The sequence below is a fragment of the Oryctolagus cuniculus genome, chromosome 18 (assembly GCF_964237555.1).
Source record: "Oryctolagus cuniculus chromosome 18, mOryCun1.1, whole genome shotgun sequence".
Classification (NCBI taxonomy): domain Eukaryota; kingdom Metazoa; phylum Chordata; class Mammalia; order Lagomorpha; family Leporidae; genus Oryctolagus; species Oryctolagus cuniculus.
Window position 1 is genome coordinate 32,239,836 of NC_091449.1, and position 71,260 is coordinate 32,311,095.

General features: G+C 48.7%; 1 protein-coding gene across 2 annotated transcripts; it reads right to left on the reverse strand.

The window, feature by feature from the left end:
* Positions 1 to 422: 422 nt before the first annotated feature.
* Positions 423 to 47,409, reverse strand: N4BP1 (NEDD4 binding protein 1). Of its 2 annotated transcripts, none has more exons than XM_008275060.4 (7): positions 46,936 to 47,409; positions 18,590 to 20,265; positions 11,062 to 11,192; positions 9,603 to 9,699; positions 7,346 to 7,453; positions 5,953 to 6,060; positions 423 to 4,152 (listed from the first exon to the last, which is right to left on the reverse strand). In XM_008275060.4, exons 1-7 carry the CDS (start codon positions 47,131 to 47,133, stop codon positions 3,795 to 3,797), a joined length of 2,676 nt encoding a protein of 891 aa, XP_008273282.3. In that variant the 5' UTR covers positions 47,134 to 47,409; the 3' UTR covers positions 423 to 3,794. The 2 variants fall into 2 exon arrangements, 1 of the variants encoding a protein (XP_008273282.3); XR_011384217.1 differs by having other exon boundaries at positions 3,412 to 4,152; positions 7,181 to 7,453; positions 46,936 to 47,270.
* Positions 47,410 to 71,260: the final 23,851 nt, after the last annotated feature.

A 71,260-nucleotide genomic window follows, 5' to 3' on the forward strand; every position in this document is an offset into this window, starting at 1 on the left:
TCAAGGGACAAAAATCCAACTCAAACTAGCTTAAGCAGACTAGGGCACAGTGACACCCGAGGAAGGGCTTTGCTGACCACTGGAACGGGGCACTCATTTCGTCAGGGAACTCTGCTTCCTCCTCCTGCAGGCCGGCTTCCCTCGCAGCAGACACGGCCTCACGCAGACCTGGGCGCGCCCCCCCCAGCTTCCACCATGGGAGTTCAAGGTCTTAGGGTACGATTCCCGCAATGGAGCTTCCTGATCAGGAAGTCAGACGACCTGACAGCCTGTGTCAGGTGGGCATCCCCAGATCCGTCTGCCCAAGATGGTGTGGCCTGGATGGAGCCAGGCAGACAGCCCACAGCACCCCACGGCCTCCCGCAGCTGGCCTCGGCAGGCCCCACTGCCCGTGTCGCGGTCAAGAAGGCGCCGTCCTCCAGTTCATTTGAGCACACATTTATTGGGCACCTACCGAGTGCAAGGCGCTGTGCTGGGCGCCGTGGCAGCTACAGAGTGAACACAGACGGTCCCTGCCCACGAGGAGCTCACAGTCTAGGATAAGACACAGTACACGAGCAGCTGCAGCCACACCGCCAGGCTGGCAAGTGCCAAAAGCAACACACAAAGTGCTGTGGGGCCACAGAACACCACGGGGCTGCTTCTGGTCAGAGCGCTGGGTGAGGGCATGGAGGGGACCTGGGGCTGGCCCCTGAAGGGGGAACTATCTGCAAGGGACGCCCACGCAAGCGGGTAATGGGACAAGGTGTGGCTGTGGTGTGGGAGCACTTACGCAGGCAGGCAGGTGTGCTGGGAAGTGGACCTTCCTGCACACTAAAACTTGGGCACCTGGATTTGATGCTCCAGTCAAGGCCACTGAAGGTCACAGAGTGCGTGTGTCTGGAAGGGAGAGCGGGGAGCAGAGAGGTGGCCTGGCTGGTCAGGCCCACTGCCCCTGGCAAAGCCAGGAGACTAGGGGACAAGGCAGATGCAGGGGCCATGGGGAGGGCAGGTGGGGCAGGAGGGAGGGGCGACAGAGGGGGAAGAGTGGGGACCCCTAAAGGTAAGCACAGACTTTCTCAAAATGTGGACTCTGGGGTCGCTGGAGCCAGGCAGACAGTGGACTGATGCTGCAGAGCCCCAGGCCTCAACCACAGCTATGAACCCGCGTCTCCCGGGCCATTTTCACCAGGAGCTGCCCTCTCTACCAGCAGATCTACAGGTGGCCCCCGGCCTGAAAACCTCCTGTTAAGAACAAGAAGGTTGTTAAGGGCTTGGGCTTGTGGGGACTCTAAGGCATCAGGCGCCAGGCTTGCTGGGTGTGCACGCCAAAGGCCTCTGGAGTCCCTGGCGACGCTTCTGAGACCACTGCCCCGTGGCAGGGCGGGAGGATCCCACGGGAAGTGAAGGGCGGGAAGTTGGGGTAAGTATGTCCAATGAACAAACGCAATTCTCAGAGGAAATCAGGTGACTTTATTGTAATGTGAGCTCCGTGGGGAGACATGTGGAGGGAGGACTTGAGGACAGGTGGGGACAGGAAGTGTTGGTGAGACAGCAGTGGGAAGCACACTGCTCCTGATGCGCCAGGGCCGGGCAGGGGAGGGGAGGCAGCTGGAGCCGAGGTACAGAGCCTGGGCTTCGGTGAGGCCATGGGACCTCCTCTGCACTCGGCAGGTGCGGCCCATGGGAGCCTGCTCTTACGAGGCCTGCGTCCTGGCGCCACGGCTGCCCCGCGAGATGGCTGAGATGCCCTAACTGTCCTCACGGGCAGCCCACAGGAGCTCAGATGCAGGCCACTGGATGGCAGCACCAGGCGGGTCTCTTCCCACCCAGGGCCCCTTCAGCTCCACCAGGACCTTCCAACTGCCAGATGTGTCTGCCTGTGCTAGCGTGGGGAAAGTGGGAATGGCTGCCAGACGGGGAGGTTCCGGCCAACACGCCCAGGCGGCAGCAGGGCCACTACGGCAGAGGCAGACCACCTAGGAACACCTGGCTAGCAGCACAGAGCTGAGTGTCAGGAGGACGCTGAGAACAAGCCATTTGCTTTCCTTAATGGTCTCAGAAGTGGGATTTTAAATACTAAATTCAAATGCCCCAGATTTCAGGACCGTCCATTACCTTTCATGTAAGGGTAAGTGATCTTCTTGCCTTGCCATAGCTGAGAAAGGCTAAGTGGGCAGCTAGGTCTCTCAGAGGATCTTGAAAACATTCAAAGGTCAAAGGTCAAGTGACTTCCAGAGCCTAGGAAACGTCCACCCCTCAGCCTGGCTGCTGGGGTCAGGCTCCCAGCTGTCTCCTCTCAGGAGGCAAACAGTGCATGGCCGAACGCTGAGCCACGAGGTCAAGGTCACTCACGAACCTGCTCCTCGCCTCTGCTGTGCTTCTGAAAGCTGAGCGACGGGGGCAGGGGCTGCAATCCCCATTCCTGGCTGCCTCAGTCTTCCACTCCACGTGCACCGCCACTGACTGGGCAACGGGCCCCAAAGCCACCGCTGACAACCTAATCAAGGCACCCGACAACAGGCGACCGGAGTCCAAGGCTGCCCAAGCTGGATGGCTCTGGAACCACCTCCTGAGGGGTGCTGGGACCAAACGAAAGCCAGGGGAAACTGCTGGTGAGAGCCTCGTTATGCCACCAGGCCCCTCAACGTGAAGAGCAGACCAGCAGGCGGCCTCGGCCGCCACCAATGCGGCCAGGACAACGACACGTACCACAGCACAGACATGACACTGACCGTGAGCAGCGCTAGGCGCACGGGTATAAGGTACTAAGCCCTTTAAGTCCGGAGAAGGGTGAAAATGCTGAGTCACCCAGGAAAAGAACTTCACTGACACAGAGATTAGAAACACTGAGGAAGGAGAATTCCAAGGATGCCAATTCTGAGACTCACAGGAAGAGCTGTCCAGGAAACACTGAAGAGACAGACACAGGAAAAACAAACAGAGGGGCTCCGGGACCCCCAGAAGCTACTAATGCTATGTACTGGCTTGGGTCACTTCAAGAGTGGGAAAGTGGTTTTTGGCAAAGCTGTACAAACCACACATGGAGGCGCAGCCCAGGGCTGTGGACATGAGATGTCCCTGAGCCTCCTCACGCCCGCTGCGGCCTCCAGAGGCAGAGATGTGATCCGGGCCGGAGTCTGGTCCCTGCGCAGCCACTCACGGCACTCTGGACCACACTTCCCTCTTCTGTGGGGCAGCAGGAGCCCTAAGACTTCTCCCAGCCCCATATTCTCTGAGTCTAACTTGGCCCTGGGCGTGAACAAGGCTAGGCACAAAGTGCCATCTAGTGGCACCACCTGTCCACTCCCATGAGCGACTGTGACCCAGGACCCCACAGGAGCAACCAAGTGTAACTCCGGGGGAAGGGCAGAGGCGGGGAGGGACAGCACACTTCCCGGTGCTGGACGGGACAGAGTCATCTCAAGAAAATAGACTTTAAGAGTCCTGCTTTCCTGAGGAAAGCAGCTCTTTTTTTTTTTTTTATTAGAAAGACTAACCATATCCATTTATCAATATTTTCAGCTTTAAGGAAAATAGTTTAAAAAACATAAAAATGTAAATACACTCCAGAGTAACTGCTATTAAACAGTTCTGAACAGGCAGAAAATGTAGACTTTCCTTTTACAGAAAAGGTTAAATCTGTAATAGCAGCATAATTTATATATAGAAAAAAGCTGGTTTTGAAAACCCAGATTTTTTACACACACAACCTCTTCCATGCCCTGTACAGCACAGGTGCGTGTGCACGGGGACACCGGGTCCTTCACATTACGGTACTTGCCGCCAGGCCAGGCTCCGTGCTGCCGCCACCTTCAGTCCAACACCATGGCAGACAGGGCGTTGAGGTCTTTCATGTATGGATGCGCCACCAGGATCTGGTCGATTTTCAGTCTTTGCTCGGAGTCGGGGAAGATCTTGAGGAGGGCTTCCCTCAGCTCGCTGGTCTCTGCAGAAGACCTCTGTGCTGGCATGGACAGGTTCTGCGGGATGCTGGGGAGGGGCGCCAGGAGCGGGAAGCGGGGCTGCGGAGGAAGCCAGTGGCTGGGAGGGGCTCCCTGAATCCGGGCCGCAGGCTGGTGGCTGGTGCTGGCCGCCTGGGTGCCAGGGACTCTGAAGCTGGGGTCAAACATGCCCACGGTCGGCAGGGCATTGAGGAGGGGCTGCATGTCTCTGGGAATGGAAGAGAGCCTGGTGAGCTGGGTTAGAAGAGGAACAGCAGACCCTTCTAGAACTCTGCTGCTGACCTGGAGGCTCAACACGCCGTTTCCTGGCTTCCAAAAGACAGATGCGAGATTGTCACGGAGGCGGTGCTGGAGGGGCCCGCAGGGACTCTGCCGACACCACCTCCAGACGGCTCAGAACACAGATGCGCTCTCCCTGCGACTGAGCCCTCCCAGCCACGGGGCTCTCACCCAGGGCACGCCTGGGAGCTTGAAGATAGCCGCAGCCCAGGGTCCTGGCTGACAGGCAGCACCAGAAAGGAGCCCCTCCGGGCCCAGAGGCAGTGTCCACCGGGCGGAGACTCCCCTCCCGAAGTCCGGGGGAGGAGCCTCCCACCTGACCTGGCTTCCAGCTGAGAAATTGGTGGGCTACACGATTTTCCCAACTTCAAAAGGTGGTCCCTCTGTGAGATGTGATGACTAACAACTTTGCTGTTGTTGTTAAGATTTATTTGAAAGTCAAGAGTTAACAGAGAGGTGAGACAGAGAGGGAGAGAGATAGAGAAAATCTTCTACCCACTGGTTCACTCCCCAAATAGCCATGATGGTCAGGGCTGGGCCAGGCCGAAACCAGGTGCAAGGAGCTTCTTCCAGGTCTCCCACATGGAGAGGCCCAAGCACTTGGCTTACCCTCCACTGCTTTCTCAGGTGCATCAGCAGAGAGCTGGATTGAAGCTGAGCAGCCAGGACACACAGGGAATGGCAGCACCGCAGACAATGGCTTAACCCGCTGTCTTAACTAATTAGTTAACATCCTTGTCAACAGCCAGCAGGCAACAGGAAAAGAAGCAGCAGCCCAGTCCTCACTGCGAGGTGGCTCAGGGAGTGGGAAACCGACGACTCTCTCCCGCTCAACTTGACCATGGGTCTCGGGCCCTAACGCTTGGGAGAGGCTCTCCCAGTGAAGACATATGGAAGAAAAGGATGCAGACCCACACAAATCCTGCGCTGGGAACGGCTGCCACCGTGCTGGTGTGAGAAGCCTGAGGCTGCGGACTCAAAGGCTCCAAAGAGGAATAATTCACAAACCCAGGAGCTGAACTGAGATAACTTCTGCAGAAGGTGCCTCTGTGAGTATGTTGGGGGAAACCCACCAGAAACCTGAATCCAGACCTAGAGCCCTGGGAGGTTCCTGTTACAGTGTACCCTAAGTGACACCCGCCAGTAACTGACCACCAGCTTGGGAAATCTGCTTTGTCTCTTTAAATGCAGCTCTGCATCCTTTTCCAGAATTAAAACCCAAAAAACTCAGGTACTGTGGTGCTGCCTGGGAGGCCCACATCCCACGTGGGAGCGCTGGCTGGAGTCCTGCCTACTCTGCTTTTGATCCAACTTCCTGCTAACATGACCGGGGAGGCAGCAGATGGCGGCTCAAGTGCTGTGGGCTCCTGCTACTCATGTGGGAGACCTGGACAGAGTTCCAGGTTCTGGCTCTGGCCTGGTCCAGTCCTGGTTGCTGCAGTCATCTGGGAGAAATGAACCACAGGATGGAAGCTAGCTCTATCTATCTGTTACTCTCTGACGCTCGCCTTTCAAGTAGATGAAAAGAAATAGAAAAACCAAAGAACCACAATTGACAATTTGGTCTTTGGGGGGGTACTTTCTTGATTTGCTCCCACATACATGATACTAGCACTACATCGAAAGTTTTAAAAAAACTAAAATGTCATTTTTACACACTTGTACTAAAGCACAAAGCACTCAGTTGAAATAAACCTTTAACTAGAAGACAACCTGAAAGAGGAAATACCTATGACAGACTTCCTTCCGAAGAAACTCTTCTAGGCGAGGTCCGCTTCTTCCCAGAGGATCATCAGGAACCATAAATATGTCCCCCACGAAAGTGTACTGCAGCAATCTGCAATACACAGAACGATTACAGCACTGCAGGGCTGCGAGGCCTCAAACTGCAGGCAGCCTACGCATTCTGACTGCTTAATTGCCTAAAAGGGGGAGAAAAGAACCACACCCAAGTTAAACCATTTTAATTTCTGTTTTGGACACAAACACGGTATCAGCTGACCCTCGGATTTTTCTTTAAGACTTCTAGATTTTTCTCTGGGTAACAGAACTTTCAACATAACCTTGGGAAGCAAGGTGAGAAGACTTTCTGCCTAGGACACAACAGGCATTCCACAAAAATGTTACTTTTCAATGAAATGGGTAGTGAATGTGTCCATGGGTGAACCAACCGAAAATAAGCTTTTAAAAAAAGGAAAACAATATGATGTATGAAGAAAGAAAATTCAAGGTCAGTAGAGAACTATTATCAAGCTGGAAGAAACAAGGAAGCAAAATTAAAACAGCTCAAGGGCCTATGTTTGCTGTTTAGATCTTGGTTTCTGCCACGCTTTTGTGAATTCTGAATGCAATGGGTCAGCTTGAGTTGAGTGCATTTACAGCCTCCCAACACAGAGTGAAATGTGTACTAAGTAGTGATAGTGAGCCCGGGGGAAGATCAGCAGTGACAGGTCCTAAAACATCAATGGCTCATCATCGTGCTCAGGAGATCACAGGCCAACTCTCTGTTCAGTTACCAACAGCAGCTTTTTAACAGCACTAGGGTCAAAATGCATAGGGTGATGAACTCTCACCTGGGCATTTACAGAAAAGAATCTGTTATTAAAAGCCTCTGATCATTCAGTGAAAATTTCAGACAAGAGGCAACTGTGAAAAGTCACAGGATCATTGCAAATGAACTTACAGCCGTGAATGCTCCACTAGTAACTGTCATTTCAGATGACATCTAGTATAGTTTCAATATGGAGGATTAAAAAGCTTAAGGAAAGCATCAGATGCTGATGAGCAGAAGCACTCTCCCCGAGCTCTGGTGTGGCACTCAGCCTCTCGCTGAAGCGGCCAGCGCGGGGATCCCGCCCGTGTTCCTCCACAGCTACCTGTGTCACCGTCTCACACACAGAAGGCTCAGAAACGTCACCCACAGGCTCTGCCGCCTTGGGCTGGGTCCTCCTCCTCACCTGGCAGGACCAGCCACCCTGAGGACTGGATTTCAGCTTTAGTCTTACGATACTCTGGTCTCCTGTGTTGCTTCTGCATCCAAGGTGCACAGCAAACAAGAAAAATGCAAACAAAAACAAACAATAACAAACTTTTCCAACCTAAGACAAAGAAGAAAATGTTACCTTTTCGTAATAATTTCTCGCCAAGAGACTGACTCAGTCACAAATTCTCTGAAGTTATCATTTGTTACAATTATGCCACCAGTTTTGTCCGCTAAGTGTAGTAGAAACCTATGATAATATAAGAGTTTAAAATGAGCAAACAGGCATCCCTGGGATAGAGAAGCCATGTCGAAAGCAAACAACAGGATTTCTTCACAGGACAATCATCGACTGCAGAGAAGTGAAGCCCATTACTTGAAGATCAATGGAAAATGGTGAGTACCTCCGAAATTATTGTGATCATAAAGAAGCAACTATGAGTGTATAATCAAATCTGTTTTTTAAAAAGGTGTCAACTATAGTTTATACATTTTCCTAGAAAAGCTGTATTAAATAGTGGTAATAAGAATTCATGATGGCCAGAGCAGAGACTAAATTAGAACAAAGCTGTGAAATCACCTGCTTTTTTGTTGCTAAGCTACTGTATTCTGGTTCTAAGATTAGCTGCTTGGTGTAGTCAGACTTGCAATTCTATTTTTTTAAATCATGGGTTCATATTTTCTGCTCTGATTTAAAAAGAAATGTCTAGAACTACTGTTCTGTTTAGCCTAAGTTATAAATTCACTCAAATGGAAGTTATTAAAGAATACACAGTGATGAAAAATGGTAAGACTGAAACAATAAACAAGAATTCTATTTCATTTTTGGGTCTTATTCCTGCTCAAATCCTCTTGATAGATTTATGTGGACAATATGAATTCTATTCCTGAGGTCAGAATGACCTCATTTGTCTTAGGTAACATAGACAAAGATGATGAGACAACAAATTAACAGACAGGGATCAAACCTTGTTAGTTTCAGCAATTTAGGAAACTTTGGAAAGAAACCACGATTGGGTTCTATATGGCATTAAAAAACAAGCACTTTACAAAAAAAAAAAATCACTTCTAGTCAGCATGGGTTGTAAATGCTGATGCATGCCCAGAGGTATTCTTGAAAAGGCTTTTGAGTTCAGGCACTATGAGCTAAGATGTACATTCTTGTCTTCTAAAGTCTCAAGAGCCACTTATGTCACATGGCAGCTTGGTCTACATACCTGTCCTTGGGCCTCGACTCGGCAGGGGTGTGGGCACCTGCAGGATTTCCCCAGGTCCAGAAGCCAGTCTGACCTTTGACCTGAGCACTCCAACGTCCCCTGCCCCATGCCCCCAAAGCTGAGCAAGAAGTGCCTTTCTACACATTAGCCTCCAGGACTTCACACCAAGTCCTCTTCCAGCTCTTCCCACAATGCTTCAGGTCACCTCCGATCTTCTCCCCACCCAGCCTGGTATCTCAGTTCAGCTGGGTGCAGGCAAGGCTGTCCAGGAGAACGCCGCTGGTGAATGAAGGGCCATTGTGGTTCCAAGGCCTCCTCCCCGGCAGGGCTCTCTTTTTAGCTCTCACTCATTCAAGCCCCCACTAGCTTGCTCACACGCTACACACCGTCTTTAATGGGGGAGTGATTTGGTGAACAACAAGCAAAACTCCCAGGGGGGCTGTGACAAAGACCAACAGGTTAAATGCAGGACAGGAACAAGCAGCCACCACTTGCGTGCCAGACTGGAGACTGGCTATTGCTAGTCCTACACGAGAGGGATATTGTGAGAAGTGGTACTACTGTCACTGGTTAAGTCTGGAACTCTCTTGGGTTCCAGCAAACTGCCCCCTACTACTTATTTGGGTGCCTTCTCCTCCAGACGCCAAGCTCCTGAAGGCAGGAGGTGCAGTTGATGCGTGAACCCAGGAAAGCAACTTCTGACAGACTTGGTAGGTACTCAGTAAAGTTTCTAGAAAGAATTCAAAAGGTGTCCCAGATGCACCCAACCTAAGGATGCACCTTACTCCTATCACACTGGGTCTATTATGGGGAAGAAAGTCCAAGATGCTGGCGGTCAAAAGCAGAACAGAAGCAGACAGATGATACTGGCAAACCACTCTCAAGGCTGCCACACTATGACGAGACAAACATTACTTCTTGCCTCCAGCAAGACTACTACTGAGTGCCTGCTTTTACTTAACTTCTCAGTCATGTTTTAAGAAACAAAACAAAAACTCTAACAGCTTCTTTTGTCATGTTCATAAACCCACACAGTAAAGACTGTTGATGACCATACACATAAAAGCTCTCAAAGCCCTCAGTCAGGTAAGGCCTTCAATAGCGTGCACCTGCCCAGTGGAGCAGGTGGCAGGCTGTGCACCACCCCACCCCACCTTGGAAAGGAAAAGTAGTCTTTCATACCTGTCATCATGAGAAGCAATTCTTTCTCCAAAGACCATCCGAGCAGGAGTTAAAGATAATATTCCAAGCTCCTGGAGCTGGGTTAAGAAGTGCTGTTCTGTTCATGGAATAAGTTGAATATACATTCAGAAAAAGGCTGTCTTCCCAGATGTATAACAATAAGTCAAAGAACACCCAGGTGTTTCTCTTGAAGAGTGGCAGAAAACCTTTTTTTCTAGTAACTAAATTTTACTAACTCATGGGGAAGAAAAAATAAAATCAAGCAAGACCCATTTTAAGGTAATTGCAAGGTAGGAACTGACTTTAGCTAGTTTTCTTAAATTGTAAAGAGTAACCCATAAACCTGTAAGTAACGAGCCCTTTAAGAAACTTTACAGAGGCCAAAGAGAGTGACGATTGCTCACCCTGTGGATGGGGCGGGAGCAGGGACGAGTGGGAGAACAGTGCTGCCCCAATCCCTGGTCAGAGCTGTCAAAATCTCCCTCTAGGGGCCTCCGAGCCAACTTGTTAGCTGTCTGTGCAAACATTTACGGGTTTTCACGGCAGTAGGTGGAGGCAGAGGGCAATGGAGGGGCAAAGCCACATTCTGGAAAATCAGTAGTGAGCCAAAGAGGCTGAAAGCCCAGGGCCTGAGACTCCCTAACTTGCATTCCTACAATGGCACTCTTCACTGACTTAAGCTGGCTTAAGTGTTTGACTGTCCTAGACCAGCACAGTATGTAAGCACTCTTAGACTCTTTCAGGAATCCAGAGGCAAAACTAACTACAAAATGAGTGAGATCTGCCCCACTTCTCATGTACCTTCAGTTAGTACAAGTATGCTCTTCAAAAATGAGGGAAGCTGGGAATGCTTGGGAAATGTGTGGTTTTACCATTTCCACCTCACTGGTGATTGCATTTCATTTCCTCTTTAGTGTGTTGGGCAAGCTCCTCTGCATACACCCTCTGTCCACCTTTTACTTCGAAGGACCTGGCCGAGCCATTCTGTCCTGTGTATTCTCATGACCGAGAGCACTTTGGGGCTCTCAGCAAGCACAGACCTTCCAGGCCGGACCACATGGTGAACAGATTGTCAGAAAGACACATTTGAAAATACCCAATGTATCAAGTGACTGTTTTTAAAACCACTATCTTAAATAGTCAGAAACAAACCCAGCCTAACAGAGGAGGTATTTTACTTCTTAGAAAGTCAGAGGAAAGTTTTTGTGGTGCATAATGAACTCTAACATAACTTTCTCTATAAACAACTAGGCTAACTTTCCATCCTTCCCCCAGGTATTTCCTGCACTTTAACACTCTTCATTTGGTGTTTTACCAGGTGCAGCAGATTTATAATTTTGTTTTTGAAGCTGCTACCCGTGGTATGTGGTTCTGTTCCAGGCAGCATGTGGTGCAACCACAGAACCGTAGCCAATTCATGAACCACCATCAGAAATCTGGAAAAATCAGTTCACCTCACCTGTGACATTAGGATCACGCCTTGTTCTCCACTGAGGGACAAACACAGTGATGTTTCTGTTGCCAAGCTTCCAAAAATATTCAACTGCAATTGCAATCCCACGACAAGAAAAGAACTTTTTCAAACCATGGCTGTAAGAAAATATGTAAGATTCATTTTAATTTAAAGCACACTCAGTTTCAGCATGAAAAGGTAAGATGTGCACAGAGAACAATCAGAGAATTCCCTTTAACACTCTTGCACAGTCTCTGCCTTCAGCTGCAGTTTCCTGCTTTTCAAAGCCAAGACAGAGCCCGCCAGAGCAGATGGAACTCAGTAGAGTATCAAGATTTTTCTCATATTTTCCTTAGGTGATTTAATTGTCTACTGAGTAGAGGGTAGTGAGCTTCATGAGACTACCTGTTTATTACATTTGGAAAAAATAGCCCATAATTCATGGGGGAAAATACTACTATTTAAAGTTCTTCCTGATCGCTGGTCTGTAAATCACAAGGCATTTGCTATTGAAGCAAAAACAGAATTGATGATACCAGGCCCTGTGCCTGACTGTGACGGGGGAAAGGGGGGGAAATACAGTACAGACATCACTGCAACACCATGGCTGCTGCCGGCTCCGGCTCCGGCTCCAGGAGGGCTCAGTGCGCAGCTTACAGGAACAAGCTAAGGCCAAGACACAGAAACAGCAACCTGGAGACTGTGGAAAGTGATTTTATTGCAGAAAACAGAAACAAGTACAGAACAGACATCAGCACACTTTTTCATGACAGAGATCATACCACTCAACTGCCACGGTGCTGGGGGCAGCCCGGACAACTGAGTGTGGCTGTGCCCCATTTGCACACAGACAAGGAACAACAGAAGAGTGGATGCCTAATGCTCCCTTGCCCTCTCAAACAGCCTGGTGACACATTTCAAAAGAAAAGGAAACACTTAAAATTCCATTTTCTGTTTTTTTTTTTTTTTGAGTATATTTTTAAAGTTTGAAATTAAACAGGTAGTAATCCATTTGTCCATCTGTAGGTACCAGGAAATAACAAAGCATAGAAACCTCAAACTGTGATGCTACAATTTATAAAGTCGGCACAATCTATTTTCACTGATCCAATGATCACCTACAATCCAGTGACAGTACATTCTGCATGCTCACTCCTGCGACTTCTCCATGACTACTCACCAAACCAGCTTCACAGTTACTTACATCATGTGAAAGTTCTGCTAGCTAAGACACAATGTTCCCAAGTCAAACTCAGGCTCTCTTAATTATCCAGCCCCAGGCCCCACCCACCTCCACCCCGCAACTCCAGTTAGACTGATCCAAGCAGTCACCAGGCCTCTGCTTCTGCTCAGCCTCTCACGGCACTATCCTACACGGGCCTCTGCCTGGCTCCAGGGCCCCTCCTCACCTAACCAATCAAAAGAGACCTGGCCAAAGAGAACCACTCTCCACCACAGGTCCACACACTTGGGCCATCATCTGCTGCCTCTCGAGCTGCATGCGCAGGGAGCTGGGTGGGAAGCACAGCAGCCAGGACTTGAACCCGGGCCTGGATACGAGAGGCTGGCACTCCAAGTGCCAGCCTGACCCTCTGCACAACGCTGTCTCCAAGAACAAAAGAGCTGTTTCTAGAAACCTCAATACCACACTAAACTCCAAAGTGGTGTTCTCAATGCTATCTACCACTTTTGATACTTTGCAAAATCTCCAGAGCTGAATAGCTCTGATTCAAAATTCTGGTAAATATATTTAGGGGCCGGTGCCGTGGCTCACTTGGTTAATCCTCCACCTGCGGTGCCAGCATCCCATATGGACGCTGGGTTCTAGCCCCGGTTGCTCCTCTTCCAGTCCAGCTCTCTGCTGTGGCCCGGAAGGGCAGTGGAGTATGGCCCAAGTGCTTGGGCCCTGCACCCACATGGGAGACCAGGAGGAAGCACCTGGCTCCTGGCTTCAGCACAGTGCTGGCCATGGTGGCCATTTCAGAGCTGACCCAATGGAAGGAAGACCTTTCTCTCTCTCTCTCACTGTCTAAAAAACTCTACCTGTCAAATAAAAAAAAAAACTACAGGAAAAAAAAAATCAAGTGGAATCAAAACTACTGTCCCCCAAAATAGTAACAGAGGGACAGAGGGACCCCTAAGGACTCTTTCTATTCATGTCCAATCATCTGACAAGCAGAAGGTGCTTCATCAACAGGGTCATCAGCCCAGAGCGGCAGTGGACAAAGACCAAAAGACCAAGTCTGTACACAAAGGTACACAGTACAGTTACACCTGGCTACTTTGGGAAAGGACAAACCTGGGGCAGGAAGGGGCTCTTGGTTCCAAATGCAGAATGAACAGCTATTTGGCCCAAGAAACCAGGTGTGTATAGGTTCTCAAGGGAAACTGGAACTGTTTCCTTAGAACTGGTAACAAGTTACGTCATCTGGTTTGTTTTCTATATCACAGGAAACAGTCAACCAAAACGACTGTCCAAAGCAGAGAAGAGCTAGGTGAGAGATTGCACACAGGTTTGTGGCATAGTGGGTTAGATCACCGTTTGGGACACCAGTATCCCATACTGGAGTGCCCAGGATAGAATCTCATCCTGGCTTCTAATACGACTTCCTGCTAATGTGCCTGAGAAGGCTGTAGATGATGGCTTAAGTACTTGGGCTCCTGCTACCCATGTGGGAGACCTAAAGGGAGTTCCTGGCTCCTGGCTCCTGGCTCTGGCCTGGCTCAACCCAGGCTGTTGGTGAGTATCTGGGGAGTGAACCAGCAGATGGACAATCTCTCTCTCTTTGCCTTTCAAATAAATTTAAAAAATAAAGCTTAAAAAAATGACAGTCACAATATCAGACAAGGCTGTGTTGGAAGACAGTAGAAAGCCTTTCTGAGTTGCCCAGAAAAATGATTCCCCTCTACAGCTTCCACTTAACGAAGAGAACCACTGAACCCTGATATAGAAAGACCAGCATGAAAAAGTACTTAAAATGTACAGTTCTAGCAAGCAAAGGGACAAATCTCATCTATATGGAAAATTATCAACCCAGATAAGTCAGGTGCTCTTGTGCCGAAATTTTAGGCTGACAGAGCCCAAATGCTACTGTGGTGTCTAGCCATTCACCGCAATTTCCACTTACTCATTACTTGACTCATTCATCGCGACAGGGGAAAAAACAGTGTAAAAATACACATAACCAGCAGCACGGAGCAGGGTATTTTGGCATTTCTCACGCGTGTGCAGAAGTTGCAGACATCACGCTGCATAGGCAAAACAGCGGCTCTGCAGGAACCCAGGAAAGGGTGGGCCTGGACTGCTTTGGGGTGGGGCTCACACCAACAGATCCTATTGCTTAAGAACTCCAATGTCCTTTCAGTTACTTCCCCAACTAGTGAGGTTTACTCCGCACTGATGGGCAACCAAAGTTGAAGTATGAAGTTCTCAACTTGTGTGGGGGCTGGATGGTGTTCTGGAGAGACAAAATGGGCCCAAATCTATTCTCTGTGTAACCTTGGACAAGCCTTTCAAGCCACCTCATGTTACGTAAATTACAGATATTTACTGCCTCACAAAATTGGTGCTTGCTTTTATTTTAAAAGATGAAGTGGAGGAGCAGTCATTTGCCACAGCATGCCTCCTGCATTGCTCAGAGCCCTGTTGTAGAGACTGGATTTGAGTCTCACCTCCACTTCCAATTGTAACTTCCTGCTAAGGTGCACCCTGGAAGGAGTGGTGATGACTCAGGGACTCAGGTCCCTGCCATCCACATGGGAGACCTACACTGAATTCCTGACTCTACCTCAGCCTGGCCCAGCCCCAGCCCCAGCTGTTGTGGGCACCTGTGGAGAGAAGAAGGCTATGTGAGATCTGTGCCTCTGGTTCTCTTTCCAATAAAAATAAACTAAAATTTTCTAAAAAATAAAAATATATAAAAGTAATAAACTACAATGCCTAACACATAAAACATGTTTCAGTCTTAAGATTCCAAATATTTGGTATTAAATAAATGGCATCCATTAACATCTAATCTAAGTTCACAATGGGTGGTGAAAAGTCACTGAAGCTTTCCTAATCTGTAACTCATTCATTCATCAACAAGTTTTTATTGAGTGCCCACTATGTTTCGGGACCATGGATGTTCCAGGTAGTTCTGTGAACAGAACAGATACAAACTGTCCTTCAGGCATTATAGCTAATGTAACACACACTTAACATTGAAGCAACGGATTTAGAGTAAGGGTTTATTTTTTTCAAACCTTTAAAAAAAGTTTATCAAAGTAGAATTCACATGATATAAAATAAATAATATATATCAAATATATAATTATTATATAAATTATATAATATATAATCTATATTAATGTATATAATAATATATAATAAAACTGTTTAAAGTAACCAATGGACTTGGTACACTCATGATGCTGTGTAACCACCACTTACACCTAGTTCCAAACATTCCCATCATTCTAAAATTATACTCCACAGCCATTAATCAGTTTTGCCCCTAGAAAAAGGGTTAATTTTAATTACTGACATTTTAGATCGATCTATGTCAGTTAAGGATGTCTGTCTTCTTACAGCATCACATCCTTTTTTAAAATTGAGACACCTGTGAATTCAAAGAAAACTCAAATCCTCCCCAAATAACCAGCTTTCAAAAAAAGGCTGTAGGTTGGGGCTGACATTATCGCAGTACATTAATCCTCCGCCTGCGGTGCCAGCATCCCATATGGGCGCCAGTACAAGTCCCGGCTACTCTACTTCTGATCCAGCTCTCTGCTAAGGCCTGGGAAAGCAGTAGAAGATGGGCCAAGTCCTTGGGCCCCTGCATTCATGTGGGAAGCCAGAAGAAGCTCCTGGCTTTGGATCAGCTCAGCTCCAATGGTTGCAGTCATTGGGGAGTGAACCAGTAGATGAAAGATATTTCTGTCTTTCCCTCTCACTGTCTGTAACTCTGTCAAAGAAATTAATAAAATCTTAAAAAAAAAGCACAAAAAACAGGGTTGTAGGCTTCCTGTAGGGCTACAGTCAATGGCATTAGGAAATGAGTGTCACAATGACCAGGGAGGGGCACTCCAGGCCAAGGAGGGACAAGATATGCAAAGCATCCTGTTATAAATAGATAACACCACTCCAAACACCACCTCTTCAAAAGACTTTTTACAACTATCATTATCACTGTTCATCCAATGTTAATTTGCATTTCTTATTCAACAACTGGGGAAACCTTACCACCCAGAGAAAAGTGAAAAATGATTCATAATTAAAATCGTGATCTAAATACCGTATCATCACATGTCACATGGCTCAAGAAATTGTTAACCATGAAGACCTGGAGCTGGGCCTGGACTATGGGAGACTGCAGTTGCATTTCTGATTTTCATTTCGATGATGCTATGCAGCTGGGGGTTTGCTGGGGCTCCCCCAGTAGAGTGGCCAAGCACCAAAATGAAATAACAGCACTATTTGGAAAAAAAGACAAGTGAGAGTCTATTACATATTTTGAAGTCCTGTCTTCAAACTTCAAACATCTGAAATGCTGGCTGGCAGAAAAACACAGCATCAATAATTCATTCAAAAAATAAAAAACAAGATAATTATTATATTTTTAAAAAATACATACTAACATGTTTGTGGATAAACTGGTCTAACCGAGATTTCCTTCAGAACACCAGGGGTGTAAGGCAGCAGGTGAAGGTGCAGAGGAAACAGCTAGGCAGCAGCTGTAACTGCTGAAGCTCAATGATGGGCTCATTGCCTTTCCTTGTATATTCACTTGAAAATCCTAACAAAACAAAGCTACAAATCTGTAACAAGCATGTGTTTCAATAAGAAGGTCTTATTGTTCAATCTCAGCAGGCATTCCTAAAAACCCAGCATACCAGTACCAGCTGATCTCCTGGAGCTCCCCAAACATGCCACACACCATCCAATCACTGACATAAGTATTTGAGATTTTTCAATTTTTTCCTCACTCCATGTCCAGATATTTAAAATCCTAGATGACCTTCAGATCTTCAAAATCGATAGTGTTATTAAATCGTATTAGGCTTAAAGCTACCTCTTAATCCTGTGTTCCTACAAAGTGAACTGCAACCTAACTTTACAATGTGTAAACAAACCTAACAAACAGTTGTCTCAGCCAACCAAGAGCTGCCAGGCAAATACCTCACTGGCCAGTCCAAAATAATGCAAATAGACCAGCTGTAACCAATCAGGGTGTTTCTGTGTGCCACTTCCCCTTCTTTTCTATCATTAACTACTGCCTGCCTGAGTCACTGGGTGGAGCTCCCTGAACCTCTCCTGGTTTGGTTCCAAGTGCTGCACGATTCATGAATCATTCCTTGCTCAAATAAACTCTGCTAAATTTGATTTGTCTGAAGTTTCTAACAATGGTGCTGACTGCTTTTGAGAACTGGTAGGCAACTTAACCCAGCACCTACTGAAAAAGCATCATAAACATCTCATTAAGGACAGGGCAAAAAGCAACAAACTGAGCAACTGAAACTCAGAAGGGCCCGGATCAAACAGCTGGTCAGGACCACAGGGAGACCCTCGCACTCTTCCTACAACTGCATTACCCTGCATCTTAGAGAAGAAACCCAACCCCCACACTACAGGCCTAAAATCAGAATCCTAACAGGGTTCCAAGACAGGCTGCAAAGAAATGGTCACTTTACTAAAACAAGTATTACTAAGTTTTGGTAAAAGAGTAAAGTGACCATTTCTTTGCAGCCTGTCTTGGAAGAGCACGCAAAACAATTGATTTTCTTAGAAAAGGAACTGCGGGGCCTGTGGCATAGTACATTACGCCTTTGCCTTTGAGGCTGCCATTCCATATGGAGGCTGGTTTGTGTCCCAGCTCCACCACTTTCAATCCAGCTCCCTGCTAATGACCAGGGAAAAGCAGTGGAAGATGGCCCAAAGTGCTTGGGCCCCTGCCACCCACGTGGGAGACCTGGATGAAGCTCCTGGCTCCAGCCTAGCTGTTGCAGCCACCTTGGAAGGGAGCCAGCCAAAGTAAGATCTCTTTCTCTCTGTAACACTTTCATACAAATAATTAAAAAAAACAAAACAAAACAAAACAAAAAACAACAACACGGAATTGCTAACATTCTAATCAGCAGAAGTACCTCACACCTTTTATTACTGTAATGTCTCTGCATGTAGATTCAGTGAATTCCAATACAAACACAGGAAAATCTCTTTTTTGCCTTAAGCTCCATCCTTGGTTAAGGACCTAATGAGCATTTCTAGCCTTGTATTCAGGCTCTAATGACTCAGAAGTCTCTATACTGCACATCACTGGGCAATGCACTGGAGAGGTACATTCTCTATTATCATTTCAATAGGACCAAGCACCACTCCCAACTCCAGAGATGGAATGATGACAAAACCTTTTCAACCAGCTGGCTCCCCTGCCCCCAGTTAAAGCTATAGATCAACTAGACAGATGCACAACGCAGTTCCCACACGCACATCATTCACAGCCACTACTAAGAGCCGTATGTAAAACTAAAAAAGTCTCCACAGTGGACTTACGTAATTGCAACATTGCTCCCGTCTATGACAATGTGCTTCAAGTCCGTTCTCCCAGGTTCATTTTTTAATTCCAGCTTGTACGGTACTTTCAGGGTATCTCGAAACCTCTGAACCCCAGTAACTGAGGAGTCAATGTGCTCAGAAGGCCCTGCCAACCTTGCATCAGGCGCTGAAGGTAACAGATGAGGTCGTGGCATTGGGGGAGAACGGGGTGGGCAGTTGGGCTTGGACTGAGGGGAATTAGAACATCCCAAACGCTTCTCACAGGTAGCTTTCACATTATTTGGAAGCAAGGGTTCTGCTTGCTGCTGCAAACCATTTTCAGGAAAAACTGGAATTCTGGGCTGGTGACTTGGTGTGCCCCTTGAAACAAAACTGACTTCTTTGGGGCTTGAAGGTGCAACAGAAGGTGAGAGGCCATCAGTTTCAAGGTCTGTGTTGCCACTGTAGCTGTGGTTTGAACCCCAGATTTCATGTTTCTGCTCTACTGGCACTGTTCTGAAAGTATTCACTCGGCAGTTTGAGGTACAAGGTTTAGTTTCTACTTTGAATGGTAACTGAGAAAATTTTTCTCCCATATTTTGCTGTGATTGAGTCTGTGTTTTCTTTGGAGTGGAATCTGTTGTAAGTTCATTCATGCTGCTACAAACACTCTTATTTTTGGTTTTGTTGGTCTCTGAATACACAGTGCCAGGTGAAAATTCTCTATCTTCCTGGGACCTTTTATTTTCTTTTTCAATTTCTTCTAAGAGCAATAATGGCTCAGTAGATGGCCCATATTCCCTAATGACCTTCTCAACAATTTCTTGGGAATAGCCCATGGTTTTAAAGAAGTTTACAAGGATGTTGTATTCCATTTCCTCAGTAGTGTCTTTTACATCTGGACTCAGAACTTCAGAATCGGACAAGTCAATGACAACACTCCCGGCTGCTGACTGACCATCATGTGTAAGCTCCCCCTCCTGAACATTTTCCAAAGAAAACTGCTTTTTGGTGTGCCTTTCCTCGGAATCAGAAGACCTCCTTTTGTGACAAACCCTGTCTTTGGAAAGTGCCTCTTCATCCGGGGTCAGACCATTTACTGGAACAAAAAGCACATCTGGTGAACTAGAAAGCACTGTGTCCATCTGTTTTGTGAGTTCAGAAACAGGAGTACCAGCTTTATTTCTTGCCTCTTCCTGCAAAATGACTTCCTCTCTGGAAATACTCAGACCTGTGGCAGCATTCTGTGTGAACGGAGTATGCTGGGAATCTTGAATTTCAATAACATCATCTCCTGTTTCAAATAGATTCTCCCCACTTTGTGTGAGTGTCAAAAGTTCTTTTTTCAAAGAAGTGGGCAAAATCAACAAATCCATCGTGTAACTGTCCGCATGAGCTTCAACAAACTGTCTGAATTCTCTTTTCACCTCTGATTCTTTCTGACTGTTGGGCAGGTTCTCCTTACTCTCAAAGAGCTTCACGAACTGCTGAATGTGACTTCTCGCCATGACCACAGCCTCAGCACTCCCTCTGATGCCAAGCAGGCCAATGTCCAGAATGCAGAGGTCAGCACACGTGTCTTGAATCAAGCTCTTCAAAAAGAGGCTCTGTGCCCCAACAAAAATGCAGTGCATGGCTTTGGGGTAACATTCTCTTTCTTCTAATTCAGGTTCACAGATTCCTTTAATATACTCCTGCAAAAAAGAAGAAATTAGATCACTTTATAAAGGTTCCTGATTGCACATATTAAATCACATATTCACAGGGCAGGCACTGTGGTGCAGTGGGTTAAGCTGCTGCTTGGAATGCCGGCTTCCAGCATCAGAGTGCCTGGGATCAAGCCCCACCTCCATTTACTCTCCAACTTCCTGCTAATGCGCCTGGGAAGGCAGCAGATGATGGCCCAAGTACCTGGGTTCCTGCCACACACAGGGGAGACCCAGATGGAGTTCCAGGCTCCTGGCTTTGGCCTAGCCCAGGTCTGGCTGTTGTTGCAGGCATTTGGAGAGTAAACCAACAGAAAAGATTTCTGTCTCTCCCTCCCTATCACTCCACCTTTTAAGTAAAATGTAAGTGTGAAGTTGAATCTACAAAAACCACAAGATACTCGTAATTTCAGAAAAATGTCATGTTTTAAATGAAAGATTTGAAATAACATATAAATAGCTTAATCATCTCCAGACAGTTTGAGAAGTTTACATCCAAAACTAAAGGTCTAGTGCTTGTACATTTTACATCCCTAGCAATGTGCTCTTAGGGACTTGCCTAGCTGCACACCAGACAGTCCAAAGGCTAGATTTACTTACATCTATAAAGAACATTTTCGCTTGCTTGGTAGCGAGAAATTTATTACCACCATGGCATAATCAACAAGAGAAAAGTCAAATGAAGAAAGTCAAAGGAAGAAACTTTGCTTTGCTTTTACTACTATTACACTTTGTTTCCAGATACAACAAAAACTATTACGTTTGGGTTACAGATTTCTTGAAGGCCTTTAGAAAGAACAAGATTAACAACAAAAGTCATTTTTCACCAGCTAGTTGGATCAATATAGGCCCTATGTAATTTTTTCAAAAAACAAATTTGCAGAATGCTTCATGAATTGGCAAATCATCCCTGCACTGGCGCCATACTGTTCTGACTTTGGTGTATGTGCAGTTGAAGTGAGCTCCTATCTTACATAATTCTGCAAGAAAGATAAGACTGCTTAAATTAAATGTACATCTTCATATAAAGAACCAGAAAATGTTGGACAGTGCTTTGTTCTCAGATACTGGCAATGAAAGCGGCCTAAATGAAGCAAGAAAGGGAATTGGGCCAATCAAGCAAGTATGCGCATGCACACACACACACACATTTTGCTGGTACAGCAACGTTTGATTCTGGAGTTAGTGTCCTGACCTCATATTCCAACAACAGGACTGCTACAACCTTGCTCATGTTACCTAACCCTCTTCGCCCAGTTTCCTCAACTGTCTAAGAGAAAAGGGTAGTAAAATTACAGAGGGTTTCAAGGAATTCACAGAGATGAAGGCCTGACAATAGTGCCTTGCACAGACTAAGTGCTTACGAAATACTTACACTACCATTGAAAACTTTCTGGAGAGAGATGTGTAAGAAATGAGCCTAGCAATTCCTGATCTATACTTTAAACTGGAGTGGCATTCCCAAAGTGACGCTATTTCAAAGTTCAACCTGTGCAGCACCAATCAAAACGCTTGCACCTACTACACACTTGTTGTGTTTACAGCTACATATCTCCAGTTAGAATTTATTTTACTTTTTTTAAAATGATGTATTCATGTACTTGAAAGGCAGAGTTACAGAGAGAGGAGAGACAGAGAAAGAGATCTTCCATTTGCTGGTTCATTTCCCAAATGGCCACAATGACCAAGACTGGGCCAGGCTGAAGCTAGGATTCAGGAGCATCCTTCCATGTCTTCCATGTGGGTGTGGGGGCCCAAGGACTTGGGCCATCTTCTGCTGCCTTCCCAAGCACATTAGCAGCTGGATTGGAAGTGGAGCAGACGGGACTCAAAGTGGCATCCATATGTGATGCCAGTTCTGCAGGTTGTGTGGCTTCAACCTGCTGTGTCACAGCGCTGTCCCTCCAGTTAGAATTTATACTCAAATCTGTACATATTCCTTGTGCATCTATAATTTAGAACGACATCATCCCAATGGGTAGATGAAACCAGAAACAGAAGAAAAACATCATAGAGGAAGGCTTCACATAAGCAGCCTGAAGTTCAGTCACGACTTCTTTACTCCCACTTTGCTTGTGGCCCTAGTGGTGCCGCGCAGAGGCAAGTGGTGCTGGATGAGGCATCCTTCTCTTTTTCACAGGCAGCTTGCTATTTTTATAACCTGGTAATTAAATTCAGTCACGTACAGTAGCTGAGCACCCTTTTTCCCCAAATGCAGAAGCAAAGTGCTACATTTTGATGTTAGCTCCCCTGAAGATCTCAAGAAGAGCAACACTTGGCTATCATTTGCTTAAATTTATGCTGTATTTGGGTTGTGGCTTCGGGTTTTTTAAAAAGGCATTTTAGGGGATGGTGCTGTGGTACAGTGGGTAAAGCCACCATCTCCAACACCAGCATTCCAAATGGGCTGGCTGCTCCACTTTCGATCCAGCTCCCTGCTAATGGCCTGGGAAAAGCAGCCAAAGATGACCCAAGTACTTGGGCCCCGGCCACCCATGTGGGAAACCCAGAATAATCGTCTGGCTCCTGGCTTTGACCTGGCCTAGCCTAGCCCCGACTATTATGGCTATTTGGGGAGTGAACCAGAGGATGGAAGAGCTTTCTCTGTCCCTCCCTCTTTCTCTGTAGCTCTTTCAAATAAATATATTAAAAAAAAAAAAAAAAGGATTTTGACCTAAGTACATAAGAACTTGCAAAGTAACACAAAGATCCTGTGTACTCTTCATTCAGTTTCATCTTATCGTTGCACCTTACATAATTACAGTAAAACATGAAAGCCAGGCAAAGATGCCGCTACAGTATATGTAGAGCATTCTATGCTATTTTATCATGTGTAGCTTTGCGAAACTGCCACCCTCATCAAGATTCAGAACTATTCTAATACCACAAGATTTCTTTCATGTTAACCCTATATAGTAACAGCCACCCACCTTCTAACTTCTATGCCTAACCCATGGCAACCACTAGTCTGTTTTTGTCTCTATAATCTTGTGACATCAAGAATGTTACACAAATGGAAGTATAAAATTTTGGCTTCTGAGGCCAGTTGGCTTTTCCCATCCAACACAATGCATACAAGCCATTCACACTGTCGCCAATATCAGTAGTCTATTCTGTGTTACTACATGGTAGTCTTCCGTGGCATGGAAAAGCTAATTTCTTTTTAAAACCATCTTCCGGCCAGCGCCGCGGCTCAATAGGCTAATCCTCTGCCTAGCGGCGCCGGCACACGGGGTTCTAGTCCCAGTCGGGGTGCTGGATTCTGTCCCGGTTGCTCCTCTTCCAGGCCAGCTCTCTGCTGTGGCCCAGGAGTGCAGTGGAGGATGGCCCAAGTGCTTGGGCCCTGCACCCCATGGGAGACCAGGAGAAGCACCTGGCTCCTGCCTTCGGATCAGCTCGGTGCGCTGGCCGCAGCGTGCCAGCCGCGGCAGCCATTGGAGGGTGAACCAACGGCAAAGGAAGACCTGTCTCTCTCACTGTCCACTCTGCCTGTCAAAAACAAAAGCAAAAACAAAAACAAAAAAAAACCAACAAACCATCTTCCTACTGAAGGGCTTTCAGGTCGTTCCTGTTTGGTGCTATTACAAATAATGTTGTCATGAGTGATTAGTGGTTGTTATTTGGACCAAATTCTCATTCTTCAGTGATTAATGCCCAAGAGTACAACTGCTAGGTCATATAGTTAAGCGCATGTTTAGTTTCTCAAGGAACCGCCAGACTATTTTCCAGAATGGGTATTCCATTTTATACTCTCCCAGCAATGGATGAGAGCATGATCCAGTTTCTCCACAAGCTCGCCAACTTCTGATATAGTCACTGAATTTAGTTTCAGCTGTTCTAACAGGTGTACTATCTCAGCACAGTCTTAGCTGGCATTTCTTTCCCTAGTGGCTAGTGATGGTGAACACCTTTCCATGTGCTGTTTTCTATCTATATATCCTCTTCAATGAAATGTCTGTGTTTTGCTTCTGAACATGTTCTAATTTTTTGACTGGACTGTTTTTTCCTATTGAGAGTTCTTTTTATATTCCAGATATGAGTCTTTCTCAGATGTGTGGTTTGTAGACATTTTCTCCCTATCTGTCTCCTCATCCTCTTTAACAGGGTATTTCCTGACAGCAAACATATTCTTACTCAAGTACTCCATTTTTCGAGTGACTATAAATGGTACTGTTTTTGAATTTTGGTCTCCATGCATTTGTTGCAAGCATATAGTAATACAGTTAATTTCTGTATGTTCATCACGTATCCCAAGACCTTCATAAACTCACTTGTTTCTAGTGTAAGGAAGTATGTGTGTAATGCAGCTTCCTGTAAAATTTCTATGCACATTTTATATCCTCCATAATTATTTTCTCTTTTGATGCATATACTTTTTACTTTCATTTCTTTCCTACTGCAGTGGCCAGAAATTCCAGCACCATGTTGAAGTGGTGAGAGCTAACATGCTTGCCTTGTGCACAACTTCGAGAAGCATGCAGTCTCTTGCAATTAAGTTAGACAGAGTCCTCGTGCAGATGCCTTCAACCATGCTGATGGAGTTACCCTGTGTTCCTAGTTTCTGGGGAGCATGAACACCAAAGAGTGTTGAGATCTGTCCAGTGCTTTACTTCATCAATTGATACAATCATGCCATTCTCCACCCTCCCCCCACCCCTGTCTGTCACTTTGTTGAGTTACACACTGATGATTTCTGAATACTGAATGAGTCTTGCTTCCCTGGATTAAGTCCTCCTTGGTCATAGGTATAATTGTTTTTCTATATGGCTATATTTTCTGTATTTGCAAAGATTTTGTTAAGGATTTTTAGATCATTGGCATCTGTATTAAATGGGGACCTGTAATTCACCTTTTTGGTACTGTCTCTGCCTGGTGTTTGCCATCAGGGTAATACTGGCTACAGACGAGTTAGGAAATGTTCCCTCATCTTGTATTTCCTGGAAGTGACTCTAGAATTGGTGTTCATTCTTCTTCAAAATTCTATAGGCAAAACAACCTGGGTCTGGAGATCTATTTTTATGGAGTTTAGAGGTTGCTAATTTAATTTAATATCTCAAAGGCTATTCAAATGATCTGTTTCATATTGGATGTGTCATGGTTCTCTAAACCTATGAGGAACTGATCCGTTTCATGTAAGTTGTCAATGTACTTGTTTGTAGCAAGTTTTGAAAGAAAATAACCAGAGATAGGTTACATAGGTATAAGACAAGCAATTCACCAAGAAGACATTGTGTAACAATGCTAAACATATATGTTCCTCACAGTGGAGCCCCAAAATATCTGAAGTAAAAACTGACAGAGGAAAGTGACAAATCCAGTCATAACTGGAGACTTCAACACCCTTCTCTTACCAATTTTTGGAATCATAAAATGGAAGATCAGCAAGAATGTGGAACTCAACACCACCATCAACCAACCAGGCTCTAATAGACATCTGTAGAATATTTGTCCAACAGCCACAGAATACATATGCTTTTCAAGCACTTGGAACTATCCAGGTAAAGGACCTTATCCCAGCCTCAAAGCAAATCTTTACAAATTTTAAATAACTGAAATCCCACAGAGCGTACTGACCCTAGCAGAAGCAAACCAGAAATCAGTAACAGATAAGACAAAGTGTCCAAATACTTGGGACCTAAACAAACACTTTATAAATAATTCAAAGTTCATGGGAAATTTTCAAAATGCATTGAACAACGAGAAAATGCAGCGTATCAAAATTTGAGGATACTGCTGAAACAGTGGTGAAGGGGAAATCTGTAATATTTAAATGCTTACATCAACAAAGAAAAGTACATTAAGCTCCCACTTCAAGGAAGTGAAAAGAAAGAAGAGCACAGACCTAAAGCAGGAGCAAGGAGATGTAATGAAGAGCAGAAGTCAGTGAAGCTGAAACACTACGTTAAATCAAGGAGACACAGGCTGGTCCTTCGAAAAAGATAAATTAACAAACCCCTTAACAACACTTTCGAAGTGCTGACCCTCCTTCCCTCTACGCAACACATTTTCTCTGGATGCTCTCATGATCTTTCATTTGTCTCCAATTTTTAACAGTGTGCTCATAATGTGTCTGGGTATGGAATTCTTTGAGTTTATTCTGTTTGTGTTCACTGAGCTTCTCAAATCATTGTTTCTAACTTTTGCCAAATCTGGGAAGTCTTCAGCAATTATTTCTTCAAATATTTTTTTCAGCATCACAATTTCTCCTTTTCTCAACCCTACCCCTCAATTGATTTATCCATTTTTATCTTCCTGTCTTCAAGTTCATGAGCTCTTTCCTGTCATCTGCATTTTAAAAATTGAGCCCAAGGTGCCGGTTCTAGTCCCAGCTGCTCTACTTCCAATCCAGCTCTCTGCTATGGCCTGGGAAAGCAGTAGAAGATGGCCCAAGTCCTTGGGCCCCTGCACCCACATGGGAGACCCAGAAGAAGCTCCTGGCTCCTGAATTAAGATCAGCAAAGCTCTGGCCGTTGTGGCCATCTGGGGAGTGAACCATTGGATGGAAGACCTCTCTTTCTCTCTGCCTTTCCTCTCTCTGTGTAACTCTTTCAAATAAATAAATAAATCTTTAAAAAAAAAAAAAAATTGAGCCCAAGGGCCAGTACTGTGGTATAGAAAGTAAAGCCACCGGCTACGGTGCTGGCATCCCATATGGGCACCAGTTTGAGTCTCGGCTGCTCCACTTCTGATCCAGCTCTCTGTTATGGCCTGGGAAAGCAGTGGCAGATGGCCTAAAACTTTTGGCCCCCACCCACATTGGAGACTGGGAAGAAGCTCCTGGTTCCCAGCTTCGGATCAGCACAGCTCTGGCCACTGTGGCCATCTGGGGAGTGAGCCAGTGGATGGAAGACACCTCCCGCCCAACCCCCCGCCTCTCTGTAACTCTGCCTTTCAAATAAATAAATAAATACATAAATCTTTTTTTTAAATTGAGCCCATTCAGTGAGTTTTTATTTAGGTTATTGCATTTTTCAGCTCTAATCCTGCTAAACTGGTGGTTCTTTTACCTTTGCTTAAGCTTAAACTTTTCTTATTGCTTTTAAGAGTATTTCGGATTGCCTACTGGAATGTTTTTATAATAGACATTTTAGTCTCTATGCAGTAATTCTAACATCAGTGTCATCTCAGAACCCCTGTCCTTGTCTTTTCACCTAAGGGCTGAGATTCTCCTGGCTACTTGCTGGCTTCCCAGTCCTCAGCTCCTCCCTCTGCAATCTTTCATATTTCTGGGTTCCTGTTTCTGGTGCTCTTCTTTCAGTTCTCCAGCAGAAAACTAGGGCTTGGACTACCTCACCCTGTCTGTATTTTTGCAATTGTGCCTGGGTCCAGCCAGAACACAGAAATGGGTAAATAAATAAATAAATAAATCAGTGGAGGCTGGCCCCCCAGCTCCAGCTCCCATCACCACCACAGGGACTATCTGGGGGCTTGAGGTGTGTGTGAATGGAGGAAAGTAAACTGTAGGGACTTTTACATCCTAAGTGTTAGGTGTTCCATGTTCTGTCCCTTGAGCCAAAACCAGAAGGCCTTGTCCTGCTGCTCTTTCCATGTCCTGGTGTTCATTTCCACTTTCAGGCCAAGCTGTCCATTTGGTGGTCCTCTGAAATCTCATCTTCTTTCCCAATCTGCCTGCTACTGTTTAATTTCCAGAGTTTTCAAATAGCTGCTCTTTGTATTTTGCCTGGTTTTATAGCTGGATTCAGTAGGACAGACAGGGTGGATTGTACTGACTATCCCACCTAGAAATGAAACATCCTAGTTGCCTGTTAACCTAGGCTCTAAGTTAAGCACACAACCAAATTCACGAGTTAAATATTATTAAGACAACTAGAAAACTGTGGAGCCATTCTGACAAGGAAAAGTGCATCCCATCTTGTCAGTGGACTGCCAGCAACAATTAGCCAAGGAGAGGAAAAGTCTTCTCCAGATAAAAGACCTTCAAAACAAATATTCTCTCAAAACACAGCTAATTCTCTAATTGACTAGAGCCCACCTAGCAAAATTCTGCCCAGACCCAGAGCATCCAATTCACTTTTCAGATTTAATGTGAAACACAAAAAACACTCATGTTGGCAGACAGGCTCAAAAAGAAAGACAGGAATCAATAAAGCAGAACACAAAGAAACTAGTAATGCAGGGAACAGAAGAAAACTGTGGAGGGCTTCTGGCATAGTGGGTTAAGCCACTGTCTGCAGCGCCAGTATCCCATATGGGTGCTGGTTCAAGCCCCAGCTGCTCCACTTCTGATTCAGCTCCCTGCTAATGTGCCTGGGAAAGTAGTGGTAGATGGCCCAAGTACTTGGGCCTTGTACCCTTGTGGGAGACCTGGATGAAGCTCCTGGCTTCAGCCTGGTCCAGCCATGGCCACTGCAGCCATTTAGGGGAGTAAACCAGCAGATGAAGACTTCTCTCTCCCTTTGCCTCTTCCTCTCTGTAACTCCACCTTTCAACTAAATTAAAAAATCTTAAAAAGAAAGAAAACTTTGGCAAAATCATGACTAGTGCTTTCAGATATAAGATGGTACAGAATTCACAAAACTGGAATCAGGATTCTAAAAGAAAGAAAGAGAAGGGAAAAGAAAATCAAGAAATCAGGGAGCCGGCATTAATGGCACATAAGGTTAAACTGCTGCCTGCTACACTGACATCCCATAATAGTTGCCAGTTTGAGTCCTGGCTGCTTCACTTCCAATCAGCTCCTTGCTGATGCTCCTGGAAAGCAGCAGAATAGGGCTCAAGTACTTGGGCCCCTGCACCTACATGGAAGACCGCATGAAGTTCCAGGACTAGAGTCAACAGAACTTAAAGACAAATCTTTTCAAAAGTCCCACAAATAGGGGGCAGTGCGGGGGGCGGGTGGGGTGGGGAATGAGAGAAGTCTTAAGGATCCATTGAGGATTATCTCAAATTCAAATAACTGGGGATGGCGCTGTGGCACAGTGGGTTAATGCCCTGGCCTGAAGTGCCAGCATCCCATATGGGCACCAGTTCTAGTAACGGCTGCTCCTCTTTTTTTTTTTTTTTTTTTTGACAGGCAGAGTGGACAGTGAGACAGAGAGACAGAGAGAAAGGTCTTCCTTTCCTCCGTTGGTTCACCCTCCAATGGCTGCCACGGCCGGTGCGCTGTGGCCGGCGCACCGCGCTGATCTGATGACAGGAGCCAGGTGCTTCTCCTGGTCTCCCATGGGGTGCAGGGCCCAAGCACTTGGGCCATCCTCCACTGCACTCCCGGGCCACAGCAGAGAGCTGGCCTGGAAGAGGGGCAACTGGGACAGAATCCGGCACCCCGACCGGGACTAGAACCCAGTGTGCCGGCACCGCAAGGCGGAGGATTAGCCTAGTGAGCCACGGCGCCGGCCTGCTCCTCTTCTGATCCAGCTCTCTGCTATGGCCTGGAAAGGCAGTAGAAGATGGTCCAAGTTCTTGGGCCCCTGCACCCACGTGGGAGACCTGGAAGAAGCTCCCGGCTCCTGGCTCCGGATTGGCGCAGCTCCAGCCATTGTGGCCATCTGGGGAGTGAACCATTGGATGGAAGACCTCTCTCTCTCTCTCTACCTCTCTGTAACTCCGTATTTCAAATAAATCTTCAAACAAACAAACAAAAACAAGGAACTGCGTTCTTTAAAAAAAAAAAAAAAATCCAAATAACTGGCATTCCCAAAGGCAGAATGGCTGGGATGGGCATTTGGTACAGCAGTTAAAGCTTGCATCCCAGGTCAGAGTACCTGGATTCAAGTCGAAGCTCCACTTTGGATTCACACTTAACACTAATGCACAGCCTGGAAGACAGCAGGTGATAGTCCAAGTACAGGAGAGCTGGACTGGTTCCCAGCTCCCAGGTTTGACTTGGTCCAGTCCTGGTTAGTGCGGGGCTGGAGAGTGAAACAGCAGATGGAAGATCTGTTTGATTCTTCCTTTCAAATAAATTAAAAGTAATTAGTTGGTTTTTTAAAAGGTGGAAGGACAGTTATCAGTGGCAAGGTCCCATCCTAACTTTGTTGGACTTAAAGGACAGACCACTCATCCTGAAGGGTCTATAGAACACCTAACTGTGCTGACTTTGAAAATGGCCCCCAGTCATGCATTTGGCTTCTTCAGGTGCCATGCAAGAACGTGTGGGCTGGAGTCCCGGCTCTCTGCTCTGACTACAGCTTCCTGCTAATGAACACCCTGGGAGGCAGCAGGTGGTAACCCAAGTAGTTGGACCCTGCCAGCAACATGAAAGACCTGGATAAAGATCCTGGCTCCCAGCTTCAGCTTGCTTCAGCCCTAGCTGTTGTGGACATGTGGGCAGTGAACCAGCAGATGGGAGTACTCCTGCTATTATTTTTTGTGTGTTCTGAAGTATTCAATTTAAAAGAAGAAAACAAAAACAAAAACAAAAAAAAGACCACCACAAAAATCCTGGGGACAGGATGGGAACCGAACACAACAAAATACCCACCAGAATGTCACAAATTCTATCAATTCTGGATGATTGGGGGTGGGAGGGGAGGGCAGTAATGCACTCAATGTTCTACAGGAAACTACTTTCTAATCCATAATTCTACACCCACCTCATTATATAACAAATACATAAAGACATTTCTAGACATGTTAAAGTCTTGGGAGACTTCGACAATGAATTACACCAAAAGTATGGAAGATAAAGTATCAGAACTATAACCCAAGAGTGGTGAACCCAAGTCTGAAGAGCTGAGGAACTGGCTGACAGGAAAAAGGGAGCTCTAGAGGCACTCTCCCAAAAAGGTGGCTAAATGCATAGATGATATAAAGAAATACTTCTAAAATATGAGAAGCACGTGGAAAGTAAATTTCACAAGTGGATGAAAACAAGAGATAAAAATCCTAGGAAGACACAGGCATTGTGGTGCAGCAGGTTAAGCGTCCCTTGGGAGTGCAGTTCAAGTCCTGACCGCTCTGCTTCCAATCGAGCTCCCTGCTAACACACGTGGAAAGCAGCAGGTGACGGCTCAAGTGCTTCAGCCTGTTTCCCATTTGGGAGACCCAGACAAGTTCCTGGGTCCTGGCTTTGGCTCGGCTCAGGCCCGGCTACTGTGGGCATTTGCAGAGTGAACTGCCAGATGGAAGATCCTAGATCTTCTCTGTTTCTCCTTCTCTGTGGCTCTGCCTTTCAAGTAGATGAAAGTAAACATTCTCTTAAATTCCAGGAAAATTAAAAGCCACGCCATAAAGAAAACGATGTAACACAGGACATGTCTCTGCATTAACATTTACATGAGTCAGAATTACATAAACTCCATTCTTCAACTACAAAAAACTCTACTGGGAAAAGGGGAGTAGTTTTTGCCTCATTTCTTTTAAAGGGAAATGAATAATGCCTCAAATTGATAAGATATAGCAGAATACTCTTTAAATGAAGTAACCCGAGGAACCAACAGCTAAAACTAGTGAGCAGTGGCCTCTAAGAATTAGGGAGGTTTAGTTGCAATGAACTTCTGTTCTTAGCTACATTCTCTTTCTAGTTGACTTTCTGTTTTAATCATATGCACAGATTATTTTGGTATACTCCACACCTTCTAATTTTAATACAGAAATTTTAATAAAAAAAAAAGTAGAGGCCAGTGTTATGGTGCAGTAGGGAAGCTGCCACCTTCAACACTGGCATCCCATATTGCAGTACTGGTTCGCTACTCCTCTTCCAATCTAGCCTCCTGCTAGTGTGTCTAGGAAGGCAGCAGATGATGGCCCAAGTGGTTGGGGCCCCGCAACCCATGTGGGAGACCTGGATGGAGTTCCCAGTTCCTGACTTGGGCCTGGCTCAGATCTGGCCATTGCGGCCATCTGGGGAATGAACCAGCAGATGCACTCCCTTTCCTCCCACTATTTCTCCCCCTCTTTCTGTTGCTCTGCTTTTCAAATAAATAAGTTTTTAAGAACAAAAAGTAGATGCTATGATGGTGTATCACTAATATTTTTGGCCCTAGTTTTAAGTTTTCCTTGATTTTTGTCTGACACCGAGGTAAGGAATGTTAGTGCTTATAAAATACAAGTGATTCATCCTTGAAATAAACATTTTCTATTATTTCTCTGTTACTTTCCTAGATTAGTCTAATTAAAGAACATTATGCAAGAAGAGCTGAGAACAATTACAAGTATAACATTAACAACTACTTGGGGGGCGGGCACTGTGGTGCAGTGGGTTAAAAGTCCCACTCTGCAGTCCCAGCATCCCATATGGGTGCCGTTTTGAGTCTCGTTGCTCCACTTCTGATCCAGCTCTCTGCTATGGCCTGGGAAAGCAGTAGAAGATGGCCCAAGTCCCTGGGCCCTTGCACCCACATAGGGGACCAGGAAGAAGTTCCTGGCACCTGGCTTCAGATTAGCTCAGCTCTGGCTGTTGCAGCCATGCGGAAGTGAACCAATGGACGGAAGATCGATCTCTCTCTCTCTCTGCCTCTCTGTAACTCTGCCTTTCAAATAAATAAATACATCTTAAAAAAAAAAAACTACTTGGATGTTTTCCATACCATGCAACCAAATGGAAATTAAAATATAAAATGAAACTGCATGTTGTGGGGTGGCCGTCTGGTGCAGCTAGAGTGACACTGCTGCTTAGGACTCCCATGTTCCATCTAATTCCAGCCCGTTTCCTGCTAATGTACATCATGAGAGGCAGCAGGCTCAAGTAGTTGGGCCCCTGACACCTAGCTCCTGGCTTCTGGCTTTGGCCTCCCAGTTCTGGCTGTGAACCACTGACTAGAGATCTCTGTGTCTCTCTGCCTTTCAAGTAAGTAAAATTAAAAAGAAAAAGAAACTAGATATTGAGACAAATAAGTAACTGTGAAGACTTGTGACTAATGCTGATTTCAATTTTTAAATGATAATCATATAAATCCCAATATTTTTATCCTTAAATCAATTTTATACATTTGAATGCACAGAAAATTCATACAGTCCAAAGCTATTATTTACAAACAAATCCATTTACTTTTCATAGCAATACAATTTGTCCTTAGTACATCCAGATACTATTCAGATGACTAGCTTTTGAAGAAAAACAATCCAGTGAAAGTGAGGTTCTTTGAGATGATTAGAGAGGGCCCTGTCTGCTGCTCTGGACCCACTGGGGATAAAATACAAGCAGATGTTTCTGACGCTCTCCCGCAAATCACCAAAACCACCGCGGCAGGAGTAACTGAGCAGTTCTGAGAAACGCTGTACAAAACGCTCGTCACGCTTCACATGCACAGCTCCTCTTTTTTTTTGTGCCCTGAAAGAAATGATCTCTTGAGACTTGGGCTCAACTTTTTCATTACTCTCGTGGATTACCTAGTGGCAATTTATTACACTCAAGTTCAGCAGTAAACAATAAAGTTGCTATACGGCATTCTTATATTTCAGATATTTGGCTATCAATTTGTTGTCAGTAAGAAAGACTCCGCAGGAGTTGACATTGTGGCGTAGTAGGCTAAGCTTCTGCCTGCGGCGCCAGCATCCCATATGGGCGCCAGTCAAGTCCCAGCTGCTCCTCTTCCAATCCAGCTCTCTGCTATGACCTGGGAAAGCAGAAGATGGCCCAAGTCCTTGGGTCCCTGTATCCCTGTGGGAGACCCAAAAGAAGCTCGTGTCTCCTAGCTTTCGATCGGCCCAGCTCTGGCCATTGCAGCCATTTGGGGAATGAACCAGCAGTTGGAAGCCCTTTCTCTCTGCCTCTCCATCTGTAATTCTACCTCTCCAATAAATAAAATCTTTTTAAAAGAAAAAAGACTCTGCAGACCAAATACCATTGTTTGCATTTGAGCATACCTGGGATCTGAATATTTATCTGAGAAACATGGACAGAGACATACAGACAAGACAGAGTGGGCTTCTATTCACACTGGCTCATTCCCAAATGCCCACCATGGCCAGGACTGGACCAGACCAAAGCAAGGAGCCAGGTACTCAACAGAGGTCTTTCAAGTGGGTGGCAGAAACCCAAATACTTGAGCCATCCCACTCAGGGTCTGCAATACAGGAAGCTGGAATCAGATTCACAGCCAGACTTGCACCCAGGAATTCTGATGTAGGATTCAGGTGTCTCAGCCTGGGATCTTAAATCCCTGCCCGTAAACATTTTCAGTCTAGTTAAAAACTAGCCTATCCTGCAATGCTGTTTTTCTGTTTACTGTGTTTTTTTTTTTTTTTTTTTTAGTGCGGACATATGAGCAACTTCTCTTCATATGCTAAAAGGCATTTCTACCATTCTACCTCTAAAAAACTCAGCCCTTCTCAGCTGACATTTCACAAGTCCAGAGAGAAGCTCCTGGCAATCCCTGCTGCTCAAAACATGGCTAAAACCAGACAGGATCAAAGTGGCTACTCAGGAGCCTGCAAGTCTGATCTGGAGTCAGGTTTCTCTGCACTGCTGTTCACCATCTAGCATCTCTTACTGAGGGAGCACGCTTAGGGATCTCGGCAGGCTCTCTGCAGATTACATATTCCGAGAGGCAGCAGCACAGGGTGCTACCAGTAGAGCATATGGGAGCAAATGACAACTGACAACACAGGTACAGGACTGAGTGTAAGGGAGACACAGGGGCTAAAAATCACAGCAACTCTCAGGGAGATGGATCTGAAATACTTTGCCAGCTGCAAGGGCATCACTGTGCCACGACCCAAACTGAGAGATGTTCACACCGACCACAATCACTGAGGACGGAGAAGCAAAGAAGAGTGACTCAAATGGTTCAAACCAGTTGTTTTCAACCCTGGCCACACATTGGAATTTTCAAGTTTTTTTTTTTTTTTGCGGGGGGAGGGCATTGGGAGACTCTTGCATAAACCATGTTTTATGTTCTAAGAGAAAAAAAGAATCAGGGCTGGTGTTGTGACAAAGCAGGAAAAACCTCTGTCTGTGCCATCCCATTTGTGTTCCGGCTGCCCTACTACAGATCCAGCTCTTTGTTAATGGCCTGGGAAAAGCAGTGGAAAATGGCCCAAGCATTTGGACCCCTGCCACCCACTTGGGAGACCGGCTTTTGCCTGGCCCAGTGCTGGCTGTTGTGGACACCTGTGGAGGGAACCAGCAGACAGAAGATCTATCTGTAGTAATTCTTTCAAATTAAAAAAAAAAATCTTAAAAAAGAAAACACGGGGCTGGCACTGTGGCATAGCAGGTAAAGCCACCACCTGCAGTGCGAGCATCCCATTAGGGCACCAGTTTGTGCCCTGGCTGCTCCACTTCCGATCCAGCTCTCTGCTATGGCCTGGGAAAGCAGTAGAAGATGGCTCAAGTCCTTGAGCCCCTGCACCCACATGGGAGACTGGGAAGAAGCTCCTGACTCCTGGAGTCAGATCTCCACAGCTCCCGCCATTGGGGTCATCTGGGGACTAAACCAGTAGGTGGAAGACCTCTCTCTCTCTCTGCCTTTGCCTCTCTGTAACACTGCCTTTCAAATAAATAATAAAATCTTTTTAAAAACCCACATATTTAACAGCTTGTATAACTATCAGGAAAAAAAAATTATCAAACACTTCCAAATAAGGTAAAAGGATGCTCTTTCAATCATAATGGCGTTTTTGGCTCATCCCCAAATTACTTAATTCTTTAGCAAATGCACTTTTGTCTGACACACATTCATGACTGATGAAATGTCTGGACTGTGAACTACACATTGAAATGTTGATTTTTGTTCAACAGATGCCAAATACCTCAGTTTGGCAGAAAAGATAACCATGAGGCTATGATTTCCCTGTTTTGTCAGACGGTAGGCAGTCTGTACTTAACCAAATAGTTTTATTCCAACATTCCTTTTCTTTCTTTCTTTTTTTTTTTTTTTTTTTTTAAGATTTTTATTTATTTCAAGGCAGAGAGATAAAGAGGAGACAGAATTTTCATCCGCTGGTTCACTCCCCAAATGGCCAGGACTGGGCTGAGCCGATCCGAAGCCAGGAGCCTCTTCTGGGTCTCCCATGTGGGTGCAGGGGTCCAAGCACTTGGGCCATCTTCCACTGCTTTCCCCAGGTGCATTAGTAGGGAGTTGGATTGGAAGTTGAGCAGCAGGGACACAAACCAGCACCCTTATGATATGCCTGCACTGCAGGCTGGGGCTTAACATTCTGTGCCACAGAACCCCCAACCTTCCTTCTTCAGTGTTGAAAAACAGTTCCTCAAATACTCTCCGAACCACTTTCACCTTCCAGCTGTTTCCCTCTTTTATGACTTACCTGTTTGAGTCATGCTTATTTATTTTTAAATTTACACTTTGGGAGGTTTACAGGAGCCAAGCAGGAGATGCCCAAGCAGGCTCACTTGCTAGCACTGTTAACCTGAGTGGCCCAAGAAGGTGCCCGTCATCAGCTGATAAAACCAAGAGTGTCTCACATGGGCTCCCAAAGTGAGTTACAAGCAGCAGAGTTTCACTTGAGCGGCCCCCCATTTTTTTTTCCTTCTGACGGTGTGTTTCTGTTTTGCAGTTTTCAGCCACACTGACACAGGGACCCATGGATCTAAATCGCCAGGCCAACTTCACGGCACCCTTCGTATATGTGAATCTGCCCTACGCATGGCCCGAAATTAATCTCTACTTGGCATGTTTTTGGCTCTGACCATGCGCTAATCTTCAGGTGGACAACAGAGGATCTATGTTCTGTCAGATGAGCAACCTCAACAGAGTCTGGTTTCAGTCTTTTCTGTTTATGTAAGAACATGTCTCAGGACCACAGCACAGAGCACTTACGTGTTTTAAAACTACTCTGACCTGTGGCTAAGACTGTGGAACCAAAGCTGAACCCCCTGTTTCTGACTACAAATGAGCAAACTGTTTTCCCTCTCATGGTGTAAAAGTAAAATATATCCCTACCTTCAGATGTATTACTAAATTACAGTATAACGTTTATTATTGAATCTCTGTTCTAACTAATGAAGAATAATACTGGAATTTAAATAAGTCTATATTCCTAAAACATAAACATCTAATACTTTAAACACGTTAGCCTTGGGCAGGTGTCTGGGGCAGCCATAAAGCTGCCATTTGGGACATCTGAATCCCACGTTGATGTGCCAGTTTTTCCTGCTAATATACAATCTGGGAGGCAGAAGATAATGGCTCAAGTCCTTGGGTCACTCCCACCCTTATGAAAGACCTGGATTGGGCTCCAAGCTCCTGGATTCAGCCTGGCCCAGCCCTGGTCATTATAGCCATTTGGGGAGTGAATTAGCAGATGGAGACCTCTCTCTCTCTCTCTAATTCTGCCTTTCAAATAAATAAAATAAATCTTTAAGAGGGAAATAAAGTTCTTTAATTACTGCAAGGATTCTCCCCCTGTAATTTTGCTTTTTAAATCCAAGACTGCTAACCTTATAAAATCACGTCAATTTCATAAAAGAAACAAAACGTGGTCCTTGATTTCACTAAAACCCCACAATACTGGCTGGCAGTGAAACATGGAAGAGGAAACTCCTACAGTCATGTGCAATCACTGACCTCAGAGCACCCCACATTTCAACATTCTGGTATAACCCCAGAATAGTGAAGGGACTGCATCAATCACTGTTTCCTAGGAAGTTGATTTTTACAACCACAGTGAGTAAAAAAAATAGCACTCTAGGAAGTGCAAAAGACTAGCACCCTCCCTTCTGGTAAAATCAAAACAGAAACTCCATGGCACTCCCTGATATCACATCTATGAATATTTCCTCAATTAACCTGTTTAAGAACTCACGAAAGGCCAGCACCGCGACTCAACAGGCTAATCCTCCGCCTAGCGGCGCCGGCACACCGGGTTCTAGTCCCGGTCGGGGCGCCGGATTCTGTCCTGGTTGCCCCTCTTCCAGGCCAGCTCTCTGCTGTGGCCAGGGAGTGCAGTGGAGGATGGCCCAAGTGTTTGGGCCCTGCACCCCATGGGAGACCAGGAGAAGCACCTGGCTCCTGGCTTCGCATCAGTGCGGTGCGCCAGCCGCAGCGGCCATTGGAGGGTGAACCAACAGCAAATGAAGACCTTTCTCTCTGTCTCTCTCTCTCTCTCACTGTCCACTCTGCCTGTCAAAAACAACAACAACAACAACAACAACTCACGAAACCAGGTACCAAGTCCTCCAAGACAAGAGAACATGAGACAGCACAGGGTCAGTGTTCACCTTCTGAAATCAGTGGAATAATTCTCCCAGAACTGCATTTTTCAGAACTGCATTTTTTCGTCATCCTTAACGTTTTCCTCCTTTACTCCACAAATACACACCTAAAACTCAGTTGAGGAAAGGTCAACCCCCAGCTCCTCTGAAGACTCTTTTCCTCACAAATAAACACTGGACTGGCTAGGAGGCTGCTTTAGCAGTGTCTTCGGTATGTTTTGACTCCTGCTCCCACTCACTCTCCTACAGGCTGGTGCTTTGCTGTGCCCCTTGGAGGCTGCTCACTGCTGCGAAGCAAGCAGCTGCAGGCAGCACACTCAGCACTTCAACTCCTGTCTCTCAAAATTCTGATTTCTGCAATTTCTGATTATAACTTGCAGAATTCTCCAACAGTCACTGGACTTGTGCTCCTGTATGCAGGACTCCCAACAGGGTTTAACGTCCTGTCCCTTTTATTCTCATGAGTTCGCAACGCCTTTCTGCTTTCTCGAACAAGGCTGGCCACCAGCAACAACTCCCGGGGCCTGCTGCGCCTTGCTCAACAGTCCTGCAGACCATTCAGTTCTGGTGCGTTGGCCTTCCTGACCTTCTGAGTGGAGGAAAGTGTCAGTTACTTGAGAGTTTCTGGGTCAAGAGACACCAGACATTCATGCTGTCTCATCTTCCGTGGCCTTGACTTCACTCCCAGTCCTTTACGTTTGCTCTTTTCCAATGCCCTCCCAGCAGCTAACACGTTCTGTCGCCAAGCTCTCCTGACCCCTGGGGATGAACCAGCATCCACTTTACTGGTACACCACTGCAGGCTCTTGGGGTCATCAATGGCCCTCTCCTCTGAATCTAACCAACCCTGTCTCCTCCTAAAGCAGAGGGCCTGAAAAGGCAGCCCTAAAGCTGAATCTGCTCCACCAACATGCTCGTTGTTTTATGTTGTGTCATTTAGAGATGTACTTTAGGGGAGAGATTCGGCAAAGTGGCTAGATACCATCTGGGGGCCTGGCGCTGTGGAGTAGTGCGTTAAGCCTCTGCCTGCAGTGCCAGCATCCCATACAGGTGCCTGTTCGAGTCCTGGCTGCTCTACTTTCAGTCTGGCTCCCTGCTAAAGGCCTGGGAAAGCAGTGGAAGATGGCCCAAGTACATGGGCCCCTGCTTGGGCCCAGAAGAAGCTCCTGGCTCCTGGCTTCACATCAGCTCAGCTCAGGCCATTGCAGCCATTTAGGGAATGAAATCAGCAGACGGAAGACCTCTCTGCCTCCCTCTCCCTCTGTCAAATAAACTTTTTTTTAAAGGCACCATTTGGGATGCCTGCATCCTCTATCAAGTGCCTGAGTTCAAGACCCAGCTCCACTCCCAGTTTCAGCTTCCTGCTAATGCACACCCTAGGAGGCAGCAGGAGATGAATCCAGTAGCTGGGGCCCTGCCATGCTCACAAGGGAGAGCAGGCCAGAGTTCCCAGCTCCTGACTGCTGGCCCAGTCCCTGCTGTTGTAGGCATCTGGAGTGAACCAGTAGATGGGAACACTCTCTCCACCTCCCAAATACTTTCTAAAAAAGACTGTTAGTGAAATATTTTATTCATACAATTTATAGCATGTATAGTTTTAGAAAATACTCTCACTTAGAAAAACACAAACAGATTTCACATAAAGATATGCAGCCTCCTGGCCTCTAGACAATGCCACGGTCACCACCCCTGAACCCACAACTGTAGCTGGCTAATACTATGCGTGCGGATTTGTCCTCTGTAGGGCACCGCGGCCCTTCTACCGTGCAGTCACCTCCCCTTACAGTTCTACCTTCCCTCACTCTCCAGGGACTCCTTTCCTCCAGTGCCTGACTGAAAGGACCCCAGCTGCTTTGCATCTCTAATCTCTCTTGGTGAAAGAAGTTGCAGCCAGTTCGCACCTCCGATTCCTCTCTGAATCCAATCCTCAAACCCCTCTGCTTCCATGATGTTCCATTACACACTCCAGCCCCTCGTGGACCAGGCCCTCCTCACTCCTGGTCTCCACACTACCGCAGTCCTGGCACACTGCTGTAAAGGCTGCCAGACACTTGCTCTAAAATCACTGCAAACCAGCAAGGAGCCACACTGTTAACAGGAGAGAGATGCAAACACTGAGGCACTTTTTGGAATGGTGAATCTCTCTACCTCCTGTCCCTGGGCTAAAATCCAGGTCCTGCAGCAGGCCTCCGAGCAGTGTGAACCGGCCATTTCCTGCACATTCTCCCTGCAGGACAGGAGTTTGTAACAAAACTGCACTCCTTCATCTCCCTGTAACTTGCACCTGTTTCTCCCTCTGCCAGGGACTCACTGGTCCAAGTGTGAAGGACTTGGACCTAGGGTCTGAGCGGAGTCCCATCTCCGGCATGCTTCTTGTTTTGCATGAACTTTCAACATCTTCTAGCAGATGTTCAGAGGGGCCCTTCCGCAGGGTAGCTGGTTTACTTCTTTCCTACGCTCTCCTAGAAATCCTTGCCTTGCACACACACTGCCCCTGGGTTTCAACTCTGCCTCCTTCTAGGCCTCCCTGCTGTTTTGGCTCTCCTGGTTCTGCCTAGGGCCCAGCAACCTTGGTTTGAAGCCAAGACTTGTTTGTAACCTTGTTCAGCAGAGGTGCGTCACTGTACACCTTGGGTGCACTCCCCCACTGCACGCCACTGCTTGTTTCCCTGTCACTCTCCCCTACCAGGCTCTCCTTGAGGGGCAACAGCTAGTACACTTTCTGGGACCTGAGACAATGAGCTGCTTGGTGGCCCTTCCAAGCAACAAACCAAACAATGTATCAACCAGCCTTCCTGCCACTGCCCCATAAAACCTACTCCTACTCCCCTACACCCACTCAGTTGCCCATCCTTGTAAAAACCTTGCCACCTCACTCCCCCAACCCCAATTCTAAATTGCAACAATTTTCTTTTTACTGAATCTTCTAGTCCCCTCCCAAACTATCCTCTAGGATTTCAGGCAAATTCTTCCCACCTCAACTCCTCAGACTCCCTACTAAGGCTCCATGGTCTTAGCCTGACATTTGGGTCCCGGCTTCTTCTCTCACAGGGGTTGACACCCTCCAACACTGTCTGGAATGCCAGATACCAGGGGCAGCATCCTCCAACAAATTACTCTTTCACCAAAGTGGCCACTCCATGTGCGTTTCTCCAACCTCTCTCAGCGTTACCACCTTCTACTCAGATGCCTCCATCTGACACTCTGGTAAACTGAGGCCCAACTGAACTTCCAAATTCTCTTCTACTCTGTCTTTGCAAAAGAGGAGTGAATCAACATTTTAAGAAAACAAATCAAGCCACTAGATGGAACCCAGAGAGCTGCTCTCACTTATTTTGATCACACACTGCAGCAGATAGCTTAGGAGCTCTTGTTTACTGTAAATTGCCCTTCCCAAAACCTGCTTCTCCCCAGCAGCTTAACGGAAATACCGTGGCCGCAGGGGTTGGCGCCGTGGCGCAGCCTGTGACACCATGTATGAGGGCCAGTTAAGTCCAGCCTGCTCCCCTTCAGATCCAGCTCCCTGCTAATGTGCCTGGAAAAGCAGCAGCAGATGGCCCAAGATGCCTGGGCCCCTGTCACTCATGTGACACTCAGATGGAATTCCAGGCTCCTGGCTTTGGCCTAACCCAGCCCTGGCAGTTGGGGCCATCTGGGGGAGGGAACCAGAGGATTGAAGAGCTCACTCGTGGGTGCGCTCTCTCTCTCTGCCCTCCCTCCCTCCTTCTCTGTAACTTTGCCTTTCAAATAAATGAATAATTTTTAAAAACCTTGTAGATGTTGCATCAAGTCTGCTTTCCTATTTTTGGATTAAAGACCTAAATCTACGTCCTGACACCATTAAGTTATTAGAGAACATTGGAGAAACCCTTCAAGATATTGGCACAGGCAAAGAATTTCTGGAAAAGACCCGGGAGGCACAGACAGTCAAAGCCAAAATCAACTATTGGGATTGCATCAAATTGAGAAGTTTCTGTACTGCAAAAGAAACAGTCAGGAGAGTGAAGAGACAACCGACAGAATGGGAAAAAATATTTGCAAACTATGCAACAGATAAAGGGTTAATAACCAGAATCTACAAAGAGATCAAGAAACTCCACAAAAACAAAACCAACAACCCACTTAAGAGATGGGCCAAGGACTTCAATAGACATTTTTCAAAAGAGGAAATCCAAATGGCCAACAGGCACATGAAAAAATGTTCAAGGTCACTAGCAATCAGGGAAATGCAAATCAAAAGCACAATGAGGTTTCACCTCACCCCGGTTAGAATGGCTCACATACAGAAATCTACCAACAACAGATGCTGGAGAGGATGTGGGGAAAAAGGGACACTAACCCACTGTTGGTGGGAATGCAAACTGGTCAAGCCACTATGGAAATCAGTCTGGAGATTCCTCAGAAACCTGAATATAACCCTACCGTTTGACCCAGCCATCCCACTCCTTGGAATTTACCCAAAGGAGTTTAAATTGATAAAGAAAAAAGCAGTCTGCACCCTAATGTTTATTGCAGCACAATTCACAATAGCCAAGACCTGGAACCAACCTAAATGCCCATCAATGGTAGACTGGATAAAGAAATTATGGGATATGTATTCTTTAGAATACTATACCGCAGTAAGAAACAACGAAATCCAGTCATTTGCAACAAAATGGAGGAATCTGGAACACATCATGCTGAGTGAAGTAAGCCAGTCCCAAAGGGACAAATACCATATGTTCTCCCTGATCGGTGACAACTGACTGAACACCAAAAAGGAAACCTCCTGAAGTGAAATGGACACTATGAGAAATGGTGACTTGATCAGCATAGCCCTGACTGCTAATGGACAACTTAATACATTATCCCTCATAGTATTTTTTTTTTTGTCTGTTCTACTTAATATGACTGGTTTAATTCTGTAATTATCACACAGTTATTCTTAAGTGTTGAAAATTAACTGAAATGTGATCCCTGTTAAACATAAAAGTGGGAATAAGAGAGGGAAGAGATGTATAATTTGGGGCATGCTCGGGCTGACTTGCCCCAATTGGTAGAGTTGGAAACATACTAGGGGATTCCAATTCAATCCCATCAAGGTGGCATGTGCCAATGCCATCTCACTATTCCAAGTGATCAATTTCAGTTCACAATTGATCATAATGAAAGGACTAAGAGTCAAAGGGAGCACATAAACAAGTCTAGTATCTGCTAACACTAACCGATAGAATAAATAAAGGGGAGAGTGATCCAACATGGGAAGTGAGATACTCAGCAGACTCATAGAATGGCGGATGTCCTAAATAGCACTCTGGCCTCAGAATCAGCCCTAAAGGCACTCGGATCTGGCTGAAAAGCCCATGAGAGTATTTCAGGCATGGAAAGCCAAGACACTCTGGCAAAAAGATCTCTGTGAGTGAGATCCCAGTGGAAAGAACAGGTCTTCAAAGAGGGAGGTGCCTTTCTCTGAAGGGAGGAGAGAACCTCCACTTTGACTATGACCTTGTCTAAACAAGATAAGAGTCGGAGAACTCAAGGGGCTTCCATAGCCTTGGAAACTCATGACTGGTGCATAGGGAGATTACTGATGCCATAAACAGGAGTGTCAATTTGTAAAGTCAACAACAGGAGTCACTGTGCACTTACTCCTCATGTAGGATCTCTGTCCTTAATGTGCTGTACACTGAGGCTTAATGCTATAACGAGTACTCAAACAGTATATTTCACTTTGTGTTTCTATGGGGGTGCAAACGATTGAAATCTTTACTTAATGTACACTAAACTGATCTTCTGTTAAAAAAAAAAAAAAAAAAAGAAAGAAATTATCAATTCCCAACTTGACTCTCACTGGGATTAAACATGACAATAGGTCTGATCTGATTTCATCATCATTTAAAAAAAAATCATCTATTATTTTTCACTTTATGTTTCTGTGTGGGAACAAACTGTTGAAATCCTTACTTAATGTATACTAAGCTGATCTTCTGTATACTAAGATAATCGAAAATGAATCTTGATGTGAATGGAAGGGGAGAGGGAGTGGGAAAGGGGAGGGTGGTAGGTGGGAGGGACGGTATGGGGGGGAAAGCCATTGTAACCCATGAGACGTACTTTGGAAATTTATATTCATTAAATAAAAGATAAAAAAAAATAAAAAAAAAAATAAAAAAAAATAAATTACTTTAAAAAAAAATAAATCAAACTAATGGTTACTTGGCCTCCAAATTGAATTAATAGGAATAAAAAAAAAAAAAAGCCCTTCAGTGTGGCATTCAATTCTTTCCCTCAAGGAAAAAAAGAAAAAGTACAACTGAGAGGGTTGAGTCAAGAGTAATACATGCAGCAAAGCTAACCAAGCAGCTGACACACTGCTAGGATCAGGCGAAACACAGCTTTCCCAGTTAATTTACATCAACTGTGCGCAGACAGCAAGGAGACCCGGGTGAGGGTGTCTGGCAGCAGGGGCAGGGCCTTTCTGTGGAGCTCCATCTGTGCCAGTGGTGAGCACAGAACACACCACCGGGGCAGTAAGACTGGACAACCGAGGCCTACGCGAAGAGCTTCTAAACCAGAAAATCGGGCCGACAAGGAAGGACTGGCTTCGTAAGCATTCTGTAAGTCAGAGTTCTTCAGAGTGGGGGAGAGGTGGCGGCAGGCTCCAGTGGGGCCCGGGCAGAAGGAGGTTTTGTCAGAGTCACTCCAATGCAAGTAGAACCAGGGAGGCAGGGAGTAGATACTGAAGCAAGTGAGAGACCCTCAAAAGAGTGGAGGCAAAGACAATGGAAAGGAAAGGAGCCAATGCTTAAGGGACGGCAGAAGAACTAATGAGATCGGGTCATGTCAGTGTTTTCCTACCTGGAGAGCAGAAGAAATGGGTAACCGGGAAACGAAAGGAGGGGCTTGGGGAAAGACCAGACAACTGTCTGACAGCAGACAGCTGATTAGGGAAGCAAATCGGATTCAGCACCCAGGTTTTCAGATGAGCTGCGGAGAATATTCATCTGCCCCAGTGTTCCAACCTCCTGTAAACACATTAAAAGCAAGCAAGCACTCAGGGGCCTGAACTGTGGCATGGCAGGGTAGGCCACAGCCACCACCTGCAGGGCTGCCTTCCCATACGAGCAGGCCACTGCTTCACTTCCCATCCAGCTCTCTGCTGTAGCCTGGGAAAGCAGCAGAGGATGGCCCAAATGCTTGGGCCCCTGCACCCACATGGGAGACCTGGAAGCTGCTCCTGGCTCCTGGCTTCAGCCTGACCCAGCCTTAGCTGTTGTGGCCATTTGGGAAGTGAACCAGCAGATGGAAGATACCTCTCTCTGTAACTCTTTCAGATAAATAAAATATAGCTTTTTTTTTTTTTTAAAGGAAGCATTCAAGCTTCAGTTGTTGACTCTAAGAGCACCAAGACGACAGAGACGCAGAGTTCGCCAGGGCGCCGGGACATCCTCCCCTCCCCGACAGGGCTCATCTGGGAGGCAGGTATCAAGACCAATGGCTCCGGAAAGCAATGCCCTACTCTGAACCCTGGTGACCTCCACAACCAGACACGGAAACCTGGAGGTACCTGGAGGGAGGACAACGGACTTCCGGAAGCATCAGCCCACACACGCGCGTGTGGTGTGCGGGTTCCTCCGCGCTGGATGGGAGGAGCAGCATTCCCCGAAGTCCCCTGTGTGACTCAGGACACATCTTCCACACCCCACAGGGGAGGAACCGGAAAACGGACAGACCGTCACCTGGAGCCCCAAGCCCCTCGGCCATCTGGCCCTGCTTCCCGGCTTCCCTTTTGCGGGACTCCCTTGCACATGCATGCAACTAAGATGGTTTTTCTCCGCTTCATCTGCCTACGGTCAGGTCATTTCAGCCACTCAATTGTGGAGCCGTCAGAGGGTAGGGATAAAGTTCTCTGTCCTACCAGGGACACGGGCTGTTGCTGTTTTTGGCTTGTGAAGGGAGATGTCGGGTAGTTGGCAGTGTGAAAGGTTTAGACAGGTGAGTCACCGTTTCTGAGTTTCAGTTTCCCCAGCTGTTAATTTAAAGAGAAAGACAGGAGCAAGACCACAAAACCGACCTCACGGCATTCTTAAAAGAGGCGCTTCGCACACCCTGCGATGCGATGCGCTCCCAGGATTAATACTCCCGGGCCGGACACAACAGCCTCACGAGGAACCACGTCACTTTAACCCGCTGTTACGCATTCTGTCTCCGGAACGCTATCTACCATTGACTACTCTGATGGGTTCTTCCCCATTCTCCAGCTGGGCTGGGATCCCAAAAAGGTCTAGAAGTCCCGTGGGGGCAGTCCTGGAAGGAGGCGAAGGGCCCCAGGCCCTGCGCACCATCTGGGGGCCGAGGGAACCGCAAGCGACACCCTCAGCACGGCGCATCCACGCCGGGCCAGGCAGCGCCCCCTTCGGCCCTCAGATATGCTTTCGTCAGCAACGCCTGCAAGGGGGGAAACTGAGGCAGCGGAACGGCGCCGCCAGACCGCGAGAACGCGGCTCCCGCCCCAGTCCCACGCAACAGCGCCGCGCGGCGCGACGGCGGCGGGGGGCGCCCGGGGACCCCCTGCGCGCCGAGGCCGCGGGCAGACTCACCTTGGCGCTGTGCACCGCCTCCTGCGCGCCGCGCAGCTGCAGCCAGATGCGCGCGGGCAACGGCTCCTCGGCCCCCAGCGCACCCAGCACGGCCAGGCTCACGCCGAACAGGCTCTCGATGCGGCCGCGGCTCCGCTCCAGCAGCGCCGCCTTCTCCGCGGGGGCCGTGAACTCGTCGAGCACCGCCCGGGACGCCATGGCGGGCGCGGCCTCCGGCGGCGGCGGCGGCGGCAGCACCGGAGACCGGCGGCGGCGACGCCCCCTCAGCGCGCTGCCGCTGCGCCCGAGCCCCTCAGGCGGCGTCGGCCGTTCCCGGCCGCCTCGCCCCGGCCCGCACGCAGACCCGGCTACACCATCCCGCCACGGCCACCGCAGCGTGGCAACTGCGGGCGGAGAAGTCCTCCACCCCTTCGCTGCTGCCGCTGCCGCTGCCGCTGCCGCTGCCGCCGCCGCCGCCGCCGCGGGCCCGGCCCGGCCCGGCCCCGCCGCCGCCGCCGCCGCCGCCGCCGCCGTGCACGCGCCCCGCCCTCAGACGTCACTGAGGCTCGCCGCCCCCTGGGGAAGGGCAGTGAGAGAAAGGCGACGGAGGATGACGTCACTCGCAAGCGTCATGGTTGTTGAGGGCAAAGTGATCGCTTCGGAGCCCCTGGCGGCCACCTTTGACAGGGGCACAGCGCTTTGGGGTAATCAGGTGAATGCAGATTTCTGGCTTTACGTTGCTAGTGCGATGAGACTTCTCTTTCTCTTATTCCCCTCTCTCCCCTTCCCGCCTCTATTTCTGTCGGTAAAAATGCTAACAGGAAAAAGAAAAAATGGTAACAGGTATGGAAAACTGAAATGCAAAACATAATTAAGCAAATTCTGGAAAGTCAGGGTTTTTTTGAAAAATATTTTATTTTATTTATTTGAAAGGCAGAGTTACAGAGGATAGAGGGAGAGACAGAGACAGAGAGAGAGGACTTCCCTCCACTAATTCGCTCCCCAGATGGCCTCAACAGCTCTGGCTGGGCCTGGCGGGAGCCAGGCGCTTCTTCTGGGGCTCCCACGTGGGTGTCAGGGACCCAAACTCTTGGGCCATCCTTGCTGCTTTTCCAGGCTAGTAGTGGGGAGCTGGATCAGAAGTGGAACAGCTGGGACTCGAACTGGCACCCATATGGGATGCAGTATCTGCCAGTGGCAGCTTTACCTGCTACAAGGCAGCCCCTGAAAGTGAGTTCTTCTGAGAGAGAAGGAGGGGTGTGCGTCATGGAGAGCACAAAAAGTGGGGGGTTGAGGACTCACCCATGCTCCTACCCTGGGACTGGGGCAAATAAACCCCAACCCCTCTCCAGTTGTGCCTTCCCTCTGTAAAGTCACAGGTTGCATTTGGTTGGCACTAAGACCGTTCCCAGATCTTCCGGGAAATAAAGGGTTAATTTCCTCCTCTGAGCTAGATGTTGTGGATATAGTAGATAGTTAGGGATGGACGCGGGATTGTTAAGTTCTCCGTCTTACTTCCTAACCTGTAGAGTGTGGGTAGCAATATTACAGTTCCTACTTCCCACTGTGAAAATTGATGTCATACCTGACATAGTAAGTGCTCACTAAACGGGTTAGCTGTAACGGGAAGAATTTTTTTTTTTTTTTTGACAGGCAGAGTGGACAGTGAGAGAGAGAGACAGAGAGGAGAAAGGTCTTCCTTTTGCCGTTGGTTCACTCTCCAATGGCCGCCGCCGCTGGCGCGCTGCGGCCGGCGCACCGCGCTGATGCGAAGGCAGGAGCCAGGTGCTTCTCCTGGTCTCCCATGGGGTGCAGGGCCCAAGTACTTGGGCCATCCTCCACTGCACTTCCCTGGCCACAGCAGAGAGCTGGCCTGGAAGAGGGGCAACCAAGGCAGAATCCAGCGCCCCGACCGGGACTAGAACCCAGTGTGCCGGCACCGCAAGGCGGAGGATTAGCCTATTGAGCCACGGCGCCGGCCAGAATCTTTTTCTTACAGGTGAGTCCTCAAAACTCATTTATCCAAACAAAGCATCCACAAAGAAGCAATAGTAGAAGTCTTTCTAGTTTAAATACATTTATTTTTAGACATAGGATATTTTTCTTTTAAAAAAATAATTTATTTAAAAGGCAGAGTTATAGAAGCAGAAAAGGAGACAGAGAGAAAGAAAGAGAAGAGAGATCTTCCACCCACTGATGCACTCCCCAAATGGCCACAACAGGCCAGGACTGAGGCAGGCCCAGCCTGGAGCCAGGAGCCTCTTCCGGGTCTCTCACTTGGGTTCAGGGCCCCAAGCACTTGGAGCCATCCTATGCTGCTTTCCCAGGTACATCCGCAGAGAGCTGGATCGGAAATGGAGCAATCCGTATGGGATGCCTGCACTGCAGGCTGGGGCTTCAACCCGCTGCACCACAGCGCCAGCCCCAATATTAAAAGCAGTGCCTCCACTCCACATTAGTGATGTTCCAGATGAGTGAAGAGCTCGAGATGACATCCGTGCCGTTTGCTGTGAGTCCTGATGATGAGTGCTGACACACAGCAGCGGGTTAGGGGGAAAAGCTGTCGACCCAAAGGCAGTGCCAAAGTGGCTAACGTTTTCCCACATCTGAACCATCCATCCTTAAAGGAAATCAGCCACGGGTTTGCAGCATCCTCACTGCCAGCCAGCAGAGCAACCCTGCCATGGTCTCCAGTCAGGGCCTAGTAGGTTTGGAAATGGGCACATGTGTGCTTAACGTGCACTGCACTCCCTGGGACAAAAGGCTTTGCTCTTTCTGTTCTGTGTTCGAGTTTCCCTTCGACACGTTGCATGTAATCTTTGATGTGCTTCTTGTAGGCTTCTTTTGTGAAGCTGGTTTCCTGCAAGAGATGGTTCATGGCAGGGATTTCTGTGCCATGGTACCTTTGCCCTCAGTGTCTTTGGTGCAGGCATCTCCCCCAGAGAGTCATTCAGTGTTGCGCTCTCTACTCGGTCCTTGACTGACCTCCTGGCCCAGCCTGGGAACCCTCTCGTGGTTATTGTATGTGTTGAAGAACGAGGCTGATGAGTTCCTGAAAGATGATTTTGGTGGTGGCTGGAGACCATAGCAACTCTGGCCTTGCAGGGGCCTGGAGCTCAGAGCCCATTTGCTGCAGGCTGAGCAGTGCTGGGGGAGGGGAGAGCAGGTGAAAAAGCAGCAGTAGGGAGATTCTTGTTGATTGCCACATCGCTTCAAGAAGCCAAGCTTGTTTCTCCACACTCTCCCCCTCTGCTAGAGTCTTGGTACTTTGGGTAGATACGCAATAGGTCCCTTGTATCCACAGGTTCCTCATCTGTAGATTCAAGCAAACCAGGGTCAAAGATGCCTGGAAAAAGAAATTGCGTGTGTACTGAACATGGACAGACTTTTTTCTTGTTATTATTTCCTGTACCAGGGGTGGAGAACCTCTGGCCCATGAGCCGTATAAAGCCCATGAAACCATTTGGTCTGGTCCTGCCAAGAGAACCGCAGCAGGACTCAAAATTTAGTAAATCTGTAGCAGGCTAATTTTTAAACTGATCATTTTGTATGTCCTACAAATGCTGTTATTAATATCCAAATGGCTCTTGGTGGGAGTGTGGTTCCCCAGTCCTGCTAAGTAATGTAGCATAACGACTCTTCATTTACCACTTATGTTGCATGGGATGTGAGAAATAACCTAGATATGACTTAAAGTGCACCAGATTCTGTGCATAGGCTATATGCAAATACGACATCATTTTATCTAAGGACTTGAGCATCCACAGATTTTAGTATTACCGGGAGGTCCTGGCACTCATCCTTTGCCGATGCTACAAAATGACTGTATTAGCTATTACTATTGCTAAATTAGCAATATATTTAAAGCTCAGTTTCCCTGGAAAAGCCTCGTGTGAATTATGCAGTGACCCCGGATTTGCAGGCCCGGAAGCCTGCTTTGTTTGTGGAGGTTCCCCCTTGAAGAGAAAGAAGGGGCTCAAAGAAGTTGCGGTTGGAAAGGCCAAGGGGAATGGTCTTGGGAAGAGGGATTCCCCGAGGTGAAGGCTTCCTGGGCTCCTGCCTGCTGGGGCTTTCCGTGTGTCTCAGGACCCTGGGCAGGTGTTCTCTGCTGCCTCACTGAGGGCTGACTCAGAACAGGGAAGAGAACCGCTGAGCTCAGATGGACAGCTTCCTGCTTTCCTTGGGCTTTTCCCTTGGTGTCCACACAGCCAACAGCCTTGCTCTTGCAGGCAGAGGCCCCTGGGACTGGCTGAAGCAGAGCTGATGGGCTGTGGTGACCATGCCCTGCCTGTCAGATTGCACCCAGAGTTGCTGTAAGACAGTAAGGCCTGTTGTCAACACGACTTGTTATTTCCTGTCTTCTCATTGCGCTCAATGGAATTGGTGCTGTTTAGGAACTGGACAGGGCTTTCCCGGGGCTGGTTCCTGTTTGCTGCTTCTGACTTCCCCGCCAGGAATTCTTAATGGCTTAATTGTCAGGGGTGAGGAGGGGGGTGTGTGGAGAAGCACACAATAGCCCCTTCTCCTCAATCCCACCGTAAAATAGCGGAAGTAACTGCAAATGCATGCCCATAAAAGAAGGGAGGGCCTTTACAGCGTGTTCCCAAGTCCCTGTGTTGGTGAACACCAAAATCCCCATGCTTAAAAGTCTTGCCAGTTCATATCTGGTCAACATTTCCCCTTAGGGAACTGTGCATGGGGAACAAGGAGAGAGAGAACGAGAAAGAAATCCCCCTTCCAGAACTCCCTTGCTGTGTGCAGTTTCTAAGCCCCGGTTTCCCCCAGGTGCCCGGCCTTGCCCGTGTGACTGTCCTTGCCGCCCAGGGCATGGATGCCAGTGACGGGACCTTTTCTGAGCCTGTGTTTCACACGCTTGACCTACATTTCCCTCCTAAATCTCTGACACCCCCGTGAGATGGTGTTGCAAGAGTTACTTACTCCTTCGTGTGTTTTCAAGGCAGTCAGTGGATTCCCACTGCAGTGCCCAGCAGGGCCAAGCGTGGAAGAACCTGTCTACCTGGCTTTCCTCTGCCTCTCGCTCACTTGTGCACAGGACAGCAGAGGATTTTCCTGTGCAGGGCTGTTCTGAGAAGGTTCGGTGCTGTGTTGGGCCACGCTGCCTGAGAGGGTGCCCTGGAACCTGCCGTGTGCAGCTGCGACAGGGACCGGCTGAAATATTTGCAGCTCAGCCACATCCTCCAATCCAGCTTTTATTGACAGCAGTGATAACATTTTGGTCTCTTCCTGTCTGATATTTGCTTTTTATTTCTCGGTTCTGAACTCAGAAAGGGCGGGATACTTCAGAAAGTAAACTGGAGGGACTGGGGTTTTGGTGCAGCAGGTTAAACCCCCACGTGCAATGCCAATATCCCATTCAGCTCCCTGCTAATTCACCTAGGAAAGCAGAAGATGGTCCAACTGCTCGTACCCCTGCTATCCATGTGGGAGACCTAAATGGTCCAGGCCTTGTGGCCATGTAGGGAGTGCTCCAGCTTCTTCTCTGTCACTTTTTCAAATAAAATAAATAAATCTTTTTAAAAAATGAACTGAAAATATAATGAAAAGAGCATGTCAGTTCTGTGAACTTTTTGAAGTACCCTTTTATCTATGAGCATCCTACAGCTCCAACAGTGATTATTTTAAAATTGAAGAAACGAGCCCACTGAGGTTCTAGAACATTCCATAGAGGTAACTGTTAGGCATTGGAATCCTGCAGATGGACTCTTCGCTGAGTGCGCTTACGTGCTGTGCCATAATAAAGACACAAGCCTTTCTACACAGCCAGCTCTCCTTGCCGCCCTTGTGCAAGAGTAGGCAGAAGAGACTGTGTCTCTGTGACCAACCCCGGAGGTTGGGCCCCTACTTGCCGAGCTGCACAGAGAATGTTGGCCAGCTCACCTGACCACTCTGATAAACAGGCGCAGGAGGCTCCCTGGCTAGCCGTGTCTGGGTCCCTGTGCCTTCCTGGGTTCTGCATTTCCGGTGTCATTCCAGATAGGACTTTAGAGGAAGAGACACAGTTCAACGAGACACGAGCTTGAACAGCCGTGCCGTGTGTTAAGGCTCAGGAACTGCTGCTGTGTCAGCTGCGGTGTGCTGAGTGCCGGAGCTGAACGAGAACCGGGGCCTCTCCAGCTTCTTCTGCCTCCCTGTCTTTCTCTCCACTTTCCCCGAGCGGAGCACAGGGAGGGACTTTCTCTGAAGTTCCCTTATCGGCCTGAAGTGTGATTGTCCAAAGAGGAACTCGGCTGTCCTGTCCCCTGTGCCTGGGAACCTCATCAGTGGAGGAAGATCAGTTCGCAGGGGAGAAGGCGCCACTCCCACAGAGACAGCTTCTCCTGTTCCTCCGATGCGCTGCCCCCAGGCCTTTGGTAGCTGAAAGACTTCATTTAAAAAAAAAAAAAAAAAAAGACATTTACATGAAAGAGTAACAGAGATTTTTTTCTGTACACTGGTTCACTCCCCAAATGGCCACTATGGCCAGCACTGGGCCAGGCCAAGCCAGGAGCAAAGAGTTTGATCTGGGTCTCCCCTCTGGGTGGCCGGGGCCCAAGCACTTGAGCCATCTGTTGCTACCTTTCCAGGTCATGAGCAGGGAGCTGGATCAGAGGTAGAGCAGCTGGGACACAAACCGGCAGGGGCCTGTGTTGCAGGTGGCAACCTCAGCTGCTATGCCCCAGTGCCGGCCCCTCTGAGGGACTTTAGCTTCGTAACAAGATGGTCTTTCTCCACCACCCGTGTGCTCCCTCCCCCTCCGCCAGAAGCTGCAAGCCCCTGTTCCCCTCTATAGCTCAGGATTCTATAACCATCTGACCCTCCTTCAAGATTCCCATATTCTGAGACTCGGGTGGGTCTGTCTATAGTGAAATGTTTTATTCTCCTGTGAACTTGCCTACTGTTTTTCCAAGAGACTGAGTTATAGGGACCTCAGAGGGTCCAGGGAGGGTCTTTGCTTCCACTTACACTTGCCAATTGTTCGACTTCCCTCATCTCCTGTCCCCAGTTCAAACCACCATTATTTCTTTATGATGCTTACGGCATCTCTCCATGTTCTTCATTGCAAGAGTGACAACTGCTATAAAATTGGGAGAAGATATTTACAAATGTCAATGCTGCAACCTGAGCCATCTTCTCAAATTGCAAATCTCATCAGTTCACAGCTTGCTTAAAACCCTCCAAGAGCTTCTACCTAGGCTCAGAGTAAAATCCAAACTCCTTACCTTGGGTTGCAGCCCTTTCAACCTCTGCTCTCTGCCTGCTCTACCTGGCCTCCTGTCCCTATCTGGCCCAGTGTCTGCTGCTGTCCCCCCCTCCTGTCTTCAGTTAGTTAACTGTTCATCATCTTTCATCTCCTTTCAAAGCTCAGTTCTCAAGTGCGATTGCTCCAGCTGGTACAACATTGAGAGGAGCTATTTATAAACCTCAGTCATCTTGGGGGGAACCTGGCTTCTGGGCCAAGTGCTACTACACAGCTCCCCTGCTGTCTGCCAGCTCCAGATGCCTCCTGTCACAGCACGTTCCCATCAGCCTCTGCAGAGGGTTTCTCAACAGTGGCACAGCTGACACTTGGGGGCAGGATAATCTCTTGTTGGGGTGGGGGGGTGTCTACTCAGGGAATTGTAGGATTTTAGTAGAGTCCTTTGCCTCTTCTCATCCAAATACCAGAACCCTCCCTTCCCCCTCCTGCCTCCAGTCTGACAACAACAAAAATCTCTCCGGAAAGTGCCCAACATGAGAATTCCCCCCAGCTGAGAATCACTGGCCGACAGAGCAAGCTTGGAAAGTCCTGTCTGGGGCTGACATAGTGGGAAGTTGGTGTCTTCTTCCCTTCTGCACGCTCCCCGTGGAACACACATACTCAGTGTCATGGAGACTGACCTGCTGGACCCTCAGTAGTGAGCGTGGAGCGACAGGGGGTCCAGAGATTGCAGTGGGTCATGCATCCCTCAGATAAGCCACCAGGTGAGCCACCTTGCGCTCAACACTGCTTTTCCACACCCCCCCCCCCCCGAGAGTGCACACTCCTGCCCAACCCACCCATGTGTGCAGCCCAGTGGAGGCCTCACTTCTTCCATGAAACTCAGTCTACTCAACTTGCTGTGCCTGGTTAGGATAACCCAACAATAATGATTGATTATTTGATTGATCAATTCATTCATTCCACTAATATCCATTGGGCCCCTCTGTTTTGGAAAAGCCCACTTTAGATCTAACCACCAAAGGTTGGGGTCGGGTGGGGGCAGAGACTGAGAGGTCGAAGAAAGAGGTGGACAAATCCAAGATTCCACAAAGTATAATCCACTCGGGTTTTACAGAGGCATGATCTCGTAGCCATGAAGCAATGGGTCCCTGTGCTGTGAGGCAGGAGAAAAAGGGTTTTATAGATAAAGGTAAGTAGGCTGTGGCTAAGCTGACTCCGCCTTGATTTTATCAGGGAATATGAGTGTTCATAAGAGACATCCCAAGCATCAGATAAGAGGAGCAGTTTCCCTTAATGACGTTGTTTGCCCTTTCACAGGACAAGGACAAGATGGTGGTACATTCCAAATGGCTGTGGTCACATCAGGCTGGGTCTCTACCACCTGTTATGTGCCAGAGAAGGAACAGAGGAAAGGATCTGCTGTCAGGAGCTTACATACTTGAGGGGAAGACAGTGATTGAATGAATGAATGAATGAATGAAAGGTGTGGTGTCAGCGAGTGACCGTTGGGATTCAGTTTGCCTCCTGTGTTAGGCAGTCTCTGAAGATGGCCCCTCACGCCTTCCCCCTTTCCTGTGTGTGCAGGCTGCTCTGGTTCTGTGATTGCATTGACCTGTGGAAGGGAGGTTCTAGGACTTTCCAGAGCAATTCTTAGAAAGACTGTTAGCCTCTTCTTTTTTTAAAAAAAAAATATATATTTATTTATCTATTGAAAGAGTGGCAAAGAAACAGAGACAAAGAGAGAGAGAGGGCTTCCATCTGCTGGTTCACTCCACAAATGGCTGCAACAACCAAGGCTAGGCCACACTGAAGCCAAGAGCCAGAAGCTCCATCTGGCTCTCCTCTGTGGGTGTCAGGGCCTAAGCACTTGGGCCTTCTTCCTCTGCCTTCTTGGATACATTAGCAGGGAGCTGGATTGGAAGTAGCGCAGCTGGGACTCAAACTGGTCACAAGCACTGGCTTAACCCACTGGGCCACCATGCTGGCCTCCAGGTGTTAGCTTCTACTTCCTACCTCTTAGAACACTTACTTGCCAATGACAAGAGGACACCCAAGCGGTCATGTGAAGGAAGACCAGGGCCCCTCACCTCCCCCAGCTGATGGCCCCGGCTTAGCTCCTGCTCGTGGCCAATGGCCAGCAGCCAGCACCAACTGGCAGCCATGTGAGCAAGGCCATTTTGGACCTTCCAATTGGTCTAGCACACAGCTGATGTTATGGAATCAAAGAGCCATCAAGTCAACCTACAGACTCATAACAATGCGCTTGAGAGGTGCCTTCTGCAGCAATGGATAAAGGAAATGCATGCAGATTTATAATGAATTAGGGAGTAATGCAGGAACCAGACACAGTAGACTAGTAACTGACAGAGGTGATCGGAGGATGAAGCCAACTAGTGTTTACCTGTGAGTCAGAGACAAATGCCTGGCACACTTGGACAGCCCAGACCTTGTCTTTGCCTCCAGCCAGGGAGAGTGGGGAAGCCCCTGTCTGAGTCCGAGGACAGAAGGGAACAAGCTCACTGAGGTCAGGCTGATCCTCCAGAAGGAAATGGAGTTGAGCATGCCCAGTGTCTTCTTTCAGACTCAGAGCAGAGAACTCGGTCTCCCCATGAAGAGGAGGTGGTGACGGGCAGGGAGAGAGATCACAAGCGAGTGAGGGTCTGGCTTGTCTCCCTCCACGTGGAGAGATGCGGCATGGAGGAAAAAAGTGATGAGCCTTGGTGTTACTTTAGATGGCTGGGCATGGGGAAAGCAGCTTCCAAGCGGAGCGGGCGTTAGCAAAAAGCTTGGGTGTGTTTGGAGCCCAGCAAGGAGGCCCTTGTGCCTGGAGGCAAGGGATCTGGAGGAGGAGAGGGGGCAGAGCTGCAGGGCCTTGTTTTCCATGGGACAGTGTACACAGTCTGCAAGTCACGAAGATGCCAAGGCCTCCGAGTCCCTGCAGACTTCCTGCAAGGGGGAGGCAGAGGACAAACCTGCAACACTGTCCCTTAAAGATGTTACTCGGCTTTAGGTTTTGGCTCTAGAATCAGGCAATGCTTTGTTCCATTAAACAGATTAAGCATGTTCCGAGGGGCTGAGCCAGAGGGGTTGGGTTTGTAGAGGAGAAAAGCTAAAGAAAGAAGAAAGTAAAGAACAAAAAGCAGGGGCCGGCTCAGTGGCGCAGCAGGTGAGGCCTCTGCCTGTGGTGCCGGCATCCCATATGGGTGCCGGTTCGAGTCCTGGCTGCTCCACTTCCAATCCAGCTCTCTGCTACGGCCTGAGAAAGCAGTATTAGATGGCCCAAGTCCTTGGGCCCCTGCACCCATGTGGGAGACCCAGGGGAAGCTCCTGGCTCCTGGCTTCAGATTGGCGCAGCTCTGACCATTGCTATCGTCTGGGGAATGAAACAGCGGATGGCAGACTCTCTCTCTCTCTCTCTCTCTCTCTCTCTCTCTCTCTCTCTGCCTCTCTGTAACTCTGCCTTCAAATAAATAAATAAATCTTAAAAAAAAAAAAAGAACAAATAGCAGTTGGGTCATGGGTCATTTCAAAGTCATTTTCCTTGGAAGGTGGGGACAGGAGGAACAATAGGAAAATAACTGAATGGTTAACATCAGGTTAATTCAGGTTAGTTTTTTCTTTTTTATTTTTAACATTTTAAGGCACAGGGAAGTCCATTATCATGTCAGTTGAAACTGGCCTGTTTGGGGGAATTTGGTGTCTCTCTCTCGTTCATCCTCAGAATTTCAGATAAACAGCTTAGTTTCAGCATAGGGACATGGAACTTTAGCATGAGTGACTCCATCTTGGATTTTAGCCTAGTCTTTGGGGCACAGTGCAGGAGCCTAGTCAAAAATTATGGCCCCTGTACTTTTATTTAACAGGAGAACCTGTACCTTAGCCTGTGTGGAGGGGCTTAGTGCCTCCCATAAGTGGCTGCAGCCAGCAGCTGCAGGGACTCCAGGCCTTGGGCAGAATGGCCTGCAGTTCCACACCTCACTGGTCCCAGACACTTTCAAAGCACAGCGGCCAAACCAAAGGTGTCTGATTTGTGGGACTTTGGTCTAAGCCCCGTGGGTCAGTGGAATTCCAGATGAACTTCACCTGCTTCTTGGGATACACGCTGGCAGGGTTCGGGAGGGAGGAAGTACCCTGATCCAGCTTCTCTTCCTGGGAGAGGGGGAGAAGGGTGTGATGTTTCCACCACTAAGGGAGAGTGCTGGGGTGAGGTCAGCAGGGCAGAGACCAGGCAGAGGAAGGGACTTGGCTGCAACTGGGGTGCAGAAGACACACCATAGATACACACAGAGATACCTGGTGAGCCCTGGACGCCATGGTGACGTCACCACCTGTGATGCCTGCCTGCACCTCGTGTTGGAGAGCCTTGTTTGAGTCCTGACCCTGCTTCCTGCTGGTGCGCATCCTGGGAGGCAGCGGGTGATAGCTCAACTAGTGGGATCCCTGCCGCCCACGGTGGGAGCCAGGAGCAGATGGAGTTCCTGGCGCCTGGGTTTGACCTGGCCCAGCCCTGGCTCTTTCAGGCCTTTTGGGGGATGGACCCACTAGGAAGGGCCAGAGCCAGAACTGGCCCAGCAGGTCTGCTGCATGAGAAGCTTTCTTGTGGAACCAAAGGGTGGAGGCGTGCTTGGGGGCTGCCAGGGTCAGCAGCTGGGACTTCCTGACCTAAAGGTGGTGGGGCAAGCAAGAGGGCCCACATCCTACAATGGGGGAACAGACAGGGAGCAGGGTCCTCCCCCTTCTTGACGGTCTCTTGGCCCCTGCCGCACATACTGCTATTAAACACCTGTATGGGGACAGGCACTTGGTGCAGCCAGTAATCCACAGTGGGGGACCCCCACATTCCATATTGGAGTGCCTGGGTTTGAGTTGGAGTGCCTGGGTTTGAGTCCCCGCTCTGCTCCTGAGTCCATCTTCCTGCTAGTGGGCACCCTGGGAAGGCAGCAGGTGATGGCTCAAGTAGTTGGGTCCCCGCCTCCCGTGTGGGAGACCTGGATTGAATTCCAGGCTCCTGGCTTTGGGCTGGCCTAGCCCTGGCTGTTGTATCAGTGGCTGAACTAGTGAATGAAAAATACCTCTGCCTTTCAAATAAACACATTATAAATAATTGAAGCACCTGTGTGCAGAGGAAGACAGCGTTGTTTGGGGTGTCCTCTTTCTTAGAGCACTGAGTCTTGGATGGGAGAGGGGCTGGGGCAGTCCACCCTGTCTGTCTTATAGACGGGGAAGCCAGACAGAGGAGGAAGTGCTTGCCCAGAGCCCCGTGACTGTCTTTGCCTGCATCCTAACCCAGCCAACCCCGGGCTTGCCAAGGATGTGTCTAGAGAAAGGCCACTCTGCTTCATCTTTCTCCCTTCCCCGGGGACACATGTGTCTTTCCTGCTGGCCTGGCCCATGCCCCCCACACAGGCGGCATCCACAGCAGGCAATAAGCTGGGGAAGAGGCAAGAAGGGTATGGGGAGTATGGGGAGGGCACCGGTGCTCTGACAGGGGGACAGGCCAGGCGACCTCTGAGGAGCTCCTGGCCCTGGGATGCTATCAAGCTTGGCATCAGAGCTCCAACATGGAGCAGGCTGCCAGGAAGCCGGGTCCCCACCCTTCTCCTCCAACTTCCTGGTAGAAAAGAACTTGCAGCGTCCGGAAGTGTGTGCATCCTGCAGGAAGGCGCCGGAACAAGCTGCACGGCGAAGACCAGCAGTCCAGGGGCCCCTTGTTTCACAGCAGGCTAAGAAGTGTTCCCAGCCCGTGCGCTGCCTCCCTCCACCTTCTCTCCTTGCACCACCTCTGGCCTCGTTTCATTCAGAATTCCTGCGAGAGGCTGCACTAGAATCCAGTGTTTCTTAAGCATGGAAACACTGATGATGTGTCGGCTGCTTCTCAGTGGCAGTCAGCCTTTGAAGAGATCGTGACTGTTGTGAACTTAATTTGAAAGTTTTCTTCTGTTTTGGCAAGAACTACTGGGCTTCCAGTTAGCATAGCAATGCACAGCATTGTTAGGTTTAACTTCAAAAGATGAATTGATTTTAGAGAAGCATTAACTGGATAATAACTCAGGTGGTATGTCACTGTGTCCCAAACCATGGAGACCAAGCCCAGGTGCTAAACACTATCAGGTCCCGGGTTTCCTCGCTTGGCTTAAAATTTCCTTGCCCTGGTTTCACGATGGCAAATCAACCACTTCCTAAAATTAACTCACTGTCTCGTGGGACTGGTGCAGCTGCCCCCCCATCGAGGTCCCTGATGGCTAGTCCTACAAGGTTCTAATCAGTGGATGCACGAGGTCTTTTATTTCTCCAATTAATAATATCTTGGTGTTCGGTCTTGTCTCCGAGGGGTTTCTTTTCCAGAAACTCCAGAGCTGGAGCAAAAAGTAACCACCACCTGCATGCAGCCCCTAAGACCAACAGAAGTCCACTTTGCATAAAAAAATTCCCTAAAGAACCCAGTACGATGGGCCAGTTGAAGGAGGGTCAGGGGCACTGTAGGCCAGCCAGGACCCTGCTTCAGCCTCAGCTTCGGTCTGGAAGAACCTTTATCCCCAGCCTCTTGGGGAGCCTGGGAATTAAGTGATGGCTGCCCAACTCCTTGCTCTGAGCTCTGTAATAAGCACCTCCCTTCCTCCACCACCCCAAGGTCAGTGACGGGCCTTCTGCATGTCCGGGGAGCTCACTCGTCTTGGGGACGCTCACAGCCCCTCCTCCTGCCAGTACAGGGATTGCCCTTGTATCACTGTGGAGGGGGACGCCAGGGAGTCTGGTGTGGAAAACGCCCCTGTTGGTGCTGTGCACCAAGCACAGTGTCCCTGGTGCTGCTGATGTTCACCTGACCCACCAGAAACGGCGGGACTCCTGGCAAATCCGGCTAAACCACGCAACAGAAGGAGCTATTGTACAGAATAACTTATCTGCGGCCAATAAGGAGACCAAAGGGAGTCATTCCCAAAACCGTGGCTCCCCAGCAAGGGAAGTGGAGTGCAGGAACATGCAAGAGCGAGCGTTGCCTGCACCGCTCTGCCTTTCTGCTGAGTCCCCATCCCATCACCGCGGCAGGATTGGGTGTTTAGACCCGGGTCCTCTGCCTTCGTCCGTGGCGCCACCTAGTGCGCCCAAGGCGCTGGTGCAGCACGGCTTTCCAGTCCGCTTAGCCCGGAGCCAGGCCCATGCGGGGTGTGACCAGCAGCACGCTTCTCTCGCGGATGGCAGGGACCCCATAGGGAACTGAGAAAGGCCGGAGACGGGGGCCACACGCAAACGCTTGGAACCAATGCGTGCCCGCTCTCCCCCCCACCGCTTGCAGCCGGAGATGCGGGGCCGCGGGGCACGCGGAATACGACTTAATGCGGACGCTTCATCTTTTCTACTGTAGGTGGAGAGGCGCCTGGACGTCCGAGAGCCCCGCCCCCCGCGCCGCACGTGGGGACACTGCTCCCCAAAGCGCTTTCCTAGCAGCCTCTGGGCCGACCCCGGTGCCGGCCTCGCCGGAGTGCAGCCGCAAGCACAGAGCTCCGAGCTGATTTCCGGTTTGCACCTGGGGGCCAGGAACACAGGACCCGCCCCCTCCCCAGCCTTGTCCAGCTCGGTGCCCCTGGCTCAAATTAACGATGTAGGGATGCTGAACACAGGCTGCCCTGGCTAGTGCGTTTGTGCTGGAGCCGTGGGCATGTATTTTTTTTTTTTTAAACAAACCCGCTCGTATTTATTTACTTTTCGATAGTCTAAATCCTCGAGAGAGACACACCTCACAGAGATTCCGTGTCCAATGGCCTTGGCAGGAAGCTGGCTTCGGAATTTGGCACAAACTGCACCACTGGCCATGAGCGTGGTGCCTCTCCCCAGATCCGGCCGGTTCTGTCAGGCTGGCTGCCAGGAGTCTACTGGGTGTTCTGTGTGTGTCTCGTGCCCAAGCCGAATTGGGTTTCATCTGGAGCGTAAAGGCCTGCGATTTTCAGAGGCGCTGTGCGCTCTCTTTGGCTGAAGAGAGCCTGCTCACAGCCAGCACCGCCGCCTGCCACACATAGCTGCTTTTTGTTTATGTGTTTTTTTTTTTTTTTTTTTTTTTTTTTTTGACAGGCAGAGTGGACAGTGAGAGAGAGAGACAGAGAGAGAAAGGTCTTCCTTTGCCGTTGGTTCACCCTCCAATGGCCGCCGCTGCAGCCGGCGCACCGTGCTGATCCTGGCAGGAGCCAGGAGCCAGGTGCTTTTTCCTGGTCTCCCATGGGGTGCAGGGCCCAAGCACCTGGGCCATCCTCCACTGCACTCCCTGGCCATAGCAGAGAGCTGGCCTGGAAGAGGGGCAACCGGGACAGAATCCGGCGCCCCAACCGGGACTAGAACCCGGTGTGCCGGCGCCGCAAGGTGGAGGATTAGCCTATTGAGCCACGGCGCCGGCTTGTTTATGTGTTTTATGTTTATTTTATTTTATTTATTTGAAAGACAGAGTTACAGAGAGAGGTAGAGACAGATAGAGAGGCCTTTCATCTGCTGGTTCACTCCCCAGATGGCTGCAGTGGCCGGAGATGAGCCAATCTGAAGCCAGGAGCCAGGAGTTTCTTCCGAGTCTCCCATGTGGGAGCAGGGGGCCAAGGACTTAGGCCATCTTCCACTACTATCTCAGGCCACAGCAGAGAGCAGAAGGTGCGGGCCCCCCACCTGGCAGGTTATTGGGTAGGAGGGAGCAGGGCGGGATGCAGATACCGGGCTGCCCCTGAAACGTTATTGGGATGACTTTGAGATGCAGATGCATATGCTGGACATAGATGTCTTCTCTTTAGGCCTGTCACACACACACAAGCTCATATCTGACTCCCTACCTAACAAGTCCAGGCCTCCCACGTGAGTGGCAGGGACCGACTGCTTAAGCCATCACTGCTGCCTCCCAGGGTCTGCATTAGCTGGAAGCTGGAGACAGGAGCCAGAGCTGGTGATCAAATCCAGGGGCTCTGATATGGGACACCAGTGTCTTAACCACCAGGCTGAACACCTGTCTCCTGGGGCATGGATTTTTTTTTTTTTAAGATTTACCTATTTACATATTTGAAAAACAGAAGGCAGAGTGACGCAGAAAGAGAGAGGGAGAGGGACAGAGAGAGAGAGAGAGAGAGAGAAGAAATATCTTCTACCTGCTGGTTCATTCCCCCAAATGCCTGTAACAGGAGCCAGGAGTTATTTCCTGGTCTCCCCCCTGGATGATAAGGGCCCAAGGACTTGAACCATCTTATGCCATCTTCCCAGGCAGATTGGCAGAAAGCTGACTCGGAAGTGAAGCAGCTAGGACTCAAACCAGCACTCGCCAAGGTGGGGGGTGCCAGCGTTGCAGGTGGTATCTTACTCTGCTGCACCACGGTGCTTGCTCCCAGGCTTGTGTGCTTAAACGGGTTGTTCTGGTTCTCTAAGGGTTGAGAACCATTGCACTGGCTCAAAAGGCGCCACTCGGCAGCAGGTATGAGCCTGGTGGGTAAGAGCCCCATAACCCACATTGGAGAGCCTGGCTTCCATCCTTGTCTCCAGCTCCTGTTTCCAACTCCTGGCTGATGCAGACCCTGGAGACGGTGCTGATGGCTCAAATAGTTGGATTCTGTCACTGGCAAAGGGAGACTTGGATTGAATCCCTGGCCCTGGCCCCTGTTTTGGCCCAATCCAACAATTCTCTCTACTGCGCCGAGATAGTAATAAATGAGGTATTCTTCGAGTGTAATGGTTTTCCAATTACTTTTCATAATGAGATAGTTACAGGGTTCGAAAACTGATAAAAGCATTAGAATATATCCCGTCATGTTTCACTACTGAACTGTGCACTTGTGATTGGGAAAGATGGTGAATTTTATGTTTTTTAAACCAGAATTGTAGAAAAGGCATTCAGTGGAAGCCTTCTCTGCTGCCCTGGTCCCCAGTCAGCCCAGTGGAGCTCTGCCCCTCCCCCAACGCACCTGCATACAGTCACATCAGTCACATCTGCCCCGCCCCCTCGTCACACAAAGAGCAGCAAAGCCTTCTTCACAATCTAGGTGTGCAGCCTTCACAGGACACTGCGTCCAGGAAGATTTATTTATTCATATGAGAGGCAGAGTTACAGAGAGCGGGGGAGGCAGAGAACGAGGTCTTCCATCCGCTGGTTCACTCTCCAAGCAGCCACGACAAGCCAGGGCTGAGCCAGGAGCTAGGAGCTTCTTCCAGGTCTCCCACTGGGGATGGGAGGTGCAGGGGCTCAAGCACTTGGGCCACCCTCCACTGCTTTCCCAGGCTCATTAGCAGGGAGTTGGGTCGGAACTGGAGCAGCCGGGACTCGAACCCACTGCACCGCATCAACCCATGTGTACTTTTTAAGCTGCTGCGGTAATTCATGACACAGAGATCTCTTTCAGCACTCCCCTGCTTTGGGGCATTTGTATGGTTTCCACCCTCTTGAAGATACACGGTTGACTATGGCTCCGAGTAACAGACTCAGTTTACCCAAGACTCAGTTTACCCAGGGTTTACACTGCCTCTACAGGCGTTGGCACTGTGGCACAGCAGGTTAAACCTCCAGGTTCAAGACCTGATTGCTCTGACAGCCAGGTCTGGGTCAGGCTGAAGCCAGGAGCCAGTAGCCAGGCATTCCATCCTGGTCTTCCACGTGGGTGGCAGGGACCCAAGTACTTGGGTCACCACCTGCTACCTTCCCAGGCTCATTAGCAGGGAGCTGGATCAGAAATGGAGCAGCTGGGACTTGAACAGGCATTCATATGGGCGGTGGCTCAACCCACTGCACCACAACACTGGCCCCTAAATAAATACACCCTAAAACAATGTTGCAACTATGAAGTGAAAAAGTGACATTGCCACCCTCTCTGAATCCCATCCCATGCTGCTTCTTCTCTAGGGCCAGAATGGTTCAGGATCTAAACCATAAGAAGCAGCAGGCAGGCAGGCACGGAACGGCCTTCCGGGACCCATCAAGGCTCTGGGCGCACAGCAGGGGTCCGCACTGTGGGCTATTCAGCCATGTGGGACTTTTCCGGGGGAGGGGAGAGGGCGGATGGATGCATCCAGATGAATTCATGTAAGGTGCCTGCCTAGCGCTTTGTTCCGTTTCTCACCCAATCCTCACAACGGCCTCACGAGGTAGGTGCTGTCACGTTCCAGTTTTGAGATACAGAAAATGTGGCACAGAGAGGTTGAGCAACTCGTCAAAGTCACATGGCTCTGGAGGGGCTGATTGTGAACCCAGGTGGTTGGGCTCTAGAATCCCCCCTCTTTGCAGCTCTGCGGTACTGTCTGTCAAGGAGGGAAGGCTGGGCCCTGCTTACTTTAAAGCCACCTAGAACAACAGCATGTCATTTTGCAGGAGTGATCTGTGTTCCAGGTCTGACACTGCTGATAATTAGCTCTTACACCCTGGGGACAGTCACTGAAGGGTTTTGTTTTGCATTCAAAAGACAGGGACACAAGTGGGGCACTGTGAGGGCTCAGTGAATTCATGCACTTGAGAGTCACCCAGGAAGTCTCGCTGCCTCTGATTGCCAAGCAATGGGCCACACCCTTTAGGCTCTATGTGGGTTTTGTTTGTTTGTTTATATATTTTCAGCTACTTGAAAGGCAGAGAGATCTTCCATTCACTGTTTGACTTAGCAAATGGCTGCAATGGGCCAGGCTAAAGCCAGGAGCCATGGATTCTTTCCAGGTCTCCCCCCCATAGGTGGAAGGGGCCCAAGCATCTGAGCCAGTACCTACTACTTCCCGGCTGCACCTGCAGGAAGTGGGATTGGAAGCAGAGCAGCAGGGACTTGAATCTGCGTTCTGTCCGATATGGGATAAGGGCATCCCAAGGGGTGGCTTCATCTGCTGCACCACAGCACCTGTCCCCCATAGGATCTTGGTCCTCAACGTGTGGGGCACGGGCCAGCAGCCTGGGCATCAGCGGAGAGCTTGCTGGAAATGTAGAATCCCAGGTCCATCCCAGCGTGGCTGAGTCAGAATCTGCCTGTTAACACGGTGCCAGGTGACTCATAAGTGAGAGGTGAGAGGAGCCCTGGCTTGCAGCAGCAGTGTCCATACCTCCTCTCCACCAGGGCCGTGGGGTGAGGGGGCGGGGCAGGACAACCCAACCTTGGCAGCTCCTTCAGCCTCTCTTGAGGCTTGGGGACCCGGCGGCGATGAATGAATGCAGCACCTTTGGCACATCTGATGCCATAGAGAGGGACTCTCCTTTTTAGTTTTTGCTGGAGTGTCTGGATTCTATCGTCTTTTTCTGAGTCCTGCTCTCTTCCCTGCCCAACCTGGTATTTTGAGAAAAGCATGAGTGGTCAGGGACAGCAGTGCCACCCTGTGGCCAGAGCCTGGCATTACCGACCAGAGGCAGCCCGGTCGGAAAGTCGCAAAGGCAGTACCAGACCGCAAAAATAAAACCCTGTGGAGACTCCACAGCTCCCCAGAAGTCACCCCGAGGCTGCTGGTGGACGAGGCCATCTCCAAGTCACGGCAAGAGTATGCAGTAGGGGCAGGGGTTACCTACAGATTCCAATCGACATAGTTGAAGCCACTTGCCCAGCGTCGCCGGAGCTGGAGCTGAACTCGGGTGGCCTGGATCCAAAGCCACAATGCTACCCGTGCTAATGGATTTTCTCTGTTGCAAGAGAAAGACCCCTTTCTGACGCCCAGCCCCCATTTTAGCCTCTCCCGAGACCGGTGCCATTGTATTCAGTAAAGCCAGGCAGTCAGCGCTGGATTCTGGGGTTAGCTCCCCATCCTACCCAGGCGGCCCCAGGCTGTCATTCTCGCCATTTACCTTGTGTCCGAGGGGGCAAAAGAAAGGGAACTGTTGGTCTGACAGCATCACGCAAAGCTGGATGTAGACTCGCAGGGCTGTGGGGAGGGCCGTAGGTGTCTGGTGTTGCCAGGGCCCGAAAGGTGACCAGGAGGTGCTATTTCCCGTTCTTTCCAGCTGGGGGCGTCAGCCAGCCAGGCACCGTGACAGTGGACCCAAACTATGAGCAACTGCGAAGAATGGAGGAGCGGCTTTTTCTCCCAACGCTGTGTGCCTGCTGCCCGCTAGCCATGGGCCCCGCTGCTCCTGGTGCACCCATCAGCCCAAGAGGTGCTGAGCAGTTGGGACCCAGCGCCTTCCCTCCTTCCCTTCCTCCTGCCTTCCCTCCTTTCTTATTTACAGAGTGCCTGCTGGGAGTGGGGGCTGTAGCCTTACAGGGATTATAGGGTAAGGCGAAACTCCACTCCTCAAGCTACGTCAGAAAAGCTGGCAGAGATTAGTGTGGGGTGATAGGGGAATGCAGAGATGGGGCAGTTCACCCAGCCCAGGGAGCAGGAGGGAAGGCTTCCTGGAGGAGGTGGTGTATATGTGGCCAGAGACAGGCAGGAGCAAGCTTGGCCAAAGAGGCAGGGGAGAGCATTTTTAGCAGAAAATTAAGACTCCACAGAAGCCTGCAGAGGGGCTCTTTGGCCAACAGTAAGAAGCTTTCCATGGGGCGGGCACTGGGTGCAGGGTTAAGGTGGTGCTTGGTGTGCCTGCATTCCTGGTTCCAGTCCTGGCCATGCCACCTCTGGACCAGCTGCCTGCTAACGTGCACCCTGGGAGGCACCAAGTGGTGGCTCGGGTTCTTGGGTCCCGGTCACCTCTGTGGCAGACCCAGATTGCTTTCTCTGGGCTCTTGGCTTTGACCTGGCCCAGGTCTGGCTGTTGCAAGCGTTTGGGGAATCCACCAGGGGATGGAAGATCTCTCTCTGCCTCTCCGCCTTTAAAATAAAAACTGGAAGTCAACAAATACGAATTGAATGAAAAGAAAACAGAAGAAGCTCCACAGGGCCAAGGAAGGCAAGGACGGCAGTAGAGGAGGAGGCAGGTGCAGAGTTGGTGCTGGGTCGCCGGAGACCTTGTGGGCCACTTTGGAGTTTGGATGTTAGCATGAGGTCGCAGGGCGGTGACATAGGATGGCCCCTGGTCTGCAGGGTGGAGGCCAGAGGACTGACCACACGAAGGCTGTGAGGACTGGTGCAGGGCTACAGGGGTGAAGTGGGGGCAGATCCAGCAGGTGGCCCGCAGGGACCTCGCACAGGGCCTTCGTTCCTCCTCCCCTCCCCCATTGTTTATTTATTTGAGTATTTGAGAGGGAGAGACAGTGAAAGAGAGAGAGAGAGAGAGAGAGAGAGAGAGAGATTCTCCAACCATTTGTTCATCCCCCAATCTCCCCAGCCAGGGCTGGACCAGGCCAAAGCCCGGAGCTGGGATCTCAATCCACATCTCCCATGTGAGTGGCAGAGAGCCAAGTACTTGTACCATCACCTGCTTCCTCCCATGTTATACATCATCATCAGGAAGCTGGAATCAGAAAGCGAAGTCGGGGCAGGGTGGGTGGTGGTGGTATGATGTGATGTAGCAGACATCTCAAAAGGGCACTGGTTCAAGTCTTGGCTGCTCCACTTCCCCTCCAGCTCCCTGCTAGTGTGCCTGGGAGAGTGCTTGGGCCTCTACCACCCATGTGGGAGACCTGGATGGAGTTCCAGTCTCCTGGCTTCAGCCTGACCCAGCCCTGGCTATTGTGGCCATTTGGGGAGTGGATCAGCAGATAGAAGATATCTCTCCCTCTCTCTCTCTCTCTCTCTCTCTCTCTCGCTTCCCCTCCCCCTCCCTCTTTTTCTGTGGCTCTTTCAAATACATGCATACACACATACATACATCTTTAAGAAAAAAATGAAGTGAATTTGAGACTTGAACTCAGGCAACAGGACATGCAGTGCTGGTGTCCCAAGCAGTGCCCCAACTGCCCTGCCAATGCCTGCCTCGGAGCCTTGTCAATGGAGTCTTTTTCATATTATTTATGTGACTAAAGAAAAATGGGTGTCTTTTAAAAATATATATCTTTATAAATATATCTATTTTATATATATAGGAAAGTTTATTTATTTATTTATTTTTTGACAGGCAGAGTGGACAGTGAGAGAGAGAGACAGAGAGAAAGGTCTTCCTTTGCCATTGGTTCACCCTCCAATGGCCGCCGCGGCTGGTGCGCTGTGGCCGGCGCACCGCGCTGATCCGATGGCAGGAGCCAGGTGCTTCTCCTGGTCTCCCATGGGGTGCAGGGCCCAAGCACTTGGGCCATCCTCCACTGCACTCCCTGGCCACAGCAGAGAGCTGGCCTGGAAGAGGGGCAACTGGGACAGAATCCGGCGCCCCGACCGGGACTAGAACCCGGTGTACCAGCACCACAAGGCGGAGCATTAGCCTAGTGAGCCACAGCACCGGCTGGAAAGTTGTATTTACTTAGAAGACAGTGTCACAGAAAGAGAGGGAGATGTGTTCCATCTGCTGGTTTACCTCTCAAATGTCTGCAACAGCCAGGTCTGGGCCGGGCTGAAACCAGGAGCCAGAAACTCTGTTTCAGGTGTCGACATGAGAAGCAGCCATCACCTGCTGGGTCAGAAGTGGAGGAACTGGGGTTCAGACTGAGCACTCCAACATGAGACGCAGATGTCCCAGTGGCGACTTAGCCATGGTGCCCAGTGCCTGCCCTCTCAGTGTTTGGGGAGAGTTCCAGCGCCGAGCCTTCCCAGCGCCTGGGTCTGTCAGCCTTGTTCACACCACGTACGTCATTGCACGGGTGTGCGCTGCTGGGTCCTCAGTGTGGGCAACGTTCGTTTCCTGCTGGGGTACTTTCTCGTGTTTTCCTTGGCCATTTGTACAAATCCTATTGTGTGGAGTATCTGTTCACATGGTTTGCTTGTTTTTATTATTTATTGCTGACTTGAGAGGCAGAGAGAGAGAGAGAGAGAGAGACTGACATAGAGAGTTCCTTTCTGCTGATTTGCTCCCCGTATGCCTGGGGCTGAGTCCAGGTTTCCCATGTGGGCGGCCATTGCCACCATCTCCCAGGGTCTGCATTACCAGAAACTGGAATGGGGAAGCAGAGATGGGAAGTGACCCCAGGTTTCCCCTTTTCTTTTTTCTTTTCCTTTCCCAGGCATTAGAAGAGAGCTGGATGGAAAGTGGAGCAGCCGGGACTTGAACCGGCGGCCATAAGGGATGCAGGCACTGTAGGCGGCAGCTTTACCCGCTACACCACAGCGCCAGAACCAACTCCAGGTTTTCTGGTGTGGGATGTGGACATATTCTTTTGCTCATTAAAATTTGTACTCAAACAATATATTTCACTTTGTGTTTCTATGGGGGTGCAAACTGTTGAAATCTTTACTTAATGCATACTAAACTGATCTTCTGTAAAAAAAAAAAAAAAGAAATTATCAACTCCCAACTTGACTCTCACTGGGATTAAACATGACAATAGGTCTGATCTGATTTCATCATCATTTAAAAAAAATCATCTATTATTTTTCACTTTATGTTTCTGTGTGGGAGCAAACTGTTGAAATCCTTAATGTATACTAAGCTGATCTTCTGTATATTAAGATAATCGAAAATGAATCTTGATGTGAATGGAAGGGGAGAGGGAGTGGGAAAGGGGAGGGTTGTGGGTGGGAGGGACGGTATGGGGGGGAAGCCATTGTAATCCATAAGTCGTACTTTGGAAATTTATATTCATTAAATAAAAGTTTAAAAAAATAAATAAAAATAATTTATTTAAGGGGCCACTGTTGTGTAGGTAGAGCTGCCTCCTGCAATACTGGCATCCTCTATGAGTGCCGGTTTGGTTCCCAGCTGCTCCACTTCTGACCCAGCTCCCTACTAAAGGACCTGGGGAAGCAGTGGAGGATGGCCCAAGTGCTAGGTGACCCTTAAGAAGCCTCTGGCTCCTGGCTGTTGCTGCCATTTGGGGCGTGAACCAGAGGATGGAGGATCTCTCTCTCTCTATATATAACTGCCTTTCAAGTAAATAAAACAAATAAAGCTTTAAAAATTTTATTTGAAAGGCAGAGAGACAGAGTTTTTTTTTCTATATTCTGATTCACTCCTTAAATGTTTGCCTCAGCCTGGGCTGGGCCATGCCCAAGCCAGGAGCCTGGAGCTCCATCCAGGTCTCTCATGGGTGGCAGGGACTCAAGCAGTTGAACTGTTACCTGCTGCTCCCTAGGGAGCGCCTTAGCCAAAAGGTGGAATTGAATTGGAGCTAGGACCTGAAGCAGCCACTCTAATATGGGATACAGGTGTCCAAGTGGTACCTCAACCATGTGTCAAACACCACCAACTTGTTCATTTTTACCTGG

Coding starts and splice junctions, on each gene's coding strand:
- N4BP1 (XM_008275060.4), bottom strand. CDS start 47,133: ATGGCGTCCCGGGCGGTGCTCGACGAGTTCACGGCCCCCGCGGAGAAG. Junction 20,266..46,935: donor AGGCGGTGCACAGCGCCAAG/GTGAGTCTGCCC, acceptor TCTTTTTTGCAG/GAGTATATTAAAGGAATCTG. Junction 11,193..18,589: donor GGGAGCAATGTTGCAATTAC/GTAAGTCCACTG, acceptor ATTTTCTTACAG/CCATGGTTTGAAAAAGTTCT.